The sequence below is a fragment of the Hibiscus syriacus genome, unplaced genomic scaffold, assembly GCF_006381635.1.
Source record: "Hibiscus syriacus cultivar Baekdansim isolate YM2019G1 unplaced genomic scaffold, ASM638163v2 tig00110847_pilon, whole genome shotgun sequence".
Classification (NCBI taxonomy): Eukaryota; Viridiplantae; Streptophyta; class Magnoliopsida; order Malvales; family Malvaceae; genus Hibiscus; species Hibiscus syriacus.
The window spans coordinates 2148200-2220288 of NW_024062888.1; the positions used below are offsets into that span (position 1 = coordinate 2148200).

At 33.9% G+C, this 72089-nt stretch overlaps 3 protein-coding genes, 1 non-coding gene and 1 pseudogene across 5 annotated transcripts; 2 read left to right on the plus strand and 3 right to left on the minus strand.

Moving 5' to 3' along the window:
* The first annotated feature begins 28366 nt into the window (after nt 1-28366).
* LOC120143400 lies at nt 28367-30883 on the plus strand. Of its 2 annotated transcripts, none has more exons than XM_039157729.1 (3): nt 28367-29029; nt 30177-30547; nt 30598-30883. In XM_039157729.1, exons 1-2 carry the CDS (start codon nt 28583-28585, stop codon nt 30534-30536), a joined length of 807 nt encoding a protein of 268 aa, XP_039013660.1. In that variant the 5' UTR covers nt 28367-28582; the 3' UTR covers nt 30537-30547; nt 30598-30883. The 2 variants fall into 2 exon arrangements, with proteins under 2 accessions (XP_039013660.1, XP_039013661.1); XM_039157730.1 differs by having other exon boundaries at nt 30177-30542; nt 30593-30883.
* Nucleotides 30884-44706: 13823 nt separating this feature from the next.
* On the minus strand, nt 44707-44788 carry TRNAS-AGA. The gene has a single exon. It is a non-coding gene; the product is annotated as a tRNA-Ser (tRNA).
* A 7661-nt stretch (nt 44789-52449) lies between these two features.
* On the plus strand, nt 52450-54022 carry LOC120143413 (annotated as a pseudogene).
* Nucleotides 54023-54303: 281 nt separating this feature from the next.
* Nucleotides 54304-55940, minus strand: LOC120143345 (G-type lectin S-receptor-like serine/threonine-protein kinase B120). The gene is made up of 6 exons (XM_039157691.1): nt 55839-55940; nt 55535-55731; nt 55238-55448; nt 54911-55145; nt 54688-54835; nt 54304-54603 (listed from the first exon to the last, which is right to left on the minus strand). Exons 1-6 carry the CDS (start codon nt 55900-55902, stop codon nt 54304-54306), a joined length of 1155 nt encoding a protein of 384 aa, XP_039013622.1. The 5' UTR covers nt 55903-55940.
* Nucleotides 55941-56021: 81 nt separating this feature from the next.
* Nucleotides 56022-57409, minus strand: LOC120143391 (G-type lectin S-receptor-like serine/threonine-protein kinase At2g19130). Its single transcript, XM_039157724.1, has one exon. It carries the CDS (start codon nt 57336-57338, stop codon nt 56022-56024), a length of 1317 nt encoding a protein of 438 aa, XP_039013655.1. The 5' UTR covers nt 57339-57409.
* Between the last annotated feature and the right edge of the window lie 14680 nt (nt 57410-72089).

The following is a 72089-nucleotide window of genomic DNA, read 5'->3' on the forward strand; positions in this document are numbered from 1 at the left end:
CATTATCACATAAAAATTTTCGCCTTTTGGTAGAACTTGTGAACAATGAACATATATGTTGTACAATCCCAAAAAATAATGAAATATCTTTGACACAAGAATGTGTCATATCAGAAAGAGAAATATTAAGATTATAGCAAGCACATGACATATATAAAGCTTTAGGATTTATTTCAAGCAATATCTTTTGAATTCCTTGGTGTTTTCCTTTCATATTAGAGCCATTATCATATCATTGGCCCCTCATATCATCAACATTCAACTCAAGAGATTGTAATGTATTTACTAATTCATTAAAAAGTCCTAATCCAAATGTATCATCCACTTTCAAGAACTCTAAAAAGTATTCCTCTATTTTTATTTTGTTGTTTGTCATCTTTACGCATCACACTATTAGAGTTATTTGTTCTTGATGACTTACATAAGGGGTACAACCAAGAATAGAAGAGAAATACTTTGCCTCTTGAATTATCTTTAGAATAGAAGTTCTAATACTATGAGCAAAAAAAGATTAGTTCATTTTGAATTTTATGATCAATATAATGATAATGAATATTTTCATTTTGAATACGTCTAATATGGTCTTGCATAGGCAAATCAAATTTGTTAATCATTTCAATTAACCCCAAAAAAATTTCATTACTCTCATCATAGATTTTCTCACTAGATCCTCGAAAAGCTAAATTATTTTTAGAATGACATTTTAACACTTATTATTCTTATTAAAATTTGCCTACAACATTCTTTCTCTTTTGAAATTCAATTCTCTTATAGGTCCCTTTTCAACTAAAATATCTCTAGATTTATTATCAAGATTATCCTAATTTCTAGGATCATAAATGTCTAAAGGAGGGATTAAGTTTTGATCAATCACAACATCTTCAACATTAAACTTATTTTGTGCATGACTATGGTCATTTAAATTAAAAATGTCATCATCTATATGATTTAAGATATTGTCTTGGTCATTTGTATCAGTATCACCCACATTGGTATAATCTAAAGAATTATCAAGATCATTTAAATTTACAACAACATCATTTAAATTTTCATTAGAAGGTTCTCATATTTTGTTTTTAAAGAATGGCTTAAATGCATATTTTCCCCTTGATCTATACCTTTTCTATTAAGTTGTCTCTTGAAGTATTTTTCGTATCATTTTGCTCCCTCAACTAAAAATCATTATCCCTTTTGCCCAAAATCATATAAAATCGATAACCAATCAAAATATGACACATCAACTCCTATTTTTTATTTTCTTTATCTAAATAAATAAAAATCAATTAATAAAATAAAATAATAAATACAATACCAAGATTGCCCCTCTTCTATCTTCCCCTTGCCCGCCTATCTAATCGCAAGCTTCCTCAGCTTCTCCATAAACAGGGTCGGTAAATTACTCCATAACTTACCGTTTATTTGAGCATCATTCAGATTAAACTTTACCAGAAACATACATTACTGCTAAGATTAGATTAAGAAAAATAGAACATTCAAAATTTTCTTACACTTATTTTCTTTTTCTCACACGACAATTAGTACAAAAAGAACTTAAAAATCACCAGAGATTAAACTTAATAGTGGTTAGATACCCATGGAAGATCCTAGTGTTTAGCTCTAAAAGAATAGATTAAGCATAAACATAGCCACAAGAGAGAGCCATTAAGAACAACAACTTGTTCTTCTTCACCCAATTTTCTCCTTTGATTCTCAACCGTTGACCTTTGCATCAAAACTTCTCTTCCCAGTGACATCAACCTTTGCTTCAAGTTGTCCCCTAAATTTTTATTGTTATTTGATGATTTTTGATTTCTTGTCTTCTCCCTTCTTTAACCCTATGATTGTCCCCCTCTTCTTCCTGCTCCTGATCCCGCATGCATTGCATAATGACTGGAAAATTGAAATTAAAATATTACACAAAACAAAGCAAAAATCAAAGATTAAAGATCAAAAGATGTTGAATCGATTAATACCTTTGGACCAGTTAGGGGTTTGTTCATTGAAGGCGCTTTGATTTTGAGATCCCTTTGGTGAAATCATTTCTGGGTTTTTCGAAGAGAGAATGGGAAGTTAAGCTCACGATCAAATGAAGAACACCGATGATCACTAACTTTTTCACTTGGATCCAGCGTGTATACTTGGTTTTTCAAAGATCTGAGGTTGTCTAACAAATAAATCTCAAATGGGTAGTGAAGTTTTAAGGGAAAATGGATCAAAATATGGGAAACCCAGATGGAAACTGATTAGAAAAACAAGAAAAATAAGTAAGACTAAACGAAAAGAGGAAGGGAAACAATGGTGCTGGGGTTAGGGAAAGGGTTGGTGTTACGCTGAAGGTGATTGTGGGGTGGGGGGTCATAGGTGTTGAGAGGAGGGGTAATTTTGGTATTGTATTTATTTTATTTTATTAATTGATTTTTATTTATTTAGATTAAAAAATAAAAATTATGAGTTGAGATGGCATATTTCGATTGCTTACCGAATTTATATTTAACGGAGTTAAAAATTTGGGACAAACAAAATAATGATTTTTAGTTGAGGGGGCAAATACCTTAAGGAGCACATCGGTAAAAATGGTAGATTAGGGGGGAAAATGTGCATTTAAGCCTTAAAATTTTGTCAAGAGCTCCCTTTTGTGGCCAAATTGGCCAAATATGGTACCCGATAAAATAATTTGGCCTAATAGAGCACCCAAATATTCAATTTGGGATCTACGGCAAATTGAACAGTCCTCATGGAACTCGTCACGTCGACATGACGAGTTCCATGAGATATAATTTTTAATGGGCCGTGTCATGTAGGCTCTACAACCGGAATAAAAAATATTTCTTGAGGGACTCGTCACTCCGGCATGACGAGTTCCAATCACCAATTGTGCTTAACAACCCAGTCTACTGATATGAGGTCATAAAAACCCCTTCTTGAGTGACAACATGGGAACACAAGTTGGAGAGAAATAAATTATAAGTTTCCTCCGATTCATTTTTAACAATTGCGAAGACAATAGAGAAAATATTTATGTCTACATCTTGTGCAACGACTATCATCAAGACGTGTATATAGAGCCCATACAGAAAAGTTCCATCGACTTGAATCATTTGTTTGCAAAATCTAAACCCTTCGATAGCTGGCTTAAACGCCCAAAACAAGCCACCAAATATTCTCTTCCCAAGGATAACGTCTCCCTCAAGCGTGACAGCAGGAAGAGTATAGTACTTAACAATGGTTTCAGGGATGAAAAATTCCATTGCTTGCAGCAGACGTGGTAGCTCATTATTTGACAAATCCCAATCACCATACAACAAGCTCATTGCTTTCCGTTTAGCCATCCATGCCTTGTAATAAGTCGGAACATAACCAGATGTATTCCGAATGGATGCCACTAACACAGAAACGAGAACTCTTGGATTTTTCCACCAATAGCTTCACATAAGAGCATATGACATCCGAATCTAAATGTTTGTTGTCTTGTGTCAAGGAGATTATTGTACATGTGTGCTCTGCATTGAACATTGTGACTTCCCACAACATCTTCCGTTGTAGGTATGATACTTATATTCTCTATTTACAGCCAACATCATGGTGTAGACACCTTACAAAATAAGTTTTTTGATCTGACTCCGCGACATAGAATTGAAGATGTGCTTTGATACAGTACTCATTGATTGCTAGTTGTGCCACTTTTTTTTTGTTTCAAATTGAGACTCAATAACCAATTCAGATAACCCCTCGTCTGAAAAACCCTAGTGGGCAGCATATAACTCTATAATATCAAATATTTTAGGATTTCGCATAGCATCGCAATTAACGTCATGCATTGCAACTACATGATGATACCAAGGCAAATCATGATGATTGAATTCAGGTTGAGGGTCTGTCATTGCCCAAACATTTGGAGCATTCTGCAATCCTTGACATCGTGAAACAGTTGCCTCCCATACATCCACCTCAACATCCAAACCTTGTCCCTCTGAAGCAGCCTCAACAATATCATACTCATAAACTAATGTTGTGTCATCATCGTCTACCAACGAAACAATGTCTTCATTATCCTCGCTAAATTGAGCAAGGCTTTCACCGAACCGTCCAACAAGGTTCTCATCACTATAACTTCCATGTGGTTGAGAGGGTCCTGCTTCTTATGTTCTTTGAGCTGGTATTGATGACGTCGAAATATCAGTTGTATTCATCATTTTGACATACATCTCCACCATATTATTATCCGATGATTGATGAAGTCCATGTTGAAAGTCAAAGAAAATGGTTGATTTCTTCAACATAGTGGGCGGCTAATGGAAGCAATAATGGACGGGTGATTTGTAAAAAATAGAAGCTGCAAATGGGGCAGCTGAAGAATTCAAAGGCAGCACTAAATTGTTGAAATTAGTAATGGGTAAATTACACTTTAGGGTATTTTCAAAGATTAGTCCCTAAGCTTCAACTATAAATACCCTAGCTCATTTAGCTTCAAAATCATCCCAAAATCCCAAATCATTTCTTTTTCCCAATATTAGAGAGCTTTCTTATGAGTAGTGAGTGTTTTGTAAACACCTGTAAATTTGCTCTTTTAGTAAAAGAACTGCAGTAGTCCGGAGACGTAGGCAAAATTGGCTGAACTTCGTTATCAATTTCGGGTATTATTTTTCCGCTTTTATTTCGCTTTCTCACTAATCTGGTTATATGAAAATTACTCGTACTCGTTTATTTCCCAACAATCCAACCATAACAGCAACATCGTCATCATCATCAAGCTGAACTTTTCCATATGTCATTGGATTTGATGAGATCAGGTGCTGATAACTTAAACATGAAACAGAAACTCCAAGTTTTCTCTCAATTTTTTGCTTCATTGGCGATGAGATACATCTACATGGAACATCATATTGACTGGACTGTCTGACTTAAACAAAACACCAACATCAGTTTGTAGAATTTTGCTATTATAATGGACAACTGTGAAGAATTTGTTGCTCATTGTTTGAAATGTTTTTGGTTAGATGAAAGGAGTTTTTTTGTGTAGGAGATTGAAGAAGAAAGAAGGGTGCAATGTAAGAGATTGAATATGATGTGCACAACTTAAAAGGGAAAACATATTTTTTTCCCGTTGGAATTTGTCACACTGGCGTGACGAGTTCTCTTGAAATTTTAAAAAAAATTGACCGTTGAATAACAGTCAATTCAACAGTGAAAAAATTCAAAATTATACCCATTGGAACTCGTCACGCAGACATTAAAATATATATTTTTTAATTTTCTTTTAAAAAATTTCCATATAAAAAAATTATTTTTATTGAGAATTTTTTTATTCCGGTTGTGAGCCCACATGACAGGACCCATTAAAAAATTATATCCCAATGAACTCGTCATGCCGGCGTTACGAGTTCTATGAGGACTGTTCAATTTGTCGTAGATCCCAAATTAAATGTTTTGGTGCTCTATTGGGCCAATTAGATTCTCGTGTACCATATTTGCCCAATTTGGCCCCCTTTTGTGATTCTATAAACTCATATATTTGTTTTTTTCTTTTTTCATTACGAGAAAAATGTTTTTAGGCAACATTATATGCAATGCAATTAATGTAGAAAAGAACAATAATACCTGTAAAATGGAGAGATTCTCGATCGAAGTATTTATATACAAAATCTGCAACACCGTAATGAATGAACTCTGAAATAAAATAAATAATATATATTAGAATTTTAAAAATCAAATATTCGATCATAACATAATAAAATATATTTTAAAAACAAACCCAAGAACTTGATCATAAAATATCCCAAAAGAAATAAATTTTAACAGAATTTTACCTTCAGAGTTATACTTGAACTTGGAATTGAATTGAAAAGTCATAATAGTAATTTTCAGATGAATTTTGAGATAAAGAAAAAAAATGTAGGTTAATTATATTTAAAATTTTCTCTCCTCTTTGAGTTTTATAGAGAAAAAAGATAACTGTTAATTATAGTTTGGAAATTTTAAAAGATAACTGTTGACAAGGTTTGATTGGATTTTGTTTTTAAATTTAAAAATATAAATTTAATAATAACTGTTAATAAAAATTAAATAAATTAAATTGAACAGTAATATAAAATTCTAATAATCACAATTTATGAAAATTAACGTTTTGAAAATACATCGTAATTCGCAGGAAATTAACGTTTGGTAGTTCAGTTAGTAGAGTTTGTGGCTTAAAACATTTGGCAATTAGTAAACTTTGTGGCTAAAAATCATTTTTGTGGGAATTATCATTTAAGGACTTGACAATTACTTGTTTGAAATGGTTACAGTGAAGTTCAAACTAAAATTTATGGGGCCCACCAAGATCTCCTGATCCACGAGTCCAGCCCTTGCAACAGCCAGTTGTGTCCCCTGACATCTTTTTGACACACCAACAAACTTTATTGCTAAAATTCATCTTAAGAGAATTAAAATTTATGGGTCCTAGGTGGGTGTCCCTTCAGTGGCCCTACATTTATATATGAATCGTATTAATTTAAATTATAATAAATTAAAAAAAATTATTATATATGAATTATATTAATTTAAATTATAAAAAAATATAAAAATATAAACAAAAATATAATTATAATAAAAATCTATTTTATATAATTCATTATTAATATTTTAATAAATGAATTAAGAATTTTATTTATTTATTTTAAATAATTAAAATAAATTATTAAAAGTAATAAATTATTTTTTAAGGATGTTAGTATTACATTACTAAAATAAAATATAAATACATAATTGAGTGGAGCTCATACATTATTAAGGGTAAAATTATAATTTGCTTTTAAACGTAATGTTAAAAATGAAAAAGTTAGAAATCCTAGCTTCGGTTGGTTTGAAATCACCGTTTTTATTGTAATTTTTAAATTTTTTACATGTTTGACATTGATTTTGCGGTCAAACTGACTTTTAACTAAAAGTGTTTTTAGAAATCATTACCAAACATATCCTTAATTAGTAAGAATAAGTTAAATTCAAGTTGTGCTAAAGATTTAGTTTATATTCACTAAAATCAGTACTAAAATATAGTTTATATTCAATAAATTATTATAGTAGAATCCCCTTAGTTAATGAGATGAGAGACAAAACTATATTATAGATGGGAGGGTCAATGCCATCAACTTTAATAGTATAATTACTTTTTAAGCTATTAGTAGTTTTGAAACATGCATTATTAAAGTAAAAACTCCTATTAATTATGTTTTTGAACAATAACCCGTTAGCAGATTTGTTAGAAAATAACCCCCTTTGTGCACACGTAGGACTAACTCGCGTCCTACCCAGTACGTGAACACGTCTCGTATTATACAAGACACGAGGTACCATGCACTTTTCAGATTAACAATATGATTATTTAATACCTCGCGTTTCCCAGAACGCGAGGTCCACGAGATATTGAACCATCCCGAGAAATTTATCGTGAAAAGTATTCAATGAACCTCGTGTCTTCTAAGAAGCGAGGCATGTCATTTTTCCAGCAGACCATAAGTGCCTATAAGCATGTTTGGGGGGCATGCTCGGGTATTTAATCTCGAAATTTTTGTAACTTATAGGATTCTTCACATAGTATTGGAATTTATCTTTCAGTTGAGGCTAATATAAAAACATACGAGATATTGTAGGCGAGTTAAAAATCGTGTTGAAAATGGTACCGGACCTTGTTTTGTGCAAGAATAAGAAGATACAAAATTGTGTTCAAAATGGATCCAATGCTTGGTTTTGTGCATATAGAACAAGCTAAAATGGCTCGATAGACATGGTTAGTATTGACACATACGAGATATTTTAAGCGGTGTGATAATCATGTTGAAAATTGTTCGAAACAAAAGTAATACAATAAAAAAACACGATAAGTTTGAGGGAACTTGTGGAGGTGTGCCATATGTGGATTTGATGCCTTAAGTAGAGGATACTACCGGAAGAGGATGCCTTCTGAGAAACATTATGGGCTTGATGGAGAGTGGATCGAGGATAAATATGGAATTCAGAAGCCATGCCCACCACTGCCAGATCCACTTCACGAGCGATAAGTCGATGGAGCCACCTGAGGAGAATGCCTTTTTAGAAATGATTAGTTTCTCGAGGGATAAGACGAGTGACGGTGTACCATTTGTCAAATTGGCCTCTCAAGCGAGAAAAGTCATAGAGGATACCACTAGAAGATGATGCCTTTGAAGAGTTTCCCAAAAAGGTTGGGTTACTCATGTTTAATCGACTTTACAAATATGTCGTATAAAAGACAAGCTGTAGGGAAACCACCCGAAGAAAATGTCTTTTATAAACATTATTGGTTTGGCGAAAAAGGCAAAGATTATGAAACAAGCATTTTTTTTAGAAGGCCATATCTTTTATAAAAGACATTCTTTTCGGGTGGCATAACTTATAGCACCAATATTGACATAAATTTAGTACCAAGTTGTGCCACCAGAAGAAAATCCTCTTATAAGTATAGAACTTGTTAAAATTTGCAATATCAATAGAAGAGGGGATATTTACATTCAATAATCTCGCTTTGTGCAAAACGTGAGTTTCGAATAGATTTCTGACGTGTCAGAAAACTCGTACTATACAAAATGTGAGTTCCGCAGAGATTCATGACGTGAAAGCAACATTTGATTTGTCATGGCAAGTTTCAGTTTAGAAGGAGCAAGAAAACATGTCTATAAAAGCAAGATCGATGTCCATTTTGGATGAAATACCTTTGCAAAACAAATATTAATGGCGAGATTTTCTGCAACTGTGTTCTATTCCGGAACTTATTTCTACACTTCCTTCAATGCTAAGATTAAGAAAGATTAGTTGTACGATTTGATCTCAACATAGTTAAAAAAAATTAAAACACGACATATGTCTTTATTGTAAGCTAAAGTTCTCATGAGAAATACCGGTACTGAAGCACATTACATGTTGACCTTATCAAATACAAGCAACCTTCAGAAGATGTTTAAGGCTTACATACATGTTGCTGGTAGTAACATCGAGTTAACTGTAACGTTTGAAGAAGAACCATATTCAACAAGCAATGAAAGAGTAACTCAGTTATCATAAGACTATGAGGACGAAGAGCCAGTTCAGCTACGAATTGCTCGTGAACATCGGGAGAGAGCTTTAAACAACTTGTGTAGTTTGTTTTTATATTATGTTTTTAAATTTATATTAAAATAAATTTTGTGTGAGTATGACGAGGCCTAAGTTGTTTATGCATCAAATCGAACAACTTAAAAACTAGAACATTATATTTGAATACTATTTTTTAAAATAAAAAAGAAAACAGAGTTCAATTAACTAAAAAACAAAGAAAATGTAGTTCGAATAACTAAAAAAATTATAAATTTAAACAACTAATATGCTTATATCCACTCGTACCACACTATGGTGGACGACGAGTCCAACGAGGATTTCTACGAATCAATCTATATTCGAGGGCATCATCATCACTCTGATCACCACCACCATCACCATCACCATCACCAACAAAATCATCATCACCCTTATCTAAATGGCCAGTACCACCATTTCCATTGGGACCAAGACCGATGTAAAACATGCTCTACGACGACGTCTGCTCAACACCGTCGGATCCAAAGTCTGTTGCCTATGGTCAAACAGAAGCACACGGAGGTGACAAATAATATGGTTTAGATGGTTCAGGAGGAAAATGAGAATGGAAAATGACCGCCAGATAGGAACGAAATGTGTCGGCAAAAAAACCTTCCGTTGGTGGCGCCATATGCTGAAATGATGACAGAGTCTCCATATGATGAAATGTTGACTGAGTCGAGTGGGTTAATGTAGGTGCTGTCAGCAGTGTCTGATGCTCTGTAGGTGCCTGTGTCATTCCCGATGATAAGGCTTGAGCGTATTTTCATCTATCCAGACTTGTACCATGTTGCGTTAGAGGACGTTGCGTAGGAGAACGATTTTGGGAAGGCCTATAAATTTCTCGTTCTCGTTCCTCATCGGTCAGAATATACGACATCCCATTTTACTTGTACCATGACATGTAATCATCTGAAACACCGTAGACCAAGATGGGTTTAGAAACGGGCTACGTAACTAACCTCGACATTCATTGCCTCACCCAATCCATATGATACACCTCCCAATTAATATTCGTCTTCCCCTGTCGCATTAGGCAATGTAAGACATCGTCCAAGGTTCTTGGTGGTGGAGGAATCATCTGGACACAACCAAATTGCCGCAACACAAGATCAGTAAAATGCCACTCGACGATCTCATAGACTATCAATCAGACTATCGATATCCAAATTTACAAATTGTGATGTATCTCATCCGGAGTACATGCTCTAATAGCACCGTCAATGTACGACGTCCACATGAACACATATATTTTTAAACTATGTTACAAAAACTCGAATAAAAAAATAATATTCGAATAAAAAATTAATATTTAATTTAAAAATTAAAATTATAAAATCGATTACGTTGTTTTTCATCTTATCGATCGACAATCTAAAATCATGCAGACTTTTTGGTAGGTGAGAGTGACAAAGTGTGACGGTCCACCTATCATTCATATAATAAAATATTTTTTTATAAAACTAAAAAAACATGTAGTAATAAATATATAAACGTAGGTTATTTGTAATTACCTCATAAGTTGTGGAAATTATAATGGGCTTGGTTGTGTAGGAATCGACGCTAAAAACGCATTCGAAACCAAGCCCATTATTATAACAACATCAAACATCCACCAATTGATTGTTTGTTCGGATTAACAACTTTACATAGCCCATAACAAAAAGGCCAACACTGTCGATCCCTAACTTTTATTATTAGTAGCCCACAAAACGCGTAAATGATGTTATCACATCAGATGCACTTTTTTAGATTTATCAAGCATCAAAATCCCCCCAATAACTTTTAAACTATGAGCACTAGCATATTGCTGTAAAATAAAAATGGTGCAAATATATTAAAAATTTATCGTCAAAAGATTACAAGAACATAAACTAAAACAAAATTTAAATATTATAAATAAATAAATTAAATTAGATAAACATAGATTTAAAAAAATACTTGTTTAATTTCTGCAACAACATCAGCGGGGGCTGCGTAAAATTGTCATCCAAAATTGTAATGTAAATCTTTCCTCCATCCAAATCATCCTATGTCAGAGTAAGTCCGTGCAGCTCCTCACACAAGCTTAGCCAATCCCCACAAAGAAAATGAAATGTGTGCGTCTCTGGTCTCCACTGTTCAAGCAACACGTTCATCAATAGAGGGTGAAACTTCGTACATTCCATTACAGTGCCAACGTAACCAAAACCATCTTTGTGCAAGTATGAAATAATATCGTAATTAGAGGCCGAGAAACGATAGATAAAACACTTCAACGAACGTTCATATCTCTTCAAATAAACAAATAAATTTGAAACAACTAGACAAATAAATAAAAGCTTAAATTCAAAATAAATGAATAAATTACTCGAAATAAATTATTAAAGAAGTAAATAAATTATTCAAAAATATTTAAAAATTTAAAAAAATTAATAAATAAAAATTATCGTCGGATTATCTCGCCAATAGGTGCATACATGCGAAAGATCAGCCCTCAATAGTCTCGCCATAATAATATCATAGAGAATATGAGAGAGATAGAGAGGTTTTTTTAATGAAGGTGTGAGAAATTGGGGTGGGTAAGGACAAGGCACCAACTCTCTTATTCAAACCTTGCACTGTCCTCGAAGGGAGGTTAATGATACCTGGAGTTCTATGAAACGTGGGGTACAAGGAATATCTTCAAATTTTAAATCTAGAAAATTCTGCGAATGATAATTTCCCAATATCTCGGGGACCTCTCTTTCTAGGAAACGCGAGGTATTAAATAACCATATTAAATTTGGTAATTTAAAAAGTGCATGGTGTAACACCCCTAACCCGTACTCGACCCGGATACGAATCCGAGGTGTCACATTGACTTTTGAAATCATTGACTCTTAAAAAGCAGTGGAAAATTTAAATTTTTATTTGTATTAAAATGGTGGAACCCTTGAATTAAAGTAAATAATGAAAACACACATTCACATTTAAATAAAATACTTAATGATTTATATAAATACAAAAAGTGTATGTTACAAAATTTATATCAGAGCATTACAATTTAAAGTGGTATTGATATTGGATATATCTACGTGTAGATTTGGTTCATAAGCTTGTCGATCAAAGCGATTTACCGAAGTGATTTAGTGAAAGAGAAAAGGATATCGTTTAGGACTCCAGTGAGGCAAAGATGAGTGCAACTTATTTGTTTTATATTAGATTCGATGGCGGCTTGCAATAAGCCAACCTTAGAGTTTTCGATCGAAAACCTTTCTATTTTTTATGTTATATTTTTTACAATGTTTTATTCAAGTTATATTACTTAAGCTACGTTTTGATGTTTATATGTACATGATTATGAAAATGTGATATGTGAATATGCGTATACGATAATGCTCGATGTGAAAGTGCCTATGTGAACAAGATACACTCTGAATAATAAAATGATAAATAATTGTGTGGTTAAAAGCCCAAGGTATATTTATGAGAATTAGAGGTATTTTTGGCATGCTAAGAGTCGAGGGTTCTATGTGGTCCTTCGGGACAATCCTTTGTAGTCCTTCGGGATAAAACTATGTAGACCTTCGGGACAAATTATGTGGTTTTTCGGGACAAATTATGTGGTTCTTCGGGACAAATATGTGGTACTTTAGTGCAAATTATGTGAGTTGTGGTGACAACATTAGTGCACAACCTCAATGTACTCAAATACCTAGAGTTCTCAGTAATATGCATTGGGTTATTGAAAACAAAGTTGTATAAACCGAACAATGTGTAAAAGTATACATTCTTGTTATGAAAAGCAATTTGAATCCCTTATGAAATGTTTCTATAAAATGAATAAAAAATTTAGTTTACAAAGTTTTATTTGACTCATACTTGTCTCACTAAGTCAACGACTTAGCGTGTGATTGTTTCATACGCAGGTTTGAAGAAAGTAGAGGATTAAAGATAGGCGAGGATAATATACTACTGCAAAAGATTAGATCAGAACAAATTAAAGTGTAGGTTTCTTAACATTAATGCATAACCAAATTAACATTTACAAAGACGAAACTAAAAATCTTTCTTTAAATTTCTAACGCATTATTATCGATACCCCTCCTACAGTACCGATACTTCTCCCCTATAGTACCGATACCCGAATCAATACCGATACCATTTTGTCATTCTGGAATCTCAAACTTAATAATAGTATAGACACCTTACTCTTGGTATCAATACCACACTTCAGTATCAATACTAATTCAATTAGTACCAATATTGTTTATCGAATTCAACTTTTTTCATTTGATTTAACACTATAGTATCGGTATTGTTCTTCCAGTATCGATACCTCTTGCCCATATTTCATTTAGTTCACTTCAATTTTTTCCCAAATTCATCTAAACTTCCTACTCTTAGCTACATTCAACTTCTCAAACTCATTTATCCTAATCAACATATTTCCAATAATCCTCTTATAACATCCAAAATTCCCTATGGAATTCTTAAACCAAAAATGAAGTCATTTATTCAAACATGTTCTAAATCCTTTCTAATCAATCTAACTTCTTAATTAGACCCTTGACAAGTCAAATTTATCAATAGAAATCTAAAAACTAAATCATATGAACAATTCCCTTAAAGACCCATTTTATATATTCATCATTAATTCACTCATCTTTTAGTTTTAATCCACCTAAAGCTTTCCTTAAGCTTATATATATCACCTAAGTATTCAAAACCAAACCAAAATTTGAAGAACCAACCAACTTGAAAGTTACTCACCTTTGCAAATGGGGCTCACGGGAAGAGAATGAGAAGAAACCAAGCTTCCAGAGAAATTTTTCTTATTCAATTACCCACATGCTAAATATCTCATTAAAAATAAATTTTAAATTCATTTCCAGCCAAAATACCTCTTTGCCCTTTCAATATTCCATCTTTGCTATTAAGCGCTAAACCAAATTTTCTAAAATTAATCATTGAACTTTTTAACTTATTCCAATTAAATCACTAAATTTTAATTTATTGCATTTTTGTCACTGACCCGATGTTTGGGGTGTTACAAATCTCCCCCTTAAGAAAATTCATCCTCGAATTTTCATTGCACAAAGAGGTGGGGATATTGTCGCCTCATATCTTCTTCACGCTCCCATGTAACCTCTTCTACTTTATGATTTCTTCAGAGAACTTTAACTAACGAAATCGTCTTGTTCCTTAGCTGCTTGATTTCATATGCTAAAATTTGTACTGGTTCTTCCTCGTAGGTCAGGTCAGATTGAACTTCTATTTCATCTGATGTTATGATGTGCGCAGGATCTTATCGATATCTTTGAATCATAGATACATGAAATACATTGTGGATCTTTTCCATTTATGGTGGCAATACTAACTGATACGCTAGCGGTCTGACTCTTTTAACAATCTCGTATGTGCCAATGAATCTAGGCTAAGTTTTCCTTTCCGACCAAAATGTAACACTTTCTTCCCATTTCCCCTGAGGAATAGAGATTGGTTGCAACAATCTCGAAGAAACTTGATGTTCAGCTTTTACTTGCTAACACGTTAAACTTTTGGACACAAATTATGTAATATTTCTTTTCATTCCCGACCACCAATATCGACTTTTAAGATCTATGTACATCTTGCCTCCGCCTGGGTGCATAGTCAACGGACTATAATGAGCTTCTGAAAACAAGTCATATTTCAACTCCTCATCATCTAGAATAACATGTTTCCCACGATTATACAGAGTATCATCGAGCTTAACTTCAAAATCCTTATTTTCTTCATTTTTCATTTGCTCTAATCTCTTCAAATAATTATCATCTTTACCTTGTAAATGTTTAATTCAATCCAGCAACGTGGGCTTAAGCTTTAATTCTGCAAGTAAGGTACCGTCTCTACTTAATGAAAATCTCACATTTAAAGCTTACAAAGTTGAGAACGTCTTTCGACTCAAAGCATCATCTACCACATTTTCTTTCTCGTGGTGAAAATCAATCACCACATCATAATCCTTGAGAAGCTCAATCCATCTTCGTTGTCTCAAATTTAGCTCTTTCTGAGTCATCAGATACTTCAAACTCTTATGGTATGTATAGATATAGCAACACTCACCATATAAGTATTGACGTCATATCTTTAAAGCAAACACTACTGCAACCAACTCCAAGTCATTCGTCAGATAATTTTTCTCATGCAGTTTCAATTACCTCGATGCATATTCCACCACTTTATTTTCTTACATCAATACACATCCCAAGCCATTATGGGATGCGTCACTGAAAAACCACATAATCCTTACCAGATTCTGGTTAGACCAATACCGGAGCTTCCGTCAAAATTTTCTTCAACGCTTCAAAATTCTTTTAACAATCAGGGGTAAAAAACACATCTTTTCTTAATAACTTGGTCAAAGGTAAAGATATCATCGAGAAGTTCTTAACAAACCTCCAATAATAACCTGTAATACCTAGGAAACTATGAACTTCTGACATAATCTTCGGGATTTCCCAATCTAAAATAACTTTTACGTTATGAGGATCCACTTGAATCCCCTTTGTAAAAACCACATATCCAAGAGATGTTATTTCTGATAACCATAACTCATATTTAGATAGTTTAGCATAAAACCTCTTATCTCTCAGTGTTTGAAGAATCACCCGTAGATGAACGTCGTGCTCCTCATTTGTCTTTGAATACACCAAGATGTCGTCAATGAAGACGACTACAAACTGATAAAGATAGAGCTGAAACACTCTATTCATGAGGTCCATAAATGTAGCAGGTGCATTTGTTAACCCAAACGACATAACTACGAATTCATAATGACCATATCGTGTCCTAAAAGTTGTCTTTGCAATGTCCCTCTCTTGAATCTTCAATTACTGATAACCAGAACATAAATCAATCTTGAAAAACACCGAAGCTCCCTTTATATGACTGATAACTCCGTAAAAAGGTCATATTTAAGACCTTTTCACTTAAGTTATTGATTGTCTAAGATCCCATGTAGGATCATATAGATGGATTTAGGAGCATATAGTTATATGTGGTGGAATTCTATTTGTCGTAGCATTTATTTTGTAAACAGTACTACTTTATGGGGAAGATGTTTGTTTGGTGATGTGCATGATTTGGGAGCAAGGAAAAGAAAAAGGGAAATGTCGTGACATGATGAGATTGCTGAGCAGAATGAAAATGCTGATTTAGTTGACATTTCGAGATCGAACAAAATGAAAGAAGATATTTTTAGAGCCAGCTATCCCTATCTTCACGTGATCTCTACCCGTGAGGAGACACCTTCCTTGAGGGGACCACGCGCTGCTGCAGCTGATTATGTCAGGCCTCAACCTGCTGCAGCTTGATCTTGTCGGGTACTCAGCCAGTCTCCCAGAATGGACCATTGCCAGCTGCCCAAGGGGACCACTACCAGCTCTTCCCACCCTCACGTGAATGAAGCATGATTTAGAGTATCCTAGGAATTTCAACACAAATTCCTAGGTTTATTCTCCCCCTATAAATAGGAGATGAAGCCACTTTGCAAAAGAGACTTTACACACGCCGTCTAAGCCAAAAATTTCAGAGGAAAAAGGTCTCTCCTTTCTCCACCTATCCTATTTGTCGTGACATTCCTCCGTTGACAAGATAGAGGGAGTGGCGTTCTAGGCGTCTGAAAGGAGCTAGTTCACTAGGACATTCCGTGGTGGTCGAGGGAAGCTCCGACACTGCACGTCAAAGGCTTTTCCTCATTCCCCTTGCTCTTTGCTTTAATTTTTTATCATTTAGGTTGTAACGAATGGATTAACTTGCTTTGTGCTTGATACATCCGAACCCCACCATGAACTAGTCTTATTTGGTGGGAGTTTATTTTGGATATTTAAGATTTGCTGTAATGAATGGTTATTTTTGTATGTTATTATCTATTTTGTTTATGGAGTTTAATGCCTTAAGGTTGTAGGATCTATGAGAGTAATCATTCCTTAGGAGATTACTTAGTGTTCGAGAGAATGACTAGGTAGCACATTCTTAGTGTTAGAGAGAAACTGGGGAGGGATCACATATGCAAGGGGTTCTAGATAGTAATTAGGCCTAATACACCTTAGAGATAAGGATAGGATTTCAGTCGACTAAAAGGAGTTGTGCATGAATGGGAGGTTAGATGTTAATGTTGCTGCAAAATGGTATTGTCGAGATATATCCTGTTATCTGGACCAATAGGATCACTGCAGTGGCTAACGTCAATCGGTTTTCCAAGGTATCTTCAATCTGTCGAGTCCCTTAACTAGAGATAGCATAGGGCACCCTTAGTAAACTCTATCGGGTAGATAAGGCATAGAAGTAAGACCATTCTGAGAAGTAGACTTATATTTCCCAAGTGACTCATATCACTCATTCTCATAGTAGCTTGTTGTATGAGGAAGTTAAAATCTTGATAATCAAATCTAAACTTTACATTTTATTTTGCCTTTATATTTCCATTTGTTTACACCAAACACAATTAAATTTATCACTGCATTTACATGCATTTTGCCACGACGACATCTCCATAGGCTACCATATTACTATCATTCTATTTTCACAGCAGTCATTTCATCTTGCCACAACATTCTCATTTGTACATACCATCACTAACTTTACTTAGGTGACATAGTAAAGAGCTTTGATTTAACTTATTAATTTCCTCCAATCCCCGCAGATACGATAATCACTAATCATTGTATTACTTGTTCGATTTTGTATACTTTCACATATTTCCGTAACCATATATAGTAGTCACAAATCGTGGACAATAATCAAACAAATCGTTGATCCTTGGGAGATGATACTTATTCTTTATGGTCACCTTATTGAGCTTTCGATAATCAATACAGAGACGTATTGAACCATCTTTCTTCTTTACAAATAGTACCGACGCACCCCAAGGCTATACACTAGGTCTGATGAATACTTTATCCAAAAGCTCTTGCAACTGTGTCTTTAACTCACTCAGTTCTTTCGGGGCCATTCAGTAAGGGGCCATAGAAATTGGTGTTGATCCTGGCAAAAGCTCAATTTGAAACTATATCTCCCTATCGATAGGTAATCCTGATAATTCCTCAGGAAATACTTCTAGAAATTCTCAGACAGTCAGAATGTCTTTCAATCTTCTTTCCTGGAATCGAGTGTCAATCACATTGGAGATGAAAGCTTGACACCCTTGCATCATTAACTTCTTAGTTGACATTACCAATATCACATTAGCTAAGGGGTTGAGTCTCTCACTAACCACACTAACTTCCGATCCATCGGAACTTCTCAAAATAACTCGCTTTCATCTATAATCAATATTGGTGTGATAATGATACATCCAATCCATTCCCAAGATAACTTCGAAATCATCAAAGGGTAATTCCATTAGATTAGTAGGGAATTCAATTCCCTGAATTCTTATAGGACACCCTTGATAAATTTGTTTTGCCCGAGCACTATGCCCTAATGGTTTAGTCACAATCACCTCACTACTAATAGGTTCTAATTGAATTCTTAAATCTTTCACCAATTTTCTTACTAACATAAGAGTAATTCGATCTCGGATCAATCAAAAGTAAAACAAATTTACCAGCTAACTGAAAAGTACCTGCAATGATTTCAGGATCATCACAATCTTCACTAGTCTTAAGGTTGTGCACTCAAGCAGTAGAGTGCACTTCAGGTTGAGTGGTCGACTCGGACTGATTTCTTCCTCGACCTCATCCTCTACATCTCAGAGGTACAGTAGTGGACCTCTTGATTTGTGCAGGCTCTGCGATCATCATTGGGCAGTCCCGAATAAAATGTCCTGCCTCCCCATACTTAAAATATGCTCTGGAGACTCTACGACATATGCAATTATGTTGTTTACCACAATGTTGACATTGATTTAACTTTTCCTCTCCTGATTCCACTGATTAAGTATGTCTAGTTCTTCTAGGATTGGATTCTCTACTGGAGGATGTAGTTGACTCTGATCTAGTCTAAGGTCAAAAACTTGAACCTCAACTTTTCTTCGCTTGTGATACACTTGAAGAGGCACCAACTCTCTTATTCCATTGAGTCTTTTACTCCCCAAATCTCTTATTTTGAGCTCACTCCAGGGCTTTGGCTCGATTCACTACCTTTTGAAATGAAGAAAGATTTAGTGCTAACAACAACTCTTTCAATTGAGGGCATAAACCCTCAACAAACCAATCATAGGAGTCTTTTTCCGTAGGGACTAACTCCACTACAAACCTGTTCATCTTGTTGAACTCGCACTCGTACTCATACACAGTGCGATTCTCTTGCTTCAAACTCATAAATTCTTGTTTCATCTGACGAATGAACTGATCCACGATGTATTTGTTCTTAAACTCTTCCAGAAAGAACGACCATGTCACCTGGTCCCTTGTAGCTCGCATCATCACAATTGCGCCTGCTCATCACTTTGCCTACTTGGGGCAGGTGAGTTACTGCTACCTTCATTCCTATCTCTCGCTTCACTTCGGGATCCCTCATAGTCTGACATCTATTAAGATCAAATCGCTATTCTATTAGTAAGGACAACATACTAATTACCTTATCAGATCAGAGAGACATAACTTTTAGTTGGCATGTACACTTTTAAAACAAAAACGACTTCATTTGGAACTTAAAATCAATTAAACCATAGCTTTGATACCATTAAATGTAACACCCCTAACCCACACCCGACCCGGATACGAATCCGAAGTGTCACATTGACTTTTCAAATCATTGACTCTTAAAAAGTAGTGGAAAATTTAAATTTTTATTTGTATTAAAATGGTAGAACCCTTGAATTAAAGTAAATAATGAAAACATACATTCCCATTTAAATAAAATACTTAATAATTTACATAAATACAAAAAGTGTATGCTTACAAAATATATATCAGAGCATTACAATTTAAAGCTTGTAAAACATACCAACAATTTACAAGTGACAATAAACCTACGCTATAATTTGTTATCATATGATCTTTTACAGTAGTATATTGTCCTCATTTATCTTTAATCCTCTTTTTTCTTCAAACCTACGTGTGAAACAATCACACGCTAAGTCGTTGACTTAGTGAGGCAAGTACGAGTCAAATAAAACTTTGTAAACTAAATTTTTTATTCTTTTCATAGAAATATTTCATAAGGGATTCAAATTGCTTTTTATAACAAGAATGTATACTTTTACACATTGTTCGGTTTATACAACTTTGTTTTCAATAGCCCAATGCATATTACTGAGAACTCTAGGTATTTAAGTACATTGAGGTTGTGCACTAATATTGTCACCACAACTAACATAATTTGCACCGAAGTGCCACTTATTTTCCCGAAGGACCACATAGTTTTGTCCCAAATGACCACATTTTTTTGTCCTAAAGGACCACATAGGATTGTCCCGAAGGACCACATAGGTTTGTCCCGAAGGACCATATAGAACCCTTGACTCTTGGCATGCAAACTATACCTCTAATTCTCATACATATACCTTGGGCTTTTAACCACATAATTATTTATCATTTTATTATTCAGAGTGTATCTTATTCACATAGGCACTTTCACATCGAGCATTTTCGTATTCACATATCACATTTTCATTATCGTGTACATAGAAACATGAAAACATAGCTTAAGTAATATAACTTGAATAAAACATTGTAAAAAATATAACATAAAAAATAGAAAGGTTTTCGATCGAAAACTATGAGGTTGGCTTATCGCAAGCCTCCCTCGAATCTAATATAAAACAAATGAGTTTCACTCACCTTTGCCTTACTAAAGTCCTAAACGATATCCTTTTATCTTTCACTAAATCACTTCAACAAATCGCTTTGATCGATACCCTTCTGAACCAAATCTACACGTAAATATATCTAATATCAATACCACTTAACATTAATGTATAACCAAATTAACATTTAAAAAGATGAGACTAAAACTCTCTCTTTAAATTTCCCACGCATTAGTATCGGCACCCCTCCTACAGTATCGATACTTCTCCTCTATGGTACCGATACCCCAATCAGTACCGATATCATTTTGACATTCTGGAATCTCAAACTTAATAATAATATCGATACCTTACTCTTGGTATCGATACCCACTTTAGAATAAATACTAATTCAATTAGTACCGATACTGTTTATCGAATTCAACATTTTTCATTCAATTTAACACGATAGTATCGGTACTGTTCTTCCAGTAATGATACCAATTGCCCAGATTTCGTTTAGTTCACTTCGAATTTTTCCCAAATTCGTCTAAACTTCCTACTCTTAGCTCCATTCAACTCCTCAAACTCATTAACACTTATCCTAATCAACATATTTCCAATAATCCTCTTATAACATCCAAATTTCCCCATGTAATTCTTAAAATTAAAAATCATGTCATTTATTCAAACATGTTCTAAATCCTTTCTAATCATTCTTACTCCTTAATTAGACTATTAACAAGTCACATTTATCAATAGAAAACCAAAAACTAAACCATATCAACAATTCTCTTAAAGAACCATTTTACTTATTCATCATTAATTCACTCAGCTTTTAGTTTTAATCTTCCTAAAGCTTTCCTTAAGCTTATATCACCCAAGTCTTAAAAACCAAACCAAAATTTGAAGAACCAACCAACTTGAAAGTAACTCACCTTTGCAAAGGAGGCTTATGGGAAGAGAAGTAGAAGAAACCAAGCTTCCAGAGATATCTTTCTTATCCAATTACCCACATGCTAAATATCTCATTAAAAATAAATTTTAAATTCATTTCCAGCCAAAAGACCTCTTTGCCCTTTCAATCTTCAATCTTTACTAATAAGCCCTAAACCAAATTTTCCAAAATTAATCATTGAACTTTTCAACTTATTCCAATCAAATCACTAAATTTTAATTTCTTATATTTTTGTCACTGACCTGATGTTTGGGGTGTTACATATTGTACCTCGTATCTTGTATAACGTGAGACATGTTCACACGTTAGGTAGGAAACGAGTTAGTCCTACTTGTGCACAAAGGGGGTTATTTTTCTAACAACTCTGTTAAGGGGATTATTGTTAAAAAATAATTAATGGGAGTTTTTAATTTAATAATGGCTTTGAAACCATTATAATTACTTTTAAAAAAAATTTAGAACAATTTTTTTGGGATAATTCTGATTTTATTACCCAAAGTCAAGTTCAGTTACAACCAATCAAACATCACAAAAAATCAAAGAACAACCTATACAAAAAGATTGGTTAGACTATACCTCAAACATTACAAAGCTTTAAGTTAGTACTATTAAGTCTATTAATATTAGTACCCCTAAGTCGAATTCCAAAAACGTCTTTAAATTCTTTGAGAAAGCATTCGACCGTTCTATAACGTCCTTGGATCGTTCTCTGATTTCTTTCCTGCCACAATAATTAAATAAAAGCAGTCCAAGAAAAATTTTAAAATGGTGGTAAGAAGAGACCTCCCTTTCCATGAAGAACTTGCCGTTGAAACCATTTCATCCCATGTCAAGATTGATGACTTCATCCCATTAAGATTCAAAATAGAATTCCAGAGTCCTACTACCAGAGGACATTGCGAGAAGATGTGGTCCCTTGTCTCTTGAGAATTGCTGCAGTTGACACAATGATCTTCTGTGCATGTTCCCATTCTAAGGAGTCGATCTCTAGTAGGCAACCTGTTGAGTAAAGCCATCCAAGCAATCAAACTAAACTTTGGAGTATGCAATAGGAACCAAATTAGTTTGTGCCAAGAGACTTTTTGCTCTTTGAATCGAATCAAATCCTTATTTCCCTTACTTGCTAGGGTTCGGCTGAAAGAATTGGTAATACTTCAGTCCGCAATTTTAAAATTCTGCTAATACTCCAGCTAACGTTTGTACCAGCTTGGAATTGCCAAAAGTCCTGCTCCTTTAATACATAGCCTTTAAGCCATGCTACCCACAGTGATCCATCTCTTGCGAGTATTTTCCGAATGAGGCACTATCGATTTTAAGACAAATGAACTTTAATCTTTAATTTTTTATGGTTTAATTACTTTTGGCTTAATTATAAAATAAGTACCCAAGCTATACATTTTTCCCAAATAGGTGCTCAAACTTTTTTTTGAATCATCCAAGTGCCTAAAGTTACAAACGTTATCACTTTAAGTGTTCGGGCTGTAATTATCTTTAATTTTTTTAAGTTACATGTGTGATGTTCTGGTAATTTTGAAAATTTTTTTTTTTTAAAAAATTAAAAATAGTATTATATTTATAAAAACCTCTAAATTCTCTTAAATTACAAAAATGCCAAATCCTTAAAAATCCTAAATCCCTAACCCGAATCAGTTAACACCGCCATTGCCAGCCACGACCACCATCGTCGATGTAGTCCTTGTCATTTTCCTAGTCATACGCTGCCATACTTACTGCCGATTGGTCGTTGGGATCTCGTGGGATTGCGATTTGCTGCGAATGGTTCATCGAGGTACTAAGTTCGATTGGTCGCGATTTCATAGGATTATCGATCATTGGGTGAAGGTGAGATTAGGTGGAGTTTTGTCGATGGCAAAGGGCGATGACTGGTGTGGGTTTAGAGGTTTTCAAAGCGTTTTCAAAGTTATGGAGTTTTTTAAAAGTATTTCAAAAATTGTGTTTTTTTAAAAATATATAATTTTAATTTTAAAAAATTTAAAATAAAAATTTAAAATTAATACAATGTGACACATATCCTTTAACGGCATAATTTAACAACATTTATAATCCGAGCATCTAAAATGGTAACGTTTGTAATGTTAGACATCTGAATGATTCAAAAAAAGTTTAAACATCTATTTGGAAAAAACAGTATAGTTTGGATATTTATTTAATAATTAAACCATTGCTTTTTAAACACTATTTATTTTAAAGTTAAACAATTTATTCCCTCATTTTCCAATCCTAATTTCGACCCGACTAAGATCACTTTATTCATGAAAAATATAAATTAAATATTTATAAATATCATGAAAAATTCTACACCGCTCATCACATACTGCAAAAATTTGTAAATATCAAAATACACCATAACAAAAATGTATCCTTATTATGTAAATATAAAAAATATTAGATTTTTTAAAAATTAATTATTAATTAAAATTTATTTTATTTTTAATAAAATTATAATAAAATAATAATTAATTTAAATAAATTACTTCGTTCAGAATTAAAATTTATAAATTATTTAAATAAGAATGACCATTAATAATAATCACCGAAGAATTTAACTCGTCGAAAAACACATCAAAAAATATCTAACGTGACCGTTTGTTCATCACCCGATTTTCATCGCCCAACAGCACCCAACAGCCGTACAATAGTCGGCCGCTCACGGTGAGGTTGATTTTTAATTTTTAATTTTGAAATTACATTCCAAACCCCTTCTATTATGTTTTATTTTTAATGGTTAAATTCATTAAAAAAACCCATCGTTTGTCATATTTATATTTTAAGACAAAGGCACGTTTATGTTTTAATATACATAGTTAAATTACACTATCGGCCCCTATACTTTTTGTTTTAATTTAAATGGTCAAATTAATTGCAAACCCTCTCCCTTTCCCCTATTTAGATTTTACACTTCTAGGTTTTAAATCTTCTATAATTTATAGTTTATTTTTATTTTGATAATTAATTTTGAATTTACTATTTGATTTTAATTAACAATATTACTAATAAATTATTTTATTCATTATTTTTTATTAAAATTAATTTCATATGATTTTATATTATTTATTGTCATTAATGTTAATAATTTGATACTTAATTTTACTTGATATTAATTGTGATTATTTGAATAATGATAATGTCACAACAACCTTTTGCGGGCCGATAACAAATTTTAAAAAAATGTTATAAAAAATGAGAGTTGCCACCAATCATTTTTAAAGTGGATTGAACCACATAAAATCGGGTAATATTAAATAAAATATTTTATTTTATAAAAAATACCCAGTTTTGTATGTGAAATCATAAAATGAGTTCGGGAGTCGATTACGTGCGGAGAAGGATTATCATCCCCACAATGCCAAAAATCGGTACCTAGTTAATTACAAGTGGTTCTAAAATTGAAAATTATAAGTTCAAGATTTTATTTATTTTTTGGCCCATTATGTATGCAAATTTAAAAAGGGTATTTATGTAATTAAGAATTAATAATAATTACACCGAGCACGAGCGGAGGTTTACCATTAATCTCATCACATAAATATTGCCTTAATTTTAAAAACATGATGAAAGAATTTGAAAAGGATATCAATTTATTTCAGGAGATAATAACGGTCATCCCATATCACAAATAGATGATACATTATTAAAACCCAAATAAATCAACATTGCCTTATTTTTTGAAACAAAATTATGCAATTAAACAACCTATTATTGACCTAATTATGCTAATGGGTTAATCAAGGCTTCATCTAACTAAAGTGTCAAATTATGTATTTTAAAGGACCTAATAAGACTAATCCTAAAATTGAAGTTCTAATATTAAACCTAAAGATCTTAATATTTATTTAATTAGTTAAATTAATTAAAAATTACAAGAGACTAAAACTAAAATAAAGGCTTCATCTAAGAGTAAATTATTTAAAGAACCCAAACCAGGCTCTAAATATTAACCCTAAATAACTTTTAATACTTTAATCAAATAATTAAAAAAAAACCCAAGAAAGACTATTTAAAAAGATTCCCTTAATCACTGAGTGAGGACCTATTTAAAAGAAGTAAACATCTAAATGTCTAATCTAAACCAATCATCCCATTCTAGGACCAAATATTGCGAGTACGAAATCACACATTAAGATCAAATAAATACCAAAAATAAAGAATAAAGAAATGAACGAATCATACATCTAAATAGACCAATTAACAGATTAAGCAATGTAAATGAATAAGGAAATATAATAAAAAAACAAGAAGCGAATGAGGAAAGCAGGAGCATGACTCGCGAGCATTCGAAAAGAAATTTAATTTTTAAAGAAAGTTAACTCCCCAAAGTAAACACATTGCTGATTTTCAGGGAGCAGTTTCGAAGGGAAAAGAATGGGTGAATCTAAAACAGAGTCAAATTAGGAGCCAAATTCGAAGGACGTCCGCCGTCGTTCATCGGCGGCAAAATCAAATCTTTTGTATATCGTTCGAAAGCTCTTTTTTCCCTCTTTTCAAATATTTCTATGGTTTTCATCGAAGTGCCTTGAGGAGTGATAGATCTGAGAAAGATCAATCGATTCTCCTCCGTTCCTCGGCCCCTCTCCACTGATGGGTTTTCAAAAAACGTGAACAAGGAAGGTTGAAGGCCAAACGGCCATGCATGCAAGTGAAGAAGACCACAGAGAGAAAATATCTTCTTTTTTTTTAATTTCTGTTCTTTCAAAGTTTAAAGCTTTTTTGTGATTCCATCTAACCTTCTTTTCTTTTATTTTTGCAGGAATTTATAGACTTAAGGATCCTGTTTTGTTCGGTTTAGAGTTTCCCTTGGACTAAAACGCTATCCTTTTTCTGTTTTTGCTTGATTTTCTCTAAAAGAGATTATCTTTTTTTCATGATAAAAAATCTGAAAAGTTGGCCTGATGCTTGTTGCGGCTAGAATGAGGACTCTCTAAAAGCCCTAAGGATGCTCTCAATCTTAACCGTCAGATGGACAAGATCATGTGGCGTTGATATATAAGAGAGAAACCCTAATTCTCATGGGACCTTCTTCTCCATTGGACCTCAACTGTTGGGTTGTTGCATTGTTTTGGATTTGGAATTTTGTAACCACTTCTTGTATTTGGGCTTGTAACAATGAATTGAATAGAGTGTTTAGTACCCATTTATTACTATGATCAAATACATATATGGACACTTAATTAATAATAATATTGCTATAAATAAATAAAAATAATATATATAATAAATAGATAATAGATACTTAATTTCGGATGACAATATGTGTCTATATATAATATTAATTTTGATACGTAAACTTTTGTATTGATCATTAATTTCAATTTTGATTCTTAATTTTATCTTACTATTCATTTTTATCATTGCATTTGATTAAATATTGATATTAATCACAATGAATGTACATCAATATTGATATTTTTTGAATTTAAATCGAAATGTCGTTTACACACCATTTTTTATTGTTAAAATCAAATGCAATGATATTATTAATTATCAAATTATTAAAATTAATGATAACAAATAACATAGAATGATATGAAATTAATGCTACTAAAAAATAATAAATAAAATAAATTATTAATATTGTTAATTAAAATTAAAGAGTAAATTTGAAATTATTTATCAAAATAAAAACAAAGTACATATTATAGAAGATTTAAAACCTAGAAGTGTAAAATCTAAACGGGAAAAATGAGATGGTTTATATGTAATTTGACCATTTAAATTAAAACAAAAGTATTGGGTTGAAAGTGTAATTTAACCATGTATATTAAAACATAAATTTGACTTTGTCTGAAATATAAATAGGAAAAACTATGGGTTTTTTATGCAATTTAACCATTCGAAATAAAACATAAATGGGAGGGGTTGGAATGTAAATTTACCATTCAAAATTAAAACTCATCATCTCCGTGCAATTCAATGGAAACAGGGAGGGCGCCGGCCGACTTCTGCACAGCTTTTCCTGGGCGACCGACTATTGTACGGCTGTTGGGTGACTGTTGGACGTTGTTAATTCGGGCGATGACAAATGGTCATATTAAATTTATAATATAATATTTTTTAATGAATTTTTTGAAGTGTCTTTCAGCTCGACAGTGACAATTGTTGATGATTATTTTTAACTTAAATAATTTATAAATATCAATTCTAAATAAATTAATTTACTTAAATTAATTATTATTTTTTTTAAAAATCATTATTTAATTATAATTATATTAAAAATAAAATAAAATTTTAATTAATGATTAATTTTAAAAAATAATAATTTTTAATATTTATATAATAAAAATAAATTAATTGTAATATGTTTTGATATATTATTTTAGTGGTAGATTACGATAAGCTATCATAGTATCTTACAATTTTATTGGGAGACGTTTCTTATTTCTTTAGTGTTAAGATTCCTTGCCAACCTTTCCATCTATGGGTAGAAAATATATAGTATTGTCGTTGGTGGCGGTGATCTTTCTATCGCCACTGACAGCCAACCCGACACTGACAACAACAACAACGTGTCACCGACAAATTCGTGTTCTTAAAGCAACGCTGTCTCCATAATATTCTTCAACCATGCTAAGAAATTTACATTAGTTACGACAGATTATTTGTCTATTAAGATTGAAAGGAGAAAATATTCAAAACCCTCCATTTCTTCTTTGCTTCTTATTCGCCACAATCATTTCTCCACCACTCTTTCAGCCATTTTTCATTACAGAAAAAAAACTTTTTTTTGTTTCCTAAAGAATATTTTTTTTTCATTTCCTCGTGAGTCGAAAGACTAACATTAGAGGGCGGAGAGGGAGACGGGAGCAGTGGGTTATATAATCATGAGTCGTCGTCTCTTTGCCTGTTTTGGTGGGGGTTCATCGAAAAAGGGAGTCCATGCAAATGGGAAAACCAATGGAACAGTGGTCGAAGCAGCGGTGGGTGATGGGCCAGTCCTGGTGGAGTTGTTCTCTTCACAGGGATGTGCGACATCGCCAGCGGCGGAGTTGCTTTTGTCAAGGCTAGGGAGGGGGGATTTTCAGCTGGATACGCCGTTTATTGTGCTGGCTTATCATGTTGATTACTGGGATTACATGGGGTGGAAAGACCCTTATGGCTCGAGCCTATCAACTGTTCGACAGAAGGCTTATGTTGAGGCATTGAGGCTTGACACCATGTTTACGCCTCAGGTTGTAGTTCAAGGCAGGGCTCAGTGTGTGGGTAATGATGAAGATATTTTGTTATCCACCATTTCCGGTGCTCCCAGGTTCCCTGCACCATCATTCCAGGTATTGAATTTTTTAAATAATATCTATGATTTGATGGCCTTCTTTTTTTTCTATTGAATTGATGAATTCTAAATCTAGCCCTTTGTTAGAATCTGTTTTGCTTATTCTGATCTGAAGATCCCAAAAAGTAATTGTGGAAATAAATTAAGATTTAATAAAATTAGTAATTTAGTCAGGGGATCCTCTGTTGAATTAAACAATTATTAATTCATGTCATGAACTTGAAACTTGAAACTTGAAACTTTTTGTAGGAAATCATGAATCAATAACGGAATACATATGTTCTCTTAGTTATAGTTATCAAGATCAAATCCAGATAACATCATCTATCAAAAGAATATAATATATCTTGGAGGATGGATTGCCAGAAATATAATAATAAACAGAAACAAATATGAATTCTGGTTTTACTTTTCATTTTCTTGAAGTATCTGTTACGATTGATATTTAGATATTAGTATGTAGACAAAACCAGACCATTTAAACACATAAAAAGTGGATAAAATATTCGAATAAGAAATAGACATGGATCCAGTACCTACACCCAAAGGCTATTAGAGATTGGCTCCTTCTCCTCCATCCCTCATGTTTTTTGCCAAGGGCATTAATCACCTTCAAAATATATCCATGGTCATATATATTTTCCATTTTCCTTTTGCTAATGTAGTTAAACTGCAAGACCAAGGTAGCCATTCCTTGAAAACAAATCTTTTTCATCAAATACTCTGCCTCCTAAGCTAAAGTCACAAAGCGGTCCGGTCTCACCCGATACTTATGCTTGTCTTCTATACATGAAAAGTAGATCGTGTCTAGGGAGAGCATTATTCGGTTTAAACTGGTTTAACTGACCAAATCAACCATATTTGGTTAGTTTGTTTGTTTTTTTGGTTATGAATTAATCGTTTATGAAAATCAATTCATTCAGTTAGCTCAGGTACTGGTTTTCACAATTGATAACTGAATAGATTAATCTGACATACAATTCTGATATTTAATTGATTCTAAGAATGTTTCAACTGAAGTGTCTAGTTAGCTAGGATAGTGAAGATCACTCCATGCACTTCGTGTTCATGTTCATCCTCATCTTCATTGACAAGAACAAATTCTTCTGAGATATATAAAGAGAACTAAATATTGTCTGAAACAGGCTAATTTCCAAAGGCCTACATCAGAGTCATTGCAAGTGACCCTAACAGGAGCTTTGAGGTCTAAAGTAGACAACAATGGTGCCAATGTAATGGTGGCATTGTATGAGAACGGATTGGTGAATGACTGCCCGGCAGGAGAGAACAGAGGGATGGTCTTATCCAATGATTTTGTTGTTAGAAAGCTTGAAAAACTCTGCACCGTCAAAGACATAGCCGCCAAGAAGACGGTCTCAGGCACCGCTACATTCACTCTATGGGATGGTTTCAACAGCGAAAAATGTGCTCTTGCAGTCTTTGTTCAGAACAGCTCCCACCAAATTTTTGGCTCACAAAAGTTTGAACTGCCAAATGACTTGTGAAAAATACAGAATCAATGAATTATTTTGCGGAATTCATCCATACACTCGTTAGTGTTCAGAAGATTTAGGGTTTGAATCCTGGCATTTGCGCTTCTTTTTCTATTTTGTATAAAAAAACCTTGAAGTATTGTGCCATTGGCACATAGTTTTACTCAAATTTTCATGTATAGGATGTGTTCTACTTTAGGTATTGATTTCTTTTCCCTATGATTTGCTTTTCTTATTTCCTGGTTTCATGTTCTAGGATATGGAGATTGGAGAGGCATTTGCATTCAGTATATGGATTCTGTTTTAAACACTTCACCATATTCTTTTATAATTTAACCTCTGTTAACCATCATAGTTGACCATTTTTTTGGATTGTTGAAGGTAGGGAAAGTAGAAATAGCAATAAATATATATACAAAAAAGATAGGTTAATTAGGACCCCAACTGCTCAAATAAATGACTGTTCTAAGTGATTCCTCAGATTTCAACTTATCATCTTTCTTTGACAAATCAGAAGATGGAACATAGGTTTTCTTAGCTTGTGTAGAAGAAGAAGATGGAGATCTGATATTGTTATTGGCATGCCTTTGAATTGACCTTTGAGCATGAATCAATCTACAAATTGCTTGATCTTTCAGTGCCTCGATAGCTCCGATGCTTGCTGCTGCAATCCATGCTCTTGTCGAGGAACTCATGTTTTTTTTTCTTTTCTTTTGTGCTATACTATTGGATGTAATGGCTGTTTTTGCTTTGTTGAAGCAAATGAAAGGGGTGGATGAGACTTATATAGATAGAATTTGGGGCCGGGGGGGGGGGGTGGTACCTAATAAACCAAAGGAAAAGGCTAATGGTTTGAACTTTGAGGTAGTGGATGGCGTAGGTTTTTGGTCTAATTATCCCCTCTTCTATGTTGAAATTAAAAGTTCAATCACTCTAATTTTGCATGTTTTATCATCTTTTTACTTTTAGTATGTTATAGGTAGATCTAAATTCATAACATTAACTTTTGTTGTTACAGTGATTATATGGAGTACTTTTACACGTGTGTCGTATGATTTGAGGGTTTTTTTTTTCTTTTTCTAAATAAAAAATCATTAGGGAAGTACACATGACTCAAACCCGACAATAAAAAATTAATCTACAAGCACTCATACTTTTACATTTAGTATGCAAACTTAAGTGTATTATTTTTGTTTTAATATCATAGGAATTGTGTATTTGAATACACTTAAGTTTGCATTAACCTCTTAAATACGAGTGATTGTGGACTGTTTAGACATAACATAAAAAATGTATGTGTAAATTTTAACATAGTAAAGGGACTTAAACGATATTAAACCAAGAAAAAAGTTAATGGTTCGATGGGCCGGTCACTAGTGATATTGTGATAAAATAAATGGTTTTAATTTGTATCCTACAATGAAGCAATAATAGTAAAAAAGTGACGAAATCTCCGAAGATAAGATTTTGGCCCCTTTGGATTTGGGGGGAATGAACCCTTCACATTTCACATCCCATTTATATATTTTCTATTACACCTTTCCATGAATAAGGAAATGTCAATGTAACATTGAGAATTGGATTGCTTGTTATTGAGGCTAATATTTATATCATGATATATTTTAAGTAATATTTACAAAAATACTTGAGACATCAGTAAGAGTGTAGTTCTTTTTAAGATTCTTCATATCTATCTTAAGATTCATGCTTGAAATTTATAATTGTATCTTCATCTTTAAAGTTTGAACTTTGTTGCTCTCTTTGGAGAAATTGTTTTATGGACTCGACTCATATCTTCATCCACGATCCCAATGAATCAGATCTATCAATTTTAAAATAACTACTCAATCCTTATTTAGACGTAAAAAAATGTAAAGATTCACCTTGAAAAAAATGAAATGAACAAATATTATTAGTTGGGACCGTGGATATTGTGATGAACCAAGTTCATCTTGTAACACCCTAAATTCCAGAGTAATAGTTTCACATTTACCTGAGAGGCTTGGGGACCCCGTGATTTTTCAGAATTAAATTCATTGGATTGAATTGGGCTTAATCAAGTTAGAATTTAGCCTAATTAGTCATAAATGGGGTTTTTTTAAAGTATAAAAAGACGATGAAGGTCCTATGGTGCGATTTTCTCATTTTAAAAAGATGAAGCCTTTTTATATCTTTCGTTTCATTCTCCTCCCTATTTCTTCCATTTTCCTTCTTCTTCTTCCTCTCTAAAGGCCAAAACTAAATGCGAGTATTTTGAGCCATTCTTACATCTTTTAAGCTTCAATTTTGTTCCTAATTCTTCCAACAACATCGTTTAGTGATTCAAGCCATGGGTTTTCAAAGCTAAAGAGAAAAGTTGTGGGAAATCAACCAAATCATAGTGGAAGGGTGTGTGGCTAAGCAAGGAGTTCTATTTCAGGATTCAAACATCACAGTAGTGTATTTCTAATCCTTTGGTGCGTTAAGGTTTTTATAAGTATAAAGATTTGCTAGAATTTGAGTATTTAAGCATTTTAGGGTTTATATTTGATTTATAATCAAATGGCGTGTTAGAGGTAAATAAGACATTTTTATGCCACTTTATAACTTTAAGTAACTCTCTAAAGCTTTAGCACATGATTAGGAACAAAACTATGGCCTTTAGAGTGATTTTGGGTGTTTTCCCGAGCCTAAATAAAATATTTCTAGATTCAAGTATCGATACTGGGATGAACAACATTAGTACTGTTGAATTGGGGTAAAACTTAGAGTTTCCAGCAAGGGAGTATCGATACTGATGGGGAGATTATCGATACTGCCCTTACAATATCAACACACAGGGTGAAAATATCAATATTGGGCTTATTTTTTAGAAACAAAATGCATTTTTGGTATCGATACTCATAGGAGTATCGATACTTGGCCTTATGGTATCGATACTGCAATTAGAATATCGATACTACTTACCTTGGAAGGTTATAGTTGGCATCTTTAAGGCCCGTAAGAGCGAAAGATGATATGTAATGGCAGACCTTAGTCTGTGAGGAATGTAAATAGCCAAAAGGGCCCAAATACACTCGTAGGAGTGGGTTACAACTGAAGTAACCATAGTATGCGTAACATGCTCAAGTTTCTTCAGTCGAGAACGTAGCGAGTATCTAACAATGATGAATCATTGCTGGGGATACACCAACCAACAATATGACGAATTTATCAGATTTTGAGATAACATAGTCGTGAACTACAGGATTGCTAGCAAATGGTGGACGTACAGTCATCCATCTATTTCGAGGGTGAATTGAGGGAAAGCATAGTAAGAGCGAGTAGAGTATCGCAACTCAGAGTTGAAATCGAGTCAGGTATCGAGCTAGAAAATAATACAGTCAGTGAGCAGCAACCATAGTGATCGTTGTAAAATCACGAAACGCGTATAGACTTCCTTAGAGATAGGGAATGACTAAAATGACCTTAAGTAGAGAACAACCAGAATAGAACAACGAAAAAATTAATAGCAGTAACAAACTAGTAAGCCTTCGCATAACGTTCTAGATGAGATAACAAGCGAGATAGCAACTAGTGAGATGATAACCTCACTTTAGTGAGTCCGACTATGCTAGGGTATACCTAGGTTACCTTAGTTGCCCTAGTGGGGAATTGTTAGTGCGCGAGGCACTTTAGAGGCTAACTAGAGCATGAGGTCCGAACACTAACGAGGAGTGGGTTAGCGATGTTAGTGTTCTATGGACTTGGGACCCTTAGATGTGTGTGTATAGTTGCATCAATCTAGTACGACAGATGGTCGACCGTCTTGTGTGTACATCTTGTTGTTAAAATATTCAAATATATCAACACAAGTGCGCGAGGTACTTCCCGGTTAATTTGGGTGTGAGGCCTAACACTCACAAGTGGTAGGTTAGTCAGTTTGTTAGAATATTTGGATACATCTACTCGAGTGTGCGAGGCACTCTTATGTCTAATCAAGTGCGTGAGGCACTTCAGTGGCTAACTTGGGCGTGAGGCCTAACACTAACGAAGGGTGGGTTAGCCGAGTGTTGTTTTTGATGTAGAATTTTTGATCTTACCGTAGGTAGGCTGGAGGGGTGTGAGTCCCAAGATGCTATGTGACCCTTCGATTACACCATGATGCCTACCCTTGTTTGTATATCAATTTTGTTGAGTCGCATTTGGATAATGTTGAGTCGAGTCAAAGTCGCATTTAGATAATGCAAAGTAGTTGCAATCAGGCTGGGTAGAGACCCTATAGAGGTGTACTCAGGGCGATGCCCTTAGCAGAGGATTAAGGCAAGTATGAGATTCCTACTTCATCGATAGAACAATAAGACATTTAGTAGGTAGCACTTGATCGAGGTCATGCATTTACCTTATTGCTTAGTATCATATCTTTAGCACACTTATATTTATGAAACTTTTAATGATGCTCTAGATTAGCGATTATACTATTCAGCTTTGTAAGCTCAGTCTTCGGATGTTTTTCGTTGGCAGGTTGTTAGCTTGAGTTGTTCGTGGAGCACCGTTGTAGTAGGACTTCCAGTACCTCCTTTAGAGTACTATACTTGTAACCCCCTAGACCCGACCTATGCGTTTCGACTAAGTCTAGTGGATCACATTCATGATTCTTAAAGACATTATTCCGAAACCGTTATTTTATCAACGTAAAATCATATTTATAAATGACATTTATGAAATTATAATAAATTATACTATAAAAAAACAACTCATAATTATGAGAAAAATTAACAAGTTAATTAAAACATGTCTTAAAAATCCAAATTTCAATAAACCAATATAAATTAGCAAAAGGAGTACTCATTATAAAATCCAATACTTTTAAAATAAGGCCCATGTTACCATAATAGAGTTAACTTAAAAGATAAAACATTACAATACGATATACTTCAAGAGATATATTGATCCTCCAAGTGCTTGATCCGAGTATCTAACCAACAGTATCTGGAAAGGGAAAATATTTTCGAAAAGTGAGCTAGGCTCAGTGTGTCCCAATAGTACAATAAAATCATAGTAGGTACAGTAAATGAGTAATAGTTCAGAAATTCATCATCAAACCATAATGAAGTTTAACTTTTGAAACTCGTAATTTAAAACCCTTCTCCTGTACACCATCCGCAATTCCCCAGAACTGCGTCCATAGAGCTTACCTTAAGCACTCAGCAGAAAGGAAACCAACCTAAGAATAGGCTTTAGTGCCTGTATCCTTAAGTCCGTAAGTCCGTAGGGCTTACCCTAAGCACACAACAAAGGGAGCCAACCTAATGAAGCATCTTGAGGCCCGTGGGCCTACCCAAGAGTCACATTAGGTCCATAAGGTTTACCAGCTTGATCAAAGCTGTACCTCCGTAATGCAATCCAACCCAAAATCAGTATTTCAAAAATACTATTTATGTAGTAAGCATAAGTTCCATAATTCCATAATCAGTATTATCATTTACCAATGAAAACCAATAATCATATATCAGTCATATTCCATAAACCATCACCAGTAAATAAGTGGATTAATAAAACATTAAACCATAGATTTCAATATACCATATTTCAAAATATATAAAACAATCAAGTAGTACACATGGAACACACCTCGACAATAGGTTCAAATAGTAGATCTACTGATTGCTGGCTTCGCCACGCTCTGCTACTGTTTTCGAACCTAATCCATAATAACACTATATTACTAATGGCTAACAAAATTAATTTCTGAAATCATAAAATTTACGGATCTTACGGGTGAATACTGGCACACGCGGCTTAACTGATCTAGAGGAGTTGGGTCGAGCTGTCGAACGGTCAGAAGAGTCTCTTGTACCTTCAAACATTAATAATTTATCAGTCTCAAGTCTTACTCAACCATTCAAAGCTTAAACTCTTTAGTACAAAAGCATTTTTCGGGTTTGACTATCTGAAGGCTTTCGAGTCTGAATTTAACCAAACGGAGTGCGGAATCGGAATCAGGGTGTCGAACAACATAAAGTATGACTTTTTGAAAATTCAAATTCTGTCAAAATCAAAGTCAACGGGTTTGACTGATGATATAGAGGCCATTGGGTTCGAATTTGGCAAAACGGACTTCGAAACGGATTTGGCACGTCGAAAAATGTCAAAATAAGTATACTCGAAAAAAATCAAAGGTCTTTTAATGGCCGTTTAAACCCGGTCAAAGTTATGGTCAAAGGGATTCAATAGTCCACATTCGAAAATTACAAAAATATCACCTTTATTAAAAAAAATTACCAAAATATCACCATTTTACAAATAATTCCCAAAATATCATGTTTTAAAAATAATTACCAGAATGTCATTAATTTTAAAAAAATCCCAAAATGTCTTTTTTTTTCAAAATAATTCCTAAAATGTAACCTTTTTCAACATAATTCCCAAAATGTCACCTTTTTCAACATAATTCCCAAAATGTCACCTTTTTCAATATAATTCCCAAAATGTCACCTTTTTCAAAATAATTCCCCAAACTATCACCTTTTTCAAAATAATTTCCAAAATGTCACTAGGTCAGGTCGAGTTAACTGGTCGGGTCAGGTCAGACCGGTCAAACCGACAACAACATCACCCAGCCGTTCGCATCTTTCCCCACGCGCAGGGGCGGCGCGTGAGACCTTCTCCGGTCTCCAAAAATCCTGCAAAAATTTTCAAAAATTATTTTAAGGGATTTGAGTCACTTACCAACCTCAGTTCAAATTTTTGAACGGTGGAGAGCTCGATTTCAACTCGGCCAAATCTTTGACCGCTCCACCTCCCACACGCGCCGCCGCCTACGGAGACAAGGACGACACCGTCGGACTCGGAACGACACCAGGAACACGAAGTTGCGGGAGGTGTCGAAAACCGATCAACGATCGGAGATGAATTTAAGATTTTCTCGGCGGTGGTGCTAAAAAAACGTCGAGACTTTGACTCGAAATTCACGTCGTTTGGCAGCGTTTCATCAGGTGCAACTCTGGTATAATCAGGCTGAATATCAGTCGCTCCTATGCTCATTGTAGTCATTCCAATACCAGTGGCAAGAGGCAAATTCGTCGGGGTCGCAGGAGCATGAGCACCTGTCGGAGGTGGGGGATCTACTCGAATCTCATCGATTGGGTCTGCAAATCTAGTCATTCGACCTCGTCCACGGCTAGTTCGACGTCCACGTCTAGCACTCATTTTGGTAGATCTCGAGTTTACTACAGAAGATAAAACTTAGGGTTAGATAAGCACTTGGAGTCTCGAACACAATTAAAATCGTAAAAACTTTGAGACATGGCCTTAGCAACAGGTTTTATAAAATATTTCAAAACCGTATTTTCAATTGGACTCATACACAGTCCGAGGTTTAAAAACCAAAAGCTCTGATACAATTAAATGTAACACCCTAGACCCGGTCTATGTGTTTCGACTAAGTCTAGTGGATCATATTCATGATTCTTAAAGACATTTTTCCGAAACCGTTATTTTATCAACGTAAAATCATATTTATAAATGACATTTATGAAATTATAATAAATTATACTATAAAAAACAACTCATAATTATGAGAAAAATAACAAGTTAATTAAAACATGTCTTAAAAATCCAAATTTCAATAAATCAATATAAATTAGCAAAAGGAGTACTCATTATAAAATCTAATACTTTTAAAATAAGGCCCATGTTACCATAATAGAGTCAACTTAAAAGATAAAACATTACAATACGATATACTTCAAGAGATATGTTGATCATCCAAGTGCTTGATCCGAGTATCTAACCAACAGTATCTGAAAAGGGAAAATATTTTCGAAAAGTGAGCTAGGCTCAGTGTGTCCCAATAGTACAATAAAATCATAGTAGGTACAGTAAATGAGTAATAGTTCAAAAATTCATCATCAAACCATAATGAAGTTTAACTTTTGAAACTCGTAATTTAAAACCCTTCTCCTGTACACCATCCGCAATTCCCAAGAACTGCGTCCATAGGGCTTACCTTAAGCACTCAGCAGAAAGGAAACCAACCTAAGAATAGGCTTTAGTGCCTGTATCCTTAAGTCCGTAAGTCCGTAGGGCTTACCCTAAGCACACAACAAAGGGAGCCAACCTAATGAAGCATCTTGAGGCCCGTGGGCCTACCCAAGAGTCACATTAGGTCCATAAGGTTTACCAGCTTGATCAAAGCTGTACCTCCGTAATGCAATCCAACCCAAAATCAGTATTTCAAAAATACTATTTATGCAGTAAGCATAAGTTCCATAATTCCATAATCAGTATTATCATATACCAATGAAAACCAATAATCATATATCAGTCATATTCCATAAACCATCACCAGTAAATAAGTGGATTAATAAAACATTAAACCATAGATTTCAATATACCATATTTCAAAACATATAAAACAATCAAGTAGTACACAGGGAACACACCTCGACAATAGGTTCAAATAGTAGATCTAGTGATTGCTGGCTTCGCCACGCTCTGCTACTGTTTTTGAACCTAATCCATAATAACACTATATTACTAATGGTAACAAAATTAATTTCTGAAATCATAAAATTTACGGGTCTTACGGGTGAATATTGGCACACGCGGCTTAACTGATCTAGAGGAGCTGGGTCGAGCTGTCGAACGGTCAGGAGAATCTCTTGTACCTTCAAACATTAATAATTTATCAGTCCCAAGTCTTACTCAACCATTCAAAGCTTAAACTCTTTAGTACAAAAGCATTTTTCTGGTTTGACTATCTATTTGAAGGCTTTCGAGTCTGAATTTGACCAAACGGAGTGCAGAATCGGAATCAGGGCGTCGAACAACATAAATATGACTTTTTGAAAATTCAAATTCTGTCAAAATCAAAGTCAACGGGTTTGACTGATGATTTAGAGGCCTTTGGGTTCGAATTTGGCAAAACGGACTTGGAAACGGATTTGGCACGTCGAAAAATGTCAGAATAAGTATACTCGAACAAAATCAAAGGTTGTTTAATGGCCGTTTAAACACTGTCAAAGTTATGGTCAAAGGGGTTCAATAGTCCACATTCGAAAATTACAAAAATATCACCTTTATTAAAAATAGTTACCAAAATATCACCGTTATACAAATAATTCCCAAAATGTCATCGTTTTAAAAATAATTACCAGAATATCATTAATTTTTTAAAAAAATCCCAAAATGTCCTTTTTTTTTCAAAATAATTTCCAAAATGTCACTTTTTTCAACATAATTCCCAAAATGTGTCACATTTTTCAAAATAATTCCCAAAATATCAGATTTTTCAAAATAATTTCCAAAATGTCACTAGGTCGGGTCGGGTCAACTGGTTGGGTCAACGGGTCGGGTCAGACCGGTCAAATCGGTTCAGATCGGTCAAACCGATTCACCGGTCACAACATCACCCAGCCGTTCGCATCTTTCCCCACGCGCAGGGGCGGCGCGTGGGGGCGTGTGAGACCTACTCCGGTTTCCAAAAATTCCTACAAAAATTTTCAAAAATTATTTTAAATGATTTTGAGTCACTTACCAACATCGGTTCAAATTTTTGAACGGTGGAGAGTTCGATTTCAACTCGGCCGAATCTTTGACCGCTCCACCTCCTACACGCGCCGTCGCCTACGGAGACAAGGACGACACCGTCAGACTCGGAACGACATCTAGAACACGATGGTGCGAGAGGTGTCGAAAATCGATCAACGATCTGAGATGAATTTAAGATTTTCTCGGCGGTGGTGCTAAAAAAATATCGATACTTTGACTCGAAATTCACGTCGTTTGGCAGCGTTTCGCTATAATTGGTTTACTGGGTTTTGATCACGGGTCGAAGATGAACACGACGGTGATTTCAATTTTACGATCGGAAGTCGGACGACGTCGGAATCAGACTTGAAAGAAAGATGAAGAGAAAGGAAATTGAGCTTGTGTTTTCTGATTTTGAAATCAGAAAACACGGATATAACATATATCTTCAGACACTCCTTGGGTAAATTCAGGGCTTGGTCCCTGAATTTCTTTACTTTAAAATGACCTATAACTTTTGAAAACTTTTAATTTAGTCACCAAATTTTACCAAATTACACTGATTTAATTTTTTTTTTCAAATTTTCCGGGTTGTTACAATACTATAGTTTTTTTGGGCATATGTATTCCAAGAACCTTACTTATGTATTTGTTTTATTAGACTTTGAGTTGTATATTTGTTTTAAACTATGTGTCATGGAACTCTTGTTTATAAGATGTTTTTTATAACTGTTATTTATGTTTGTATGATACCATTTAGCATGTTTTGAAAGTGAATGAACTGGCTTTGAAAACCAGGCGTTGTCTTGGCAACCTAATGTGACAATTTAGACCCATTCAGGTTTAGGGTGTTACACATCTAATATTTTTTCCCTCCCTTCGAGTGTCTAATGTGTGTCCAAAATACATCCAACACTTTGGTTAAAACGCAAGTTTGTTGGATTAGGTTTTTTTGTTTGTTTTTGTTTTAATTTAAATTTGGATTGAGATAAAATAATTTGAATCTTGATTATTGGATTGGGTTTGTGTGGTGGAAGTAACAGGGTTGGGTTTTAGTTTAAATTATATGTTTATACTTCTTAGAAATATCTTTAAAATACATACGAAGTAACGCATAGGAAATTTAGCATGTAAACTAATGCAAAACAAAAACACAACAAACGTGAACGGCAGGATTCGAACCTGCACGGGCAGAGCACACATGAATTCTAGCATTCCCGATAACCACTCCGGCACGTCCACCGGACTCCTTTCACCGTATATATATTTATTTGTGTGAAATAGAGCTATAGAAGTTCTACATGCAAGAACAGAAATCCCGTAAGAATGTCATTCCAAAATCTATCGAAAGTCCTTTTCACTTTTATTTATTGTCCCGGCTGTTCATTTCACACACAATAGGATCATCACATTACTGTAATATTATGTTTAATACATATATTTTAACAAAAAAATCTATAATTATGCTTATATTTTATATACACTGAAAATATCTAATATACACAACAAGATATATATATATATATATATGCATTGATCTTTTAGGCAGAAGAATATTGGAGATACGTAAAGAGAGTAAGAGAACATGAAAAAGGTCTTAAATAATTGGTCTAGATGTCCATGTCCATGTATGTTGATCTTTTAACATTTAATAATGATATGTTCTGATCTTTCAATATTAGAGAATATGTATACTCAATCAGCAGACTATGAATACTTATATAGAAAGTATGGACACTCTAATGGAGATTACAGATGCTTAAGTATCAGTATTCACTTAATAGTATCGATACTCAAGAAGTATTGACACCAAATTAATGGTACCGATACTAAAATAATATACTAGAATGCCCCCAACCAATCAGTATTGCTACTGTTTAAGGAAGTATTGATACTCTATGAAAAGTATCAATATTGAATGAATCAATATCGAAACAAATTCTTTAAAATTATATTTTCAAGGCTAAATTCATACGATACTAGTATTATATGAACAACATCGATATTATAACCTAAAAAACTCAGAACAAGAGTAAATATCACTCCAAAACACACTGTAAGCGCTAGTTTTGTAATTTTATATGATTCTTAAGGTTATGGGGATTACATGACAGCTAACATCATTTTTAACATCTTTAACACCAATATCATCACCAAAATATTAAAACATGCTCAACGCTCAAAATACTCAACATTCATTATACCAACACCTAAAACATCAAATTCATGAAACACAAAAAGCTTTTAGGAGTTGAAAGTGTACCACCTTAGCATCTTAAGCTTAGAAACAAAAGAAAACTTCTTTAATTAGCTTTCACCAATCTTTCCGAGCCAAAACTCAAGGGTCGTTTAACTTAAAAGGTGGAAGAAATAGAAGAGTGGGAAGATGAGAGAAGAAAGTAGGGGAAAAGATGAACGGGATTGGGAAAAATGTAGCCACTTCTCCTATTATTTTTCCTCTATAACTCACGTGAAGACAAGCCCCAAATAAATGGGAGATTATCTTTGATTTCTCTCAAGGGGAAAATTATAATTTTGGTCCTTTCTTATTTACACCAAACTCAAAATTTTCCTTTTTAGGTCAATTGAGCCCGACTTTCACTCGATTGAGCTCAAATATTGCTTAAAGGGCTTAATGAAACTTACAAACTGACCAATTTACGACTTGAGTCAACACTTAGATGCTGAGTTGGAAATTTGGATCATTATAATTTATTTATTAAATTGATAATTTTCATGAAACAATAATATTTTATCTACATCAATAATAATAGAGTTGTCTGTTAGTAAACTAATTATCTCCATTTGGAAAATAATTATTTAATTCAAAATTAAAATATTGAGGACTTAAGCGCTTAAAAAAGAATAAAGACAGTGATAATTCAATCAAATGTTAAAGGTTATTTGTAGCAATATATCTTTAATTAAATCACACACATTTGAATCTTGAATACAACATTATTAGAAAGAGTAATCACGAGCTCTAAGGGGCCGTTTGGTTCACGACATAAGATATTACCGGGGGAATGTAATCCTCATTCCCCCGTTTGGTTGACCGATAATCTTATTCCCGGTAATTTTTTATTACCAACAGTGGATTTTTTAGGGTATATTACCGGGAATGTGATTACCCATTCTCTTATGTATTGTTGGATTATCGGTGTTTTGGACTAAAATGCCCTTAATTTTTTTTTTCAAAATTATCTTTCTTCTGTCGTTGAATAATAAAAATTCTACGAATGTTAAATTATAAATTTATCCTTAAACTACTTTAAATTTACAAAAAAAGTCTATAATTAGAATTTTATATGAAGTTTAGGGGTTAGAATAAAATTTTACCCTTTCATTAAACCTATTTATCTTTTCAATTTTGTAAAAAAAATATATATAAATTTTATGAATTTAAATTTTTTTAAAAAATATATAAATTAATTATAGTAATATTATAGTAGAATTTAACTTGTTAAAAAATATATAATAAGGACAATTTGGTAAAATATACATTCCAATAATATTTTATTCCTTTAACCAAACACGGTAATCTTACATTCCTACTAAACTAACCAAACACAAAATACAACATTCCTAGTAATTCTATTCCCTGATAATCTTTTATTCCCACTAGTAATCTTACATTCCGTGAACCAAACGCACCCTAAAAGGATTAATCTTCATGAACTGTAAAATAGACATAAAAGATAATATAATTTCATTAAAAAATATATTTTTCAATTGATTTAATGTCAAATTAAATTGTGATACAAAACTCACACGCTAATAATAAAGTTTTTAACTTTAAAACATAATTATCTAGATTTTTTTTGAAATCAGTACATAATTATCTACATTTAAATAATGTTTAAGGCAAAAAAGAAAAAAGATTTTGGTCACCCCTTATTATCATATTTCTATTTCGGTCACTCAATTATTTCCCCCCTAAAAAATATACTTAATTTTACATTTCGTTCATATTTATTCACTTATTGTTAGATTTGATTGTTGACTTGACAAAAATGATGATGTTACATGGTATAAAAATAATTTTAACTCTAAAATTTATAGATCGTATCAATTTTAAATTAAATTCAAAATAATTCAATAAATCCTCAATATTTTAAAACTTTATCAAAATTTTAACTTCATATAATATATTATTTTTGCCGACAAGTGTTGGCACAAGTGGTTGAGATTCAAGAATTTGAGATTGTAATGTTAAGTTCGAATCCTACCACTGTCACTCTTGGTGGGCAATCTGTAAATTCCTATGTAAATCCTAATTGAGTCTTAAGTATACTCTGACCGTGGAATGTTAGAGTCATCGCTTACCTAAATCTTTTTTTTTTCCAAATAAATTATTTACTAATATATAAATAAATATTTAATTAAATCAAAATACTAAAATAGTAAGATGAAATATAATGTCAACAACCAAATTTCTTTAATCTCATCCTACCATACGATTCACAAATCACAATTTTTTATTTGCTAACGAAAGCTAATAGTACTTTATAATTATTGAATTAATTGATTAGAAAATGCAAATGTTTATACACATTGATCTTCAAGGCAGTAGTCCTTGGTAATTGTTAAATTATATGTTGATACTTCTTAGAAATATATTTAAAATACATAAAAAGTAACGAATGGTAAATTTCAAATGTAAACTATAGCAGAACAAAAAGCATAAAAACGTGAACGGCAGGATTCGAACCTGCGCGGGCAGAGCCCACATGATTTCTAGTCATGCCCGATAACAACTCGGGCACGTCCACAAGGCTGTTCATTGAAATATAAAAAATATTATCTAAACTAAATATGTAGAGGTTCTACATGCAGGAACAGAAATCCCGTAGGAATGTCGTTCCAAATTCCATCGGCACTCCTTTTCACTTTTATTTATTGTCCCCGCTGTTATCTTCACGCACAATAGGATCATTATATTATTATATTTTATACATAAATTTTAACAAAATATCTAAAATTGTAGTTATATTTTTATACACACTGAAAATATCTAATATACACAACAGGATGTATATATACACCGGTCGTTTAGGTAGAAGAATATTAGATATTCGTAAAGGGATTAAGAAAACAAGAAAATGGTTTTAAATAATTGGCTTACATGTCTATGTATATATACATTGATCTTTTTCTTTTAGGTTTTGTTTTGTTATTATTACTTGTAAGTCTGCAGCAGCAGTTGCAGAATGCCAGAAAGATCTCAACACAAGGCTTGTAATCTCTCAGCAGCAGCTGATTGCTTGTAGAAGCCATATATGTATGAGTGTATGTTGATATATTGTCAAATGTATGTTGATATATTGTCAAATGAGTAATAAATTACGACTGCAACGTGGTGTAACGACTAGGGATTTAAATTGCAGTTGAAACCACATTTTTTTCACATTGCATTTATTGCGGTTGCTGATGAACGGATGCTATTAAAGTCATTATGGATTTCGCAGTCATTAATTTTTTCTAAATGAATTGATTTAAAAAAACTATTTTTTTTTCAAAAAAAGAAATAGTGGAAAAATAACAGAATAGCAGCCCACTATTGCCACGATTGGCTGCTATCCGGTAAATTGCAGTCGCGGTATCGGACGTCGCCGCAACCGTGATATAGCAGTCGCTATACCGCTATCCGATCGCTATTTGAATCCCTGGTATTGACCGCATTATAATGTATCTTAAGGTCATCGCGACACCACAACTGCAATACAAAAACATAGTTACTTTTAAGAAATAAATCACCTCGTAATTGTTGGTAATACTCATATAAGTATGGGTATCCCACATTGGGAGAAAATATCCCTTGTGGAAGGTATTTAAAGAGACTCATTTGCCCTCTTTTGTGGAATGAGGATAAGATAACTCCCTTGCATGCGTACGTGTCCAGTCGACCGACTCGAATCGTGGTCATGGTAATATGTGTCTTTGACACATCCGTGCATTGTCTAAGTTCAATGTGATCAAATGAAACTATGGAAAGACTCGTAGTGTACATTTACTTACCTATCCCAATGACGAATATTTATTCTTAATGATTTCTTATCCCAAAGTTTGAGTGGTTTATTTAAAATGAACTTGAAGAAATTCACCTTACCTATTGTAAGGATAAGCTGTTGTAAAAGCTCTTAATTATTTTATAGCCTAATTTTGGGTGATTTATGTTGAGATAAACTTGATGAAATAACCTACGTAAGTGAGAAGGATTAGCCACATTCTATAAAAAATGTTGGGTCGTTTTTTCTAATACACTTACTGTAATCTTGAGGAAAGAATGCTACTCATATATACTTTTGTACATACTCTTTGTAAACACATCGAGAACTTCGGTGGATGAAGATGTTAGTTGTGTATTATGAGTTTGCCTTAATCTTACACTTATCTAAGAGAAGAATTACTCATTATCACTATGTACTGGTTTCATATACGTTCACTAGTGCTTAAGCAACTAATCTTACAATTGTTCTTCTCTAATTTTAAAATTTAAAACCTTTCCCTTTTTTCAAAAGAATTCTTGCGTGTTAGTGGGAGAATGTTGGTAATGCTCATATAAGTGTGGGTATTGTATCCCATATATCCCTTGTGAAGGGTATTTAAAGATACTCATTTTCCCTTCTTTGTTGAATGTGGATAAGATAATACCCTCACACACATGCGTCGCTATCGTCACCGTTGTCCGAACTACCGGTTCGAATCATGGTCGTGGTTGTGGTAATGATTGTCTTCGACACATCCACGTACGTTCTATCTTTTTTAGAGAAAACACAAAAGAATTTCTTTAAAACTATTGTTTGTAAAAATGAAATGTGAATTTTCAAAACCTATTTATAGGTAAAATAAATATTTAAACTGGTCAAATTAATTACTGAAATTATCTGTCTAGTTACTCATATTATGGAAATACGTGTCTTTGATACAATTGTCAGTTATGTAATTTGGCTTTCCATAAATTGAACCTAGACGGTTTTGGGGCTAGGTTTGAATCTTTATAATAGCATACAATATTTTAATATTTGGGGCTTGATTTAAGTAGTTTGACTTGCTGATATAAAAGTTGTCTCAACAATTATTTTGTGAATGAACTTGGACAACTTTGGGGCCAGGTTCAACTAGCCATAATAGAATAATTACAACATTTAATCAGTTGTTAATTTTGTCAAAAATAAAATTAATGTTTATTACATATTTCATTTTTTATGTTTTTACCCCTATATGACACATATAAATACAGAGGTTTTGAGAATTCTCAAATCATCAAAAAACTCAAAACATTTGTCTTTTACAAATTCTCTCAAATACTATTTCTTTATTCAATGAGAAGAGAAATTTCACCTTTGTCCACTTTAGTATTCGAGAGCACTATTATTTGGAGCTACCATGTTAACATCAAGGGACATACGCCTACTATAGCGATTACACCTATTGAGGCAAAATTGTTTCTAAGGTAGTGGTTTCATACCACAACATGGTTATTTCTTCGCTATTTTATTTATTGTTGTTATTATCCAGTCAGTGCTAACGGTTCAATTTTTTAGTATACTTTACCAACAATTTAAAAACGATTTATTAATGCAAAATGTCGAATACTATGGCTAAGCTTACTCCTGATCTATCCAAGCTCGATGCACTTGATGGGACTAATTATCGGAGGCAATCTCAGTAGATAATAGTTTTCTTCGAACAACACGACTTTGATTACATGATGCTAAAGTCTATGCCCCAACATACCTTATCGTCTTTAGATACTGCCTTCAATGCTGTTGGAGGTGACTTTACTCTCACCCATTCCAGTGAAGTCGTTTCATCTATAACTGTTGCTGCTACTTCCCATACATCCTTAGATAAGTACGAAAAGGACAAGAAGATAGTTCATGGTTTTATTTTAATTCACATGTCAAACAAACTTTTTGACATATTTCTTAAGGAGAAAAGTGATAAGGTGATATGGGACATGCTGGAGAAAAAGTACGAAGCCGATGACAATGGTACAAAGAAGTATGTGGTTAGTGAGTGGTTGAAGTTCAAGATGTCTGACGACGAGTAGATAATGGATCAATTCCATGACTATGAGAAGCTAGTCTCCAACATCATATATGAGGGCATGAAGATGTATGAAGTCCTACAAGCAAATGTCTTTATTGAAAAACTGCCCAAGTCCTAGTCCGACTACCACAACTCTCTGAAATACAAGAAGAGGGTGTTCACAATCGAAGATCTAGTGGGCCACATGAAGATATAAGAAGCCAACCGAATCAAGGATAAATTGACTTCTTCTAATAATATTTCTTCTAAGGCTAATCTAATTGAATCTGAGTCTGCATAAGGGTCCAGGTTTAATAAGCCCAAAATACGAGGTGACCAGAAGAAAAAGGTTAAAACCCAGTAAGTTGTAAAATTTAAGAAGCCCACAAAGAATAAGGCTTCACCAAAACCCGTTAACTAGTACGTGTGTGGACAGGCCGGACAGAAATCCTACTAGTGTTAACAATGATCGAACAACCATAATGAAAATAAACCACAACTGAATATTATTGAGAATATTGATAATTTCATAGCAACGGTGGTTTCTAAAGTTAACCTAGTGGAGAAAAATGCTAGTGGATCATAGAAACTGGCACTTTAATATATTTCTACACCAAACATGAACTATTCACCAAGTTCGTGGATATGGAGAATGGTGAACAAGTGTAAATAGGGAACTCTAGCAACTCTAAAGTACTAGGCAAATGAAAGGTTTTACTAAAGTTGACATCCAATAAAACCTTAGCTTTAAATAATGTTCTGTATGTATCTGCCCTACATAGGAATCCGATTAGTGGTAGGTTACTAAACAAGGCAGACATTAAACTAGTTTTTAAAACAGATAAACTCATACTTTCTCGAAATGATGATTATGTAAGGAAAAGAGGTTTATTTGTAATCAAAACTCAGTTTAATGAAAGTAATATAACGACCACTTCTGTTTATATTGTTGAGACTCTTGACATGTGACATACTAGATTAAGGCATGTGAATATTCATTCTCTTAATAAACTCATTAAAATGAATTTACTTCATAATCTAGATGATCATATCTTTAACAAATGTGAGATTTGTGTAGAATCCAAACATGCTAGACCTTATTTCAAAATTATTTCTAATAGAAAGACTGAACCGTTAGAACTTATTTACATTGATCCATCAGACGTTAGAAACTCTGAGTGTAAGATAGGTAAACCCTATTATATAACCTTTGTAGATGACTTTTCAAGATATACAAAGGCATATCTCCTTAAAACTAAAGATGTAATTGGGAACTTCTTTCTTATTTATAAGGTAGAAATTAAAAATCAGCTTGATAGAATAATAAAACAACTTAGATTGGATAGAGGTGGTGAATACAGAACTAACTTTCTCAAAAAGGTGTGTGACCCCCACTTTAAAGGAGATGATGAACTCACTACTCTTAAATTATGAATTATTTGATAACATGTGGGGTGAAACCATTCTGTCAGCAAATCACATTTTAAACTGAGCGCGTCATAAGAAATTAGATTGTAACTCATACGAGTTGTGGAAAGGTCATGCACCTAATTTACAATACTTAAAAGTGTGGGGGTGTTTGGAAAAAGTTGGAATGTTTGAATTTAAGAAGTCCACCATAGGTTCCAAAACCATCACATATAGATTCATGTATATGCATGATTTCTCTATTTATGAATCTAGGGATGGTGTGTTCTTTAAAGATAACTTTCCTTAAAAAAACCTAGATTAAGCTTGTGGAATAATCAATTCTCCACTACTTACAAGAAATAAGATGCAAGATCATTAGGTCTTTAGAAAGGGAGTAATGGAGCTTAGGTAAAGGTAGAGAAAATGCTAAAATGGAGGTTTAAAATCAAGACAAAGAATTCTTCAATAATCAAACCAAGTCTAGGAAATAAACAAAGTAAATAAAAGGGATGCAAAAATATAAACATCAAACAACCCTAAGTAAATAAAAGGGATGCAAAAATATGAAACAAACATAAAACAACCCTTTTTATTGAACTTTTTTTTTTCTTTCTTCTTTTTCTTTTATTTATTTATTTTTTCTTCGTGGAACAAGGCCACTCACAACTTCAATTCTTTGTCTTGTCAAGGGTGAAAAATAAAAAGGTTTGTGGTTAAGAAGGAGGTGAAATCAAAGAAATGGATATAGGTTCAAACTGGTTCACTAATGGAGAAGAAAAAGGTAGGCTTTTTTTAAGGTAAAAATAGGCTGAAACCTAATGCCTAAATCATATCAAAACACCAAATTTCATATGTAGTCTCAAAATGCATCATGCCACAAGTTTTAGATTTCCAAAATTCAATTCGACACACTCAAGCAAGAAAAAGAGCATAAAAATGAAGCAAAACATGCTTAAGGCTCAAAATCTCACAAAGTGGGTTATTGAATCAAGCTTGGCGAAATTCAATCGATAAAATCAAGCAATGTCACAATGAAGTCAACTTAAATTCTTGATCATGCAATTCAACTATCAAGAATGTTTTAATTCAAAATATTTACACGAGCTTAAAATATCACAACATGCTAAAGATAATCGACGGATAGGAAAAATTCAACCAATTCAATCATGCCATCAATCATGCTAAAGACAATTTTCTGTAAAAAATAGTGAAAGACAACAATCATGTCATCACATCTTAAAATAGCACAATAACAAAGAAACAATTTTAAAAATTAGTGATAAAAGTGAAATAATTTATAGTTCAATGACCAAAACAAGATGATGCCTAAAATTCTCTGGCTAATGATGTAGTTTACCCTAAAATATATTTGTGTTTGTATTTAAATCAATATAAGTATATAAATTCATGTTACATTTGATTAGTTGATTAAGTTTAGTTCGATTTAGGGACAAATATGAAATTTTATGCTAGGAGGATAAACTTATAAAATATTAAGGGGATAAGACAACGACCCTCACTTCTAGAAATAACAATTATTCTTTTAACTATTGAAGTAGTTCGATTTATGCATGCCTAAAGTATTTTTAATCAAAGTAAATGTATAATATTTTGTTTTATAATCATTCTCATGTAAATTTGTTACGTCCTTAAAAAATATTTTACCCAATGAATATGTGAGATATGACCCTCTCCATCTTCATTTCTTCTTCCAAATTTCGTTTCACACCCTTTCTTCTTTTAATTTTATTGGTAACTAAACAGGAAAAAAAGGAAAATATAGATAAGATAATATCCTGGTAATTATCTTGAATATTGTTGAATATTGTTTTATGTTATGTGAGATTGAATCTTGGTATTTATCTTTAAATTATGTGAGTTCAACACTGTTGGATTCTGGGAATTTGGTTTTGAGAAATGGGAGCTCTGATGTACTATGGCAGAGCTTTGATTACCCTTTGAATACTTTTTTACCTTGAATGAAGCTTCGTTACAGTAAGAAAACTGAAAAAGTTTGGTCTTTAACGTCTTGGTTAGACCAACAAGACCCAAATAAAGGGGATTTTGAGGTGAAAATGGATTCTACAACATCTGATGCATTTGTACTCATGACTCATGAGGGGTAATGAAACAAGATGGAGCAGTGGTGCTGGGAACGGAAAAGTTTTTGATTTCATGCCTGAAATGAGATTGAATTACATCTTCAACTACACCATGTATAGCGACGAAAACAAAACATATCTTTCGTATTCGCTGTATAATAATTCTCTAACTAGATTCCTCATCCACAGCTCCGGACGAATTGGACAGTCTACATGGCTTGAAAGTAATCAACAGTGGAACATGTTTTGGGCTCATCCGAGAGAAGTGTGTAACATTTTTAACGCTTGTGGTCCATTTAGCTGCTGCAGCAGTGACAGTTGTCTGTGCTTTCGAGGCTTTTACCCATCAGAGAAGCGGATAATACAAGGCCAGTACGGGAGTGTACGAGGAGAGCGCCCCTAACTTGTGGTAATGGAGATAATAGAGACAGATTCTTCAAAATGAACAACGTAAAGTATCCTTTGAGTTCAACTCAGCAAATCAGTTCATCTTATCCTTTCCCATCGGGTCCTTAAGTCTCAACCTCTGACGCTAACAGCGAAGAAGCTTGCTTGAATAACTGTAGTTGCAGTGCATATGCATATAACACACGTGGCCATTGCTCAAGATGGTTTGGTGACCTTCTTGATCTTCAACAACTTTCAGCAGAGGATACTAGTGCAAGTACATTCTTTATCAGACTTGCAGCTTCCGAAATCGACAATGGCAGAGGTAGTTTCTTTCTAAAAACTTTTAACTATATTGGCTATCAAATTTATTCGGAACTTTTAATTTCTTGAATTCGATTTCTAGGATCCAATACGTATATATGGATAATTGCTATCCCCATTGTTCTATTGGTACTTTTCCTGCATCCTTCATTGTTTCTAAGAGGAAGATGTTTAAAGACAAAGGTACTGTGTTTCGTATTAGTCTTTGTGAATCAATCTGCTACCTTGCTCGATATGCGAATGGATGAACTTGCATATGCTGACCTCTCTGTCTTCGAAAACAGGAGAGATGGATGATGCAAGCCAGGATATACTGCTCTTTGATGTGGAGATGAGCATCACGGCTAGTAGAAGAGAATTTTTAGATTCCGATAACCCCGGGAAACTTACGAGAAAGGACACTGCTTTTCCATTGTTTAGGTTTGCTAGTGTATCGGAAGCTACTGAAAACTTCTCTTTGGAGAATAAGTTGGGAGAAGGGGGATTTTGGCCCTGTTTATATGGTATCAAGTCTTTAATCTTTTAAGACTATTACCAGAAATCAAGCTCAATTTTTCTGATGGTTGATTGCAGGGAAAACTATTAAATGGAAAAGAAGTACCAGTGAAAAGGCTTTCCAAAGTGTCCAGCCAAGGGCTCGAAGAGTTATAAACGAGACGATGCTTATAGAAAAACTTCAACATCGGAACCTTGTTAGGCTATTAGGTTGCTGTTTAGAATGAGGAGAAAAGATACTGATCTATGAGTTCATACCTAACAATAGCTTGGATTTATTTCCTTTTGGTTTGTGACTTATGAATGCTTACACCTTCCCTGTTCTCCCCAAGATTTGCTTTTGTTATGCTACATTTTTTTTTTTGCAAATCTGTATCAGGTTCAAACAATCAAGGACTACTAGACGGGGAACAAGAGTTCGAAAAATAGAGGGGATCGCACAAGGCTTCTATATCTTCACCAATATTCAAGACTACGGACCATACATCGAGATCTAAAGGCAAGCAACATCCTGTTAGTGAAATGAACCCAAAAATATAGGATTTTGGGTTGGCAAGAATGTTCGGTGGTGGCAGGTTACGATCAAATACTAATAGGATTGTAGGAACATAGTAAGTGGAATTCTAATATCCATAACTTACAGTATGATCTACTAGCTTTAATCATCTTTCATTGAAGAATCTAATCAACTTTTGTGTGTGAAAATGACGTAAACATAGTGGCTATATGTTGCCGGAATACACCATGGAAGGCCTCTTCTCCATTAAGTTGGACGTGTTCAGCTTCGGTGTCTTGCTGTTAGAGACATTAAGTGGCAAGAAGAACACCGGCTTTTACCATAGCAGTTCTCTTAATCTAATTGGACATGTGAGTGACAAAATCTCTCCTCTTTTTTCTCCCTAGGTTTTTATTTGTCTTTTGTCGGATAACATGTGAGATATTAAAACATGTTAGCTTTACTTAAGGCATGGGCATTGTGGGAAGGAGATAGAGGCGGTGAGTTGGTGGATCCTAGATTGGAAGACCAAGTTTCGTATCCTATGCTGCTGAGGTACATTCATGTGGCTCTTCTTTGTGTTCAAGAAATGGCGGCTGATAGACCGACAATGTCCAAAGTTGTCTCCATGCTTACCAATGAGCTCACGGTTCTAAATTCTCCCAAAAGCCTGCTTTCTCTAATGCGACAAGTAAAACCAATGATTCAAATCAGCCTGCAACATTCTTAGTGAATAACGTCACGGTTTCTTTGATGGAACCTCGATAGTTATTTTCCATTATATTTCATGCAACACTCCAATACCATATTGAAAAACTTTAACAATTTAACCTATACGATATATATGCTGAAATAAATACTTTCATTCTTCATATTTTCCAAGCATAATAGTAACATTAGTTTTCAATGATTCATTGATTTTTGTTTTTTATCTTTATTTTTTTAAAAATAATTTCAATTTCAATAAAATGACCAAAATGGGAGAGAAGTGGCATGTTGATGACTAATGATGTAGTTTTCACAAGAAAATAAGCAAGTTTCATCGAGGGACAACCACCGACACTGTTAGTTTATTCTCGGATATCTCTTGCTTACTCTGACTCAAATCCAATCCACTTCGGACATTCGAGAAAGCCGGTAGCACCGGAGAACGTATTATGGCAAGTTTGTTGTTCAACATCATGACAACATCCAACATGGTCGGCCTGTCGGCTGCTCGGTCCTCAACACAAAGGAGTGCAGTATTGATGTATCTAATAGCTGCATTTGGACAATACTTACCTTGCAGGTCAGTGCTCATCAACTCCAATGGCTTATCGCTTGTCCAGAGATCCCATGCCTGAAAACAGAAATAGTTTTAACAACTTCAGTACGACCATAAATATTACGTTTCAACATATGTTACTAAAGTTATGGCACTTACATATCTAATAAGATTGACAGAATTGCCGAGATAGAGACGGGTGTTCTTTTTGCCACTTAAAATCTCTAACAACAAAACTCCGAAGCTGAATACATCTGATTTCACTGAGAAGACGCCTTCCGAAGCATACTCCGGAGCCATGTAACCACTGCAGTTTAATTAAATCCCTGCTTATGATCCTATGTTCACGGATGTTATGTAAGTGTATATGCTAACTACTTACTAAGTTCCAATAATAGGATTGGTTGCTTCTTGTTGTGTGCCTCCGTAAACTCTGGCAATCCCGAAGTCTGAAATTTTCGGGTTCATATACTCATCCAACAAAATGTTGCTGGACTTCAAATCCATGTGAATAATTTGAACCCTGGAATATTCATGGAGATAAAGAAGGCCTTGAGCAATCCCTTGGATGATTCGAACTCGAGTTTCCCATGGTAGAGTGAAGATTGCATTGGTAGCTGAACAAAATGAAAATCCCATGAGAACCTATGTTACAGGGACTCGGACTCTTTAATCAGATATGAAAATTGCGGAAATGAGAAGTAATTACCAAAGAGGAAAGAGTCTAAGCTCTTGTTGGGCAAATATTCGTAGATTAGAATCTTTTCATCCCCTTCAATGCAGCAACCAAGAAGCTTCACAAGATTCTTGTGTTGGAGTTTGGCGATTAGCATTGCTTCGTTCTTTAACTCATCCCAACCCTGCCCAGATTTTCTCGACAGCCTTTTAACAGCTACATCATCCCCTTTCAGTAATTTTCCCTGAAAAGAAAACAAACTTTCCCAGTTGATAACATGACCCGAATCTCAAATGGAATCCAATTGGCAGGTAGGTGTATGAATTTCACCTTGTAAACAGGGCCAAAACCACCCTCTCCAAGTTTATTTGAGAAGGAGAAGTTATCTGTTGCAGCGGATACGCTTGAAAAACTGAACAATGGAATTTCCACTTCCTTTTCATGTTCTACCTGTCGTCTTGGTTTAGATTGTTTGTTTTCGGCATGTGCTGGACTCATTGTAACATCAAATGTTAGTAGGTCTTGCCCTGCTAGTTCAAGAGTTGAGAAGCATATAAGTGAGGACATTAAACATTAAATTCGAAGCACGTTCGACTAATGTCAGACATGGATACTTCAAGAAGGAAACTTTCACCTTTTCTCTTATTTCTTCCCTTCTTCACTTGCCAAATGAACAACGCTGAACCAAAAATTGTCATAGAAATTGTCGTTATCTCAATAATTGCTCTCCTAATATTTCCTGTGCTTTCTGCATTTCCAAGAAATAAACAAGTTTTTTAGATCATTTTCCAGCATCGAATTCGTCTAAAAGGTTGGATCACAATACGTAAATGTTACAATTGATCTTACTGTTAGTCCCCAAATCTGCAGCTGCCAGTTTGAGATAAAAATCTGTTCCGGAATTGTCATTAGCTGGAAGTTGCTGCAAATTGATAAGACGGCCGCACCATATCGAGCAATTCCGATTGGTATATGAGAAACCAGAACACGAGCAGTCACTCGAGCAAGCTGACCTGCATTCACCAATGCTTTGAACCACTTGAGTTCGCTGATTTTTGGGCAACTTTACATTAGAAAGCTCATGAAATCCATCCTCTGCAGTCCCCGGACGTTCAATGCCACACTGTAATTCATTTTTCCTAAAGCAACCTTCTTTGAAATCTCCATTGTTCCAAAGCTCAGCCTTGTTTGGCTCGAATCCAAGTAAACAGCTACAAAACGGTAATGAAACTTTGCTGCAGCTCGAATTGTCTCCGCAGTAAGCGTGTAGGTCGCACTCTTCTCTCGGTTGACTGTTCAACAAAGTCCATTCGTTGTCTAACCATAGGACTTGTCTCAACTGTCCAGTTGCATGAAGCGTAAACCGACTAACCATGTCTGTTCTATAGAGTTGGTACGTGAGATAAGATGTATCGGATTCGGAAACAAAGTTGAAGTTGTACATGTTCATCTTTGTTTCACGAGGGAATTCGAAAAGCCTGGATTCATCTCCCCATGGCCTAGTTGATCTCCAGTATATCTCATCTCCGTTCAAGATCACGAGCCGCTTCTCAGGTCCGGGATCCAATTGGAAGGTAAAATTTCCAGGACTCGGGTCATTATAACTCCGCCATGAGGTATATGACCAAGTTTTCCCGATCCTCGTATCGTATCCGAGTTTCATCCCGGGCAAGAAAGTGTGGGAAGGGAAATCAAAGCTCTGCCATAAGATGCTAGAATTTTCATCTCTCAAAACAAGATTTCCCGAATCAAGCAATGTAGCACTCACATTTGCATTGGCTAATTTCAAATCTGTCACCATGTAAATGATCCTACCTTGCCTAATCGCTAGATTACCGTCATCACCTATGTAGGAAAAGGCCGAAGTGGTAACTGGATAATCCCGGTTCGCTATCCAAACGACTCGATCTTCCCGGATATTCTTGTACATGATTGCCAAATAGTAATTCACTGAATTGGTAGGTAGATAAAATCCTAACTCAAATATTTCACCAGCAGAAACAATTGCTGCTGAGCTATTCAGGTAATGGCCTGGTGTGATTGTGTCCATTGCAGCCTCAGAGTATATCAAGACATGACTTGAGAACATCAGCAGGATAAAAGGACATGAAAATCGGGTTTTCGAAAAAATCATTTTGTTTCTGATAAGTGGTCAGAATACAACAATGACGGCGAGACGGCGGCAATAACAACGAAAGCAGAATCGAATTCCGTGTCAGATAAATGATGAGATATGATTCTCTAAAATTTGAAGCTCCATCGTTTAGCTACCGTGGTATCATCTGCTTTACAAAATGTCTATGGAAGGTATCTATCATCCATTGATGAGATGCCAATCTAAGGCAAAGGAAGATTAGTCAAGTAAATTGAAACGATCTACATTAAAAAGCCAGTGGAAAATTATTCTTCGAACAAAAAAGCTGATAGACTTGGTCTTTGGGCGATTTTCTAAAGAAAAAATAAATAAAAAAGTCCACAATTTTGACAAAGAAAGTTATATGTACATTCATTCTTCGTATTTTTTAATTTTCGTTAAATTATACATGTAAAATTATAAATGGATCACTAAACTTCAAGAAGTCTCAGATGTCTGAATCTCTTGATGCAAAGTTAAACTGATGGAGACAATTTTGAGCAACCTACTCGGCAAATGAAGAGAAAGAAGCAAGACAGGACAATTTTGAGCTACTCAAAAGATGCATTCCCTACACTTTTCTTGGCATTTTAATTTCATAAGTTTATGTCTTGATTGTTGAAAACTCTATACTGCACAGCTTAACCAGAGGGAAAGCAAGGTGAAAAGAAAAAAGGAAATGTAGGCTGTTAGATGATCTCATCCCTTAACCAGAAATGTCTTTTTATATAGCCAATAGTTTTTCCTTACGGGTTAACACTATAAGTTTAACCCAATAGAAAACTGGCTTAACCGTAAAACTAACCCTTAACAGAAACGGTTAGCAACCAACTATTCCAGCTGACAACTACTCCAGCTGGCATCACTATAATTCTTAATATTCTCTCCACTTTCCAACTCCTCCAAGCAAAAATAAAAAACTAAGCCTTGTGCAGCTGAAGACTTTGCAGTGATACCATATTTAACTTCTGTCGAAATTCCTAAAACCGAGTTGTAATCAATGGCTTGGTTAACACATCTGCAACCTGATAGTGTGCTGGAACATAGTTGACAGTCAATTTTTTATCCATCATTTTTTCACGAACAAAGTGTACATCTAAGTTCACATGCTTAACTTTGGCATGTAAGACAGGATTGGCAGCCATAGCAACAATGCTGGTGTTATCACACCATATAACTGGAGGTTGAGATAAAACCACATTTATATCATCAAGAACAACTTTTACCCAGAGAACCTCAGACGTTGTATCAGCAAGACTTCGATATTCTGCCTCGGTTGTGGATCGAGACACTGAACTCTGTTTGCAAGAACTCCATGACAACAAATGATTACCTAAGTAAACAAAATATCTAGAAATCAAACGTCTATCATCGGGGTCATTACCCCAATCTGCATCTGTAAAATCCTTGACCTGAAGCTGCCCTTGATGTATGGTTAACCAAAGTCCATAATCTAATGTTCCTTTGAGATAACGAAGAATAAGTTTGACCCTTAACCAATGAGCTTCACGGGGTGTCTGCATAAACTATCCAACTTTATGAACACCAAATGAAATATCCGGTCTAGTATGACATACATAAAATAATGCACAAATTGCACTACGATATTTTTGAGCGTTCACCGGAGCTCCTGCATTCTCTGTACTCAACTTAGGTGTGACATGTAGAGGTGTATCCACTAGTTTTGTAGTATGCACATTAAACTTGACCAATAATTCTTTCACATACTTCCTTTGGCTAAGGAACAATCCAGTTATAGTGTGAACAACCTCAATGCCTAAAAAAAATGGACAAGCCCGAGGTCTTTTAATGAGAACATGTCATGAAACTGTGTTTAACTTCTTTAACATATTTTTCATAAGAACCTGGCACAAGAATATCATCAATATAAACAGCAATATACGTAACATCATCATTTGAACCATAAATGAACAAGGGACTATCAGCGCGAGAAGAATAAAACCCCAAATCACACAAATACTTATAAAGTTTATTAAACTAATTTTGAGGAGCTTTTTGAAGTCCGTAGAGAGCTTTTTGTAGTTTTCATATTAGTTTCTCACCATGTGGACCAACCTGTTCAAACCCTTTTGGTTGATTCATATACACATCCTCCTACAAATCACCTTTGAGAAAGACATTATTCACATCAACTTGATAAACTTGCCATCCTATAGAAGTAACAATAGAAAGCAAAACATTTAGTGTGAAGAATCGAACTACAGGACTGAAAGTATCGCCAAAATCACAACCTGGAACTTGAGAGTACCCTTTTGCTACAAGCCTTGCTTTAAACCGATTAACAGAACCATCTGAATTATATTTAATACGAAACAACGATTTACAGTCTATTACTTTTCAATCAGCTGGCAATGGAACTAATCTCCATGTATCATTATCAAGTAAAGCCTTGAATTTCATTTCCACTACAACACGCCAATGTTTATGTTGTAAAGCATCATGCACATTCAAAGGAGTTTCATTAAACACCGTGTTATAGGCTTTGGGTTTGAAAATTCCTACTTTGCTGCGAGTAACCATGTGATGTCTATTTGTAGCCTGTTGAACATCCATGCAATTATTTTCAACAGGTACATAACTGATTGAAACACTTGGCTCCCGAACACCAACTAAACAATCTTGAACATCTCGTTGTTCAGCACCAGAAGACACATGTTCACTTCGAGCAACTTCCTGTTGTTCAACATTCCTAGACACAACTTCTGACATTGCCTCCATTGTGTATAACTTATCATCACGACTAAGGTTCACACCAGGTGTATTAACCGAACCTGCCACATTAGCATTTGGCGAGTCAGGAACACATATGGGATTATCACACACCATAACCACATCTTTGTGAGCATTTGAATTGAACTCAACATTAGGAAAAGGAACAACTCACTCAGTTTGTTTGATATCCTTATCAACACTTATATACACAGATGAAAAAGGAAACATATTCTAATTGAATGTAACATGTCGAGATAAATATATACGACATGTACTATCAAGACATTGGTACCCATAATATTGTGGTGAGTAACCGAGAAAAACACATGGTTTGGACACGAAGTCAAACTTATGACGATTGAAAGGTCGAAGACATGGAAAACACTGACTGTAACACCCCCAACCCGTACCCGACCCGGATACGAGTCCGAGGTGTCACATTGACTTTTCAAACCTTAACTCATGACAAAAACTCGAGAAAATTTAAAACTTTCATTAAAATCACAGCGGTTTGTTAACTCAATCAATTAGTACATGCCAACTATATTCAATATATAGAATACATCTAATTCTAGACATCTTTTCTGATCTGATCTTCGGTAAGAAGTAACTGACTGGTCTTGCTCCTCTTCACTTTTCTTCTAGCTATCCGGAACCTACGTGTGAAATACTCACACGCTAAGTCGATGACTTAGTGAGGCATAAAAACATATAACCACTACTAATGCATTCATAATCTATACTTATTATATCATACAAAATCATACATTCTATCATGCAACCACTATCCACTTGTACACACACATCATTCACATATTCTTATCATATATCATTATAAGTAATCCAATTTCACAATTGATCTGGTACCTATTATATTAGTTTTGTCATCATTTCTCAAGGAAGGACACATCACATCATATAATTCTTATAACAGGTTTCATAGCACAAAACATGTAAACCATATGTAAGGTATTTATTATTATCTCTTTATTAGTCTTATTTTCGTTCTTTATCTTTTTGTCATATGTTCTTGCATCAATTCCTCTTAACCAAGCTATATACACATCATCATATCACATATATCACTTCACACCATAAAGATTACAAACCAATCACATATTATCATGCAAGGTTCTTTTATATTATTTCCTTTATTAGCCCATTTACACATGTGAGAACCATAGATATGTGAGTCTATAGAGGTTGTGCACTAATGCTGTCACCACAGCTCGTATAATTGCACCGAAGTGCCACGTAGAATTGCAGCGAAGTGCCACGTAGAATTGCACCGGAGTGTCGCGTAGAATTGCACCGGAGTGCCGCGTAGAATTGCACCGTAGTGCCATATAATAATGTCCATAAGGACCACATATCATTCCTTCACAATCATATACATATACTAGGGATCAAGTATGTGTCTCACAAGACTTCACACATGTTCCAAAGAATATATATATATCCCGAAGGACCGCGTAGACCCTCGACTCTTGGCATGCCAACTATACCCCTAGCTCTCAAGACACATAACATGGGCATTTTCTTTTATACGTATCATTTCACATAACACATAGTTCACTTTCACATATCACGTAGCTTATGTAACTTTTCGTGTCATTTTACATTTCTTGACACCTTGCTTACATTATATTATTATGACTTTTTCATAATTACATATACACATAATCTTATAGTTCATTCACATAGCTCATCATAAATTTTCATAAGATCACACCCATTCACGTAGTTTATTTCCATATAATTCACCTGTACCTATTTGGTTTCTCATATACACACAGAGTCTTATAATATTTCATACGACCTCATACATCACATCACCTAGATACATACTCAAATACTCATAGTTATATAGTATTTAAATTATTCATATTCACATCATTCATGGTCATATTTATAACCATGCATTTTATATTCTATGTGCATATCATCACTTTATATCCAAATCTCCTAAGTGATATATTATTCTCAGTTCCTTTTATAGTTGAGTCTTATCTAGTTTTCCTCTATTCTCCATAAATCTTATAACTCTAACGCACAATTTCCCCTAATTGATCCTATCATTACTTACTTGTCTCATTTATATTTCTATTATTTATATAACCTTTACACATGTTTACCTAATTCAGATTCACATACTTATCACATATGCAAGTCTTTTAATAAATTATCATCAAAAGCTCATATAACATCTTCCTATAGCTTCATAGATCTTTACCGTATAATTGATCTTACATATCCCTATAATCAGTTCTATCAATATTTCCTAGTATATATATATATATATATCTATTAATCTCATATTGTTCTATAGGTCAATGTTATTTAACTTATCTCACATTTTATTTATTCCCTTAAGTTGATTCCACCAATTTCCATATATTTAAATCAGGTAATTTATATCTTGTTCCATATTTTATGTCATTTTCTCTTGTTAACACATAAGTCGTGGTTTCCTTACATAATTTGTGATTCTATCACTTATATCACATGTTCATATAGCTCATATAACAATTTTCCTATAATACATAAATCATTGTCATATAACTCATATCATATAAATTCATACTACATAACATATAATACGAACAAAACATATTCACACAATATCAAACATAATCATACTTCTACTCCTACAATCATATTGGAAACAGATTTGTCTCAAGTCCAATTTCCATATTCAATACGTATATTATAATAATATGCACTCACCTGGCTTCACTAGTCAATACCGATCCCTTATCTTTTCCTTGCTCGATCTTACTTTCCAAATATTCCGTAATTGCTTTACGCTTAGAATCTACATAAATGTACATTTTCAAGACAATTATTAGATACCTACATCTTGTAATTCAATACTAACAACTTAAACGAACTTAATAAACCCATATTCATTTCTTCTTTTAGGGGGGGATCGGTTCCCTCCTGTGGGGGTATCGATTCCCCTATGACATTCTGTAAATTCTGGTTCGTTTGAGGGGGTATCGGTTCCCCTTGAATGGGTACCGATTCCCCTAGCCCAGAAATCACAATTTGAGCTCGAAAATCACTTCATTTTTAGTTCTACACTTCCTATTTCACTTCCTTTAATATTCTTAACTCAAATATACATACTTAAACTAATAAATTTTGTATCTCTTTAACTTAAAAATCCACTCCTCCACATAGCATTCAAGAATCATACCAATTTTTCCATGTTACCCAAACTTAATTCTAACACTTCTAGCTTCTTATTCTCATAGATGACAAGTCAATTTTAACTTCCAATTTGAGTAATGAACTCTATTCCAAAATTTCATTCAAAAACTCTTAATCTTTAATCTCTCCTAATTCCACCATCCTTTGTTTTTAAGATGATTTAAGCTTTCCTTAAGCTTAATTATCATCCAATGATCATAACCAAATCCTAAATTCAACTAAATATCAACTAACAAGAGATCTTACCTTTGCTTATGGCTTCACAGTGGAAAAGAAGAGAATGAAGAAGAGAAGTCTGGAACTCTCTCATATTTCCCACGTTTTATAATACTCAAAATAGGAAGATAAAAATCTTTCCCATGAAAAGACCATTTTACCCCTTTAGTTCATCCATCTTTGCTATTTAATCTAATATTAAAATTATTTACTTAAATCCCGAGACTTTTAATTTATTCTAAATTGAGCACAAAACTTTAAAAATTTGCAATTTAGTCACTGACCCTGATTTGGGATGTTACAAATCTCCCCTCCTTTAAAGAAAATTCGTCCTCGAATTTTCACTGCATGCCTTTATATTATCATGCCTTCTAATATTTTCATGCTGCTTCCCTTAATATTTCCTACTACCGCTAGCAACGTACCATTTTCCCATTCTCATTCTTCTAATAATTGAAAATTGTATTATTTCAATATCGAACTTATAACTTATATCTCAATATACCTCTTGTCATACTTGATCGTTTAACCTCCATATTTGTCTTTTCCTATCCCTTTATTCTTTCATTCCTTCCAAAATCAAAATCTCTTTATAACATATATCACATATTTTCTTCAGACTCTCATACTCTTTTCACATCGTTTATACTTATACCTGATTACTGATCTTCATCGTATCTTCATAACTTTGATAATCCGCTTTACTTATACAGAACCTCATTCTTTATCATCTATTGTACTTGTATTTTCTTCCTCAAAGCTCCTTTTTAAACATACTAATACTTATTTCCTTGCCTACATCATATCTATATGATCAAAACCATATCCAAATCCACATCATACTTGATTAACTTAATTTTATCTTTTCTTCAAATCTTATAACTTTATTATCCATACTATACAATTAATCAATCATAACTTTTCCAATTTAGGGCATAAGCCCTAATCAGACTAATCATATTCATCTTCTCAGTTGAAATCCAATCAGTGCAATTTACTCACTTATCCAGCCCACACTCTTATTCGTATACAATATTATTCTTTTATTTCTTCTATTACCTTACATTTCCGTGATCAAAATACATAATCGTGTCTCAATTCACACCCTACTTAATTAATTTACCCTGATATCATCTTCTAATCCTTTACCTTTGATACACTTACCATCACATAATTCTGTTAGTCACCACCAATTATTCCAATCTAAAGCATAAACCTTCATCGAACCATTCATATACATTCATTCCAGTCGGAATTATCTAAGCAATAGTTTACTTAACTTATCAAATCCATATTTATTATGATCCAAATATACAACTGTATCCAGATCCACCTCTTCTTTGCTTTTTCTGTTCTGACAATATCTCAAAATCTTATAATTCACATACATTTTCCATCACATAATCTGGTTAGCCAACGCTAACTCTTTTCATCTAGAATGCAAACCCTTATTATAGCCACACTCTTGCTTATACACAATATTATCCCTTTGTCTTAAATTCATAAACTCTATCTCCATATCTCTTATACACTTGTCGTTGATGCATCTATTCTTGAATTCTTATACAAATACTCACCACATCCGTTGATCTTTTTAACAATCTTATGGTGACACTTGTTCACCATATTCTATCTTATCCACGTAATAATAAAACTACTCCATATCGCTTTTTCGATTTAAATAGTGAAGATCTTTTATCACTATTCTGCTATGATTTCAACTTTCTGAAATCGATCTTTGATCTTAGGAGGCATTTCCTGAGGTGTCCGCTCTTCATCCTGCCTGGCCAGGGCAGGTGAATTGCTATCCCAATCAGGAATATCGCCTCTCACTTACTTTGAAATTACTATAATCATACTTCTATTATAACTTATCAATCTAATTCTATTAGAAAAACAACACACTCCTTACACTATCAGATCAGAAATTTTCACCTTATGTTGGCATGTACATATTTTAAAACTCTTTTACCTTCGGTTTAAGCCTAGAATCGGCTAAACCTTAGCTCTGATACCATTAAATGTAACACCCCAACCCGTACCTGACCCGGATACGAGTCCGAGGTGTCACATTGAATTTTCAAACCTTGACTCATGACAAAAACTCGAGAAAATTTAAGACTTTCATTAAAATCACAACGGTTTGTTAACTCAATCAATTAGTACATGCCAACTATATTCAATATACAGAATACATCTAATTCTAGACATCTGTTCTGATCTGATCTTCGGTAAGAAGTAACTGACCGGTCTTGCTCCTCTTCACTTTTCTTCTAGCTATCCGGAACCTACGTGTGAAACACTCACACGCTAAGTCGATGACTTAGTGAGGCATAAAAACATATAACCACTACTAATGCATTCATAATCTATACTTATTATATCATACAAAATCATACATTCTGTCATGTAACCACTATCCACTTGTACACACACATCATTCACATATTCTTATCATATATCATTATAAGTAATCCAATTTCACAATTGATCTGGTACCTATTATATTAGTTTTGTCATCATTTCTCAAGGAAGGACACATCACATCATATAATTCTTATAACAGGTTTCATAGCACAAAACATGTAAACCATATGTAAGGTATTTATTATTATCTCTTTATTAGTCTTATTTTCGTTCTTTATCTTTTTGTCATATGTTCTTGCATCAATTCCTCTTAACCAAGCTATATACACATCATCATATCACATATATCACTTCACACCATAAAGATTACAAACCAATCACATATTATCATGCAAGGTTCTTTTATATTATTTCCTTTATTAGCCCATGTACACATGTGAGAACCATAGATATGTGAGTCTATAGAGGTTGTGCACTAATGCTGTCACCACAGCTTGTATAATTGCACCGAAGTGCCACCTAGAATTGCACTGGAGTACTGCGTAGAATTGCACTAGAGTGCTGCGTAGAATTATACCGTAGTGCCATATAATAATGTCCATAAGGACCACATATCATTCCTTCAGAATCATATACATATACTAGGGATCAAGTATGTGTCTCACAAGACTTCACTCATGTTCCAAAGAATATATATATATCCCGAAGGACCGTGTAGACCCTCGACTCTTGGCATGCCAACTATACCCCTAGCTCTCAAGACACATAACATAGGCATTTTCTTTTATACGTATCATTTCACATAACACATAGTTCACTTTCACATATCACGTAGCTTATGTAACTTTTCGTGTCATTTTACATTTCTTGACACCTTGCTTACATTCTATTATTATGACTTTTCATAATTACATATACACATAATCTTATAGTTCATTCACATAGCTCATCATAAATTTTCATAAGATCACACCCATTCACGTAGTTTATTTCTATATAATTCACCTGTACCTATTTGGTTTCTCATATACACACAGAGTCTTATAATATTTCATACGACCTTATACATCACATCACCTAGATATATACTCAAATACTCATAGTTATATAGAACTTAAATTATTCATATTCACATCATTCATGGTCATATTTATAACCATGCTTTTTATATTCTATGTGCATATCATCACTTTATATCCAAATCTCCTAAGTGATATATTATTCTCAGTTCCTTTTATAGTTGAGTCTTATCTAGTTTTCCTCTATTCTCCATAAATCTTATAACTCTAATGCACAATTTCCCCTAATTGATCCTATCATTACTTACTTGTCTCATTTATATTTCTATTATTTATATAACCTTTACACATGTTTACTTAATTTAGATTCACATACTTATCACATATGCAAGTCTTTTAATAAATTATCATCAAAAGCTCCTATAACATCTTCCTATAGCTTCATAGATCTTTACCGTATAATTGATCTTACATATCCCTATAATCAGTTCTATCAATATTTCCTAGTATATATATATATATCTATTAATCTCATATTGTTCTATAGGTCAATGTTATTTAACTTATCTCACATTTTATTTATTCCCTTAAGTTGATTCCACCAATTCCCTTATATTTAAATCAAGTAATTTATATCTTGTTCCATATTTTATGTCACTTTCTCTTGTTAACACATAAGTCGTGGTTACCTTACATAATTTGTGATTCTATCACTTATATCACATGTTCATATAGCTCATATAACAATTTTCCTATAATACATAAATCATTGTCATATAACTCATATAATATAAATTCATACCACATAACATATAATACGAACAAAACATATTCACACAATATCAAACATAATCATACTTCTACTCCTACAATCATATTGGAAATAGACTTGTCACAAGTCCAATTTCCATATTCAATATGTATATTATAATAATTGCACTCACCTGGCCTCACTAGTCAATACCGATCCCTTATCTTTTCCTTGCTCGATCTTACTTGCCAAATATTCCGTAATTGCTTTACGCTTAGAATCTACATAAATGTACATTTTCAAGACAATTATTAGATACCTACATCTTGTAATTCGATACTAACAACTTAAACGAACTTAATAAACCTATATTCATTTCTTATTTTAGGGGGGGGAATCGGTTCCCTCCTGTGGGGGTATCGATTCCCCTATGACATTCTGTAAATTCTGGTTCGTTTGAGGGGGTATCGGTTCCCCTTGAATGGGTACCGATTCCCCTAGCCCAGAAATCACAATTTGAGCTCGAAAATCACTTCATTTTTAGTTCCACACTTCCTATTTCACTTCATTTAATATTCTTAACTCAAATATACATACTTAAACTAATAAATTTTCGTTTAATATCTCTTTAACTTAAAAATCCACTCCTCCACATAGCATTCAAGAATCATACCAATTTTTCCATGTTACCCAAACTTAATTCTAACACTTCTAGCTTCTTATTCTCATAGACGACAAGTCAATTTTAACTTCCAATTTGAGTAATGAACTCTATTCCAAAATTTCATTCAAAAACTCTTAATCTTTAATATCTCCTAATTTCACCATCCTTTGTTTTTAAGATGATTTAAGCTTTCCTTAAGCTTAATTATCATCCAATGATCATAACCGAATCCTAAATTCAGCTAAATATCAACTAACAAGAGATCTTACCTTTGCTTATGGCTTCACGGTGGAAAAGAAGATAATGAAGAAGAGAAGTTTGGAACTCTCTCATATTTCTCACGTTTTATAATACTCAAAATAGGAAGATAAAAATCTTTCCCATAAAAAGACCATTGTACCCCTTTAGTTCATCTATCTTTGCTATTTAATCCAATATTAAAATTCTTTACTTAAATCCCGAGACTTTTAATTTATTCTAAATTGAGCACAAAACTTTAAAAATTTGTAATTTAGTCACTGGCCCTGATTTGGGATATTACACTGACACCCAAAAACCCGAAGAAACTGATAATCAGTCCCTTACCATAAAGTTGTTCAAACGGTGAGATTACCCAAGCAAGGCTACAAGTAATCTATTGATTAAGTAAACCGCAGTAAGAACATCATATCACCAATATTTGAAAGTAACTGCTGACTGTACAAGAACAATTAAAGCTGTATCAATTATATGACGATGTTTGTGCTCAACGACACCATTCTGATGCGATGTGTGTGGACACGTGACTTTGTGTTTTATTCCTAAAACTGCAAGACATTGTTATAATCCCCGATAATCACCTCCACCATCAGTCTGCAAGGCTACAATATTGGTTTTAAATTGATTCTTAACAAGAGCATGAAACAAATTAAACGTATGAGTAATATCAGATTTATTACGTAACAAATACACCCAAACATTCATGATATACATGTCAACAAATTAAACATAATATTGCCAGCCACCATATTTAATCGGTGCTAGTCCCCACACATCAGTCTCAACAAGCTCAAACAACTGAGTGTAAACAGTGGCAGATTGCACAAACAGAAGTCTATGATTTTTTCCTAGTTGACATGCAATACATATCTCATTATTATTATAAATAGTATTCTTTATATGAACTAACGTAGACAAAGTTTTTGATGCAGGGTGTCTAAGCGTTTATGCCATAACCAATAGTTGTTATTGGACTTAGTATTCTTTATCTCAGCAGAGAAAGCAGTAACATGATAGAGCATGCCATTAGCTCGAACAATTCTATCAAATCAATATAGACCATCCTCTAGTTTACCTTCCAATTAGATCATACCAGGTTCTTCATCGTTCAGAAAACATTTATTTGAGTGAAATTCTAGATAAACATTTTTGTATTGTGTAAACTTAGAAACATATAATAAATTCCTAGTAATTTTTGGTACACATAATACATTTTAAGCTTTAAATCACACATTTTAGTAGCCAAGGGCACATCGCCTACATGTGAGATTGGTAAGGTAGAACCATCACCAAGATAAACCTTACCTTTACCCGAATATGGCCTACTAGAGGATGCTCCAGCTTTCTCATACGTCACATGATGTGTAGCTCCTGAGTTAGGATACCATCTATCAGCACCAGACATCACACCTTCAACAATTAACAAATTGATTTGCACCGTATCAACAATGACATCTTCATTAACAACCTCACCACCTGTAGATGTACTCAGAAATGAATTATAGCAAGATTCATCGAAATTAGAATCATATTTACACACATTAGCGTGCACTTCATTATTATTCCTAGATTACCTAGATGCTACCCCTTATAGTTCTTCTCAAAATGATGTCAACACTTAACCACCAGATGGCCAATCTTTCCACATAATTGACACTGATGTCGAGGTTGCTACCCCCTTATACTTATTACTATTTTGATTTTTCTCTCGAATGTCACTCGACCTATTACTAGCATAGTACATATCACAACAACCACCAACATTTCCTTCATTATGACGATCATGCCTGGTCAGATTGATACTAACCGACGTCTTTATGAGATCACCAATCCATGATTCAGCATCAATAAGAACATAAGTGATAGTGTCAAATGTATATGGCTCACGAAATATAGTTATGACAATAACAAAATGTTCAAAATCAACAGGAAGCCCATTAAGTAGTGTAACAATGTGATTAATCTCTAAAATTAGACTCCCGCTCGTCGCAAGCAAGTCACAAATCTCCTTAATTTATGTATAAAACTCACAAACAGACAAAACTCCTTTTTTAAGAGACCGAAGCCTTCCATGCAAGCTTATAATCTTGGTAGTTGAGAGCTTTGAATACATGCTGAGGATTGTGTTCCAGATCCGAGCAGAGGTATGTGCCCCCACAAGTTGAGGTAGAATCGAAGAACTAATTGTTGAAAGAAGCCAAGACGCTAAAGAATTATCATGCTTTTTGTGACGATGATAAGCTGGAATCATCCACAACTATCTGAGGTGGAATCAGTAAAGACTCATCCAACAAATGCTCCAACTCATGTCCTTGAATCATAAGAAGCACTTACTGCTTCCAAAGAAGAAAATTATTGTCATCAAGCTGAACATTGACATATTTATTCATAAATGGCGTCTCCATCATTCGGTTGTTAACCAAGACTGCACTACTCTCTTCAGATGTAACCTCAACAGCAACAAAAGAATCATGCATAACGAGCAGAACAATGAAAACCAGAGAAAACCATCATGGAATCCATTGGCAAACGGATCATTATACATCTGATACCATGTTGAAAACTCTATACTACACAACTTAACCAGAGGGAAAGTAAGGTGAAAAGAAAAAAAGGAAATGTAGGCTGTTAGATGATCTCAACCCTTGAACAAAAAGGTCTTTTTATATAGCCAATAGTTTTTCCTTACGGATCAACACTATAAGTTTAACCTAATAGAAATCTGGCTTAACCGTAAAACTAACCCTTAATAGAAACAATTAGTAACCAACTACTCCAGCTAGCAACTGCTCCAGCTAACAATACTCTACTTCTCAATATTGATATACTCTTTCCTTAGCTAGTGCTTCAATTCATGTACTACATATATATATATATATATATATATATATATATATATAACCTCAAAATTGTGATCAAAATTTTCTTTCAATAATATGGAGTAACAAAAATATAATATTTGTTTGGAACTTTCTTAATCTATTAACAATGTAAACATCTTGCATCTACAACTGCTTGAACCATAACATTCCCTTTTACCACTTGATGGTTCAATTGAGATCAAAAGTTAAATCAAATTAAACTAAAATGGGGCTAAAAAATATGATGTATGAGCACTACTTATGTAAAAGTATGAGCTTTCATTGTTGAATGATTACAAATCTTTAAATAGATAATATCTTATATTCACATCAGAAAAACGCATGCACGAGACTAAAAAGTCATTATACCTTAAAAGTTGGGGTCTTTATGAATATTTGTAGAGGCTTGTCTCTTTTACATGTGTCGTAATCGTCCTTCGGGTGGACTCAAAATCGGGTTTCAACTTGAATTGATGTGATGGAGCCGCCACCGATCATTTTAAATTAGGTTGATCGGATACCTTAACCTACCATTTATCTGATCTATGATTTACCAGAAATTAATCGGATTTGGGAGTCAATTACAGTCAAGGAAGGATTAACACCATTCCACTGCCCTTTCGGTACCAATTTGATTTCCCGGTCGTCTTAATTACAAAAATTGAAGTT

What these genes read in the sequence shown, in the direction of transcription:
- LOC120143400 (XM_039157729.1), top strand. Translation starts at nt 28,583, where the DNA reads ATGAGTCGTCGTCTCTTTGCCTGTTTTGGTGGGGGTTCATCGAAAAAG. An exon ending in TCCCTGCACCATCATTCCAG is followed by an intron (nt 29,030 to 30,176) that starts GTATTGAATTTT and finishes TGTCTGAAACAG; the next exon opens with GCTAATTTCCAAAGGCCTAC.
- LOC120143345 (XM_039157691.1), bottom strand. Translation starts at nt 55,902, where the DNA reads ATGACAATTTTTGGTTCAGCGTTGTTCATTTGGCAAGTGAAGAAGGGA. An exon ending in CTTAGACTCTTTCCTCTTTG is followed by an intron (nt 55,146 to 55,237) that starts GTAATTACTTCT and finishes CATTTTGTTCAG; the next exon opens with CTACCAATGCAATCTTCACT. An exon ending in CTGTCAATCTTATTAGATAT is followed by an intron (nt 54,604 to 54,687) that starts GTAAGTGCCATA and finishes TTCTGTTTTCAG; the next exon opens with GCATGGGATCTCTGGACAAG.
- LOC120143391 (XM_039157724.1), bottom strand. Translation starts at nt 57,338, where the DNA reads ATGATTTTTTCGAAAACCCGATTTTCATGTCCTTTTATCCTGCTGATG.